The following is a 72,089-nucleotide window of genomic DNA, read 5'->3' as shown; positions in this document are numbered from 1 at the left end:
GCTACTAGTGGATTGGAATAGTAATTGGTACCTACTACTTAGGTATAGTATTCAAAGGTCACAGAGTAGGATACACCAGGTATAGGTTTGGGAGTAGTGAGGTAGCAGAGAAGCCACTGGCAGCTTAAAGGATAAGGCACTTCAAAAAGGTTGGAGAGGCTATAAGGAGTTGACAAGACTCCCCAAAGATGAGTGCCAGAAGAGTAATTCACGATCAAAAGAGTCCTCTGCTTTGCGATAGGTGTAGGCCAAAGGTCTGCCGCCAGAGTTAGTGAAATGGTCGGCTGCTAGATGGCTCCAAAGCTTGGATGTGGGATGTAATTAATGTGGCAGGCCCCATGTTGGGCCAATGTGTGTAAGCTGCAGATAGTCCTACTGAGATCAACATCAGGATGGACTGCAAAGTGTAGGGTGCAGTTGTCTTGCCAATATGTGTCTCAAAACTCCCTACAGGTTATCCCAAGCTAATGACAGTGCAGGCAGGGGAGGGCTGGCAAGTTTTGGCCCAGGGGTAAGACTCAACTCAGCAACCTATTAGAAACATTTTAAAGGAAACAAAATGCAGGTGATCCAGGGATACTCAAATGGCTGAAGTGGGGTGATTTCCCACAATGCAGCAAATAAAGTTTTCTTTAGATATGTCATACTTGTTCTATGAAAAGATAACAAACACCCCTATGCAACTTTGATTGATTTATAAAAGTTACAAGTGGGCAAATCAAAAATATTTTGGTCTTTCTGGCTTCACTCTTCACATTGGATACAACTGTATCTAGAAATCATATCCAACAACAAATGCACAACTAAACACAACTGTACATGATGTTCATACCAGGGAACTTTCAGGGGTCCGGTTGTTCTTTGGTGGGTTACCGTTTGGTTGGCAAATTCTATGGCACAAGAAAAACACTATCCCTGAGATTTTTAATGTAATTCCTATGCCGAATGCAGGGATGGAGAGCTACAGTTCACATTTGCTCAATATTATTACACTGGACTTTTTGAATTTTATATACTTCTCTACAATAACTTCTAAGGCCTAGAGAATATAAACACATGGTAGGAATTGCATCTAACATTCATTTTATTTTGCAGTTGGTCAATGCTAAAAAATAGGAACATTTCCAGGGACAAAACATTTAGAGATTGAACTTTACAATTTGGGACTATCCAGGTTGATTGACTCGGACTAAGTGGATTTTGTCCCTACAAGACAAGCATCAAACAAAACCAGAAAAATAATAAACCTAATCTATTACATCAATAAAATCAATCTCCCTTCATTTAGTTTAACGTTAGATGCAGATTAAACATTGGACCGTATATTTTAGTTGTTTTTGTTCTCATCATTGAAAGTGTAATGGCTCAGGGCATATTTTTACAAGCTATTCAAGTTTTGTATTTTAGCCCCTCATCTTGTTCAAATTGGACAATGGCACAAGACAAGGGTGCCATCTGTTACCAATAATTTTTGCCCTTTGTACTGAACCACTGACTGCTCAGCATATTGATTACATCTAGTTTTAGCAAATACATCTGTTCCCAACAATACAAAATCTCCCCTTTTGTAGATGATGTACTCTTCACACTTGTGAGCACCAAGATCTCGCTCCTCAATTATATGCAAAACTAGACCAATATGGATTCTTTATACATAAAATAAACTAAAGAGTAAGCCAAACTTTATCAAGCAAATCACACCTCCATATTAAATGCTATTTCACAAGATCAGACTAAAATGTGACAAACTATATAGCACTTGGTTTGGTATAATCAACACAATAAAAATTAATAAATTTACCCAGATTACTGTACATATTTCAAACACTCACAGTACATATCCCAAACCAAGCTAACTAAACAAATTAGCGACTTGGGACTAGTGCTCCATATGTTCCAAATTATTTCAAGCAGTATAATTAAATCACATAGCAAGATGGCACTCCAAACCTGGATTCAAAAAGTGGGCGGATATTAAACGCCTTGATTACATGAGGACCACTTAAGATTTCGTCCATAGATGCCGAAATTCCGCAGACCAGTCTCAACCGATAAGAGGCGACTGCTCAATTTACACCTTCTATTTGGTGCAGAGTGAAAGTCCAATTGAAGCTGGCTGTGTACACCTCTCCCCTTACCTCAATCTGGTGATATTTGTTATTCCCACTAGGTTATTTGCACATGGTCCAGCAAAGGAAGCATCATTTATTTGCATATTTTGGGGGAATTTGCTCCATCTTCCTTTGCTGAGATGCATGAACAATTTCTGATTCCCCTCTCACAACATTTTTTTTATATATCTCTTTATTTTTGCAGAAACATGAGATCCAAAACAGTAGATTATAAAAAAGTTGAGGTAGAGAACTGAAGACATATCGATAAAAATGTAGCAAGTTAGTACTAATCATGAGACAAATTATTACAGACATTTTTTTGTTGTGTTATAACAGTGAATTCCCCTTAAAAAAAATTTTTAAAAATGTAAGTTAAACTAAAAGGTTGATCCGATCCTCCTATGAACAATAAAGGACTCTACTGCTGTGGAACTCCATATCGTTGCTGTTTCTTTTTCTTAATTTTTTTCCTATATTTAAAAAAAAAAGAAAAGAAAATAGAAAAATAAAGGAAGGCAGGAAGGAAGGAAGGAAAGGGAAAGGGTAAAGGGGAAAAGGGGTAGATCTTATGAATATATCTGAGAAAGGTTTTCAGGTGGTGGGCTTTGTTGCTTGATGGTAGGAGTACCAAAAGTCCCATACCTTGTAAAAATTTAGAATTTTGTCGTGACTCTCACAATATTTTTAATACTTACAAATTCTCAGTTCATACAGTCTCAAAAGCAATCATTTAAACTCCGCAAGCGACACAATTTGAGAGCTAATGTTTATTTTTGTACCAGCAGAATAGAAATAATTTTACCACATCACACAGTCCTAGTGTCACAGTAACATTAAGAAAAGTAATTATGTTACTTTTATCTGTTGGATGGATTCCATTGATTAGAAGTGATTCAAGATGCTGCGGAGATGGTTTTTCCAGGAGAGTAATGTCCAAGGTGTTTAAGCTGTAGTGAGTCAAATTGTCCAGAGCCAGGTAGGTGCATGGTATAGCAATTCCATTAAGCAAGGTTCCAAGGGGTTAGGTGGTCCAAGAAGTCCAAATGCAAGGTCAAAACACAGAAGTATCAGATACAGAGGTAGGATTTTAACACAATTACGTAGCAATGTCTGCAGGACAGAAGGACCTTTTTATAGTACCTGTAGATACTTCTTGATGACCTCCCCACAGGAAACTTTCAGAATGAAAGAAAATTAATGGAAAGTTCTGCACATGCACAGAACCAATATACATTTTTGCCAGGCAATGTGGGAAGCCAGACACAACTTCCAACAATGGAGAGCCTGGGCAAGACAGAAGAAGGCTGAAGATTTGTAATGGTGCGCAAGCCACAGGAAGGTAAGGAACAGCATGACCGGACCGGGGTTGGACCTGCCTCTACTGTAATCCCTGTTGATGGTGACACCTAGCCCTAGATCCCAAATATAGAGAATCCCACAACAAAAATATAGAGGTATCAATCAACATAGCCATAATGGATTTACTCTAGATCATATAGGGTTCCGGATAAAATTCATAGTATTTTTTTTTGTTCACTCCTCAAACCTATGTTGGAGAAACTGTGAAGAAGTGGGATCACTTCTCTATATATGGTGGAATTGTCATAAATCTGATTGAACAAATCACTAAGATTCGGATCCCATGTGATCCCTTAGTGATTTTACTAAACAAACCATTTCAACCTCTAAACAAACCATTGGATAGGCCAGGGTTTCCCAAACCCAGTCCTCAGGGCTCCCTAACAGTGCAGGTTTTCTGGATCACATGTGACATAATAAGGACCACCTGTGGATCTGTTACAATGTGTCAGTCAGTAATGAATACACCTGTGCTCCAGCAAGGAGATATGGAAAACCTGCACTGTTAGGGAGCCCTGAGGACTGGGTTTGGGAAAACCTGGGATAGGCTTATGATGTAAATATATAAGGTAGCTACATACTAGATACTAAGAGAATGAACCCCCTGTCCCGTCCAGCAATGTACTAGTTAATCATATCTGGTATGTTTCATCCATGAAATATATCTCTGCTCTGATGAACAATAGGGATGTAGTCGAAATTTCTACATTTAAAATGTATAGTCAAAATGTCAACAGTTACAATGTCTACACAGTTAAAATGTAAATGTCGACATACACAGATGTAAAAAAATAATAGCGGCAATATATATATATATATATATGCTAAGTGCTCGTTTGTGCCGGGAGCTCTTAAAAGCTAATATTACGTCACATATGAGAGTTTTTTATTTAGCCAAGCCAAAGATACTTGGATTTATTACAGATGAAGAGCCTGGATCTAGGTGAGAAATAAATAAGGTGAATGAGGGATGTTTTTATTTCAATTTAAATAAGTTTTACATGTCTGTTTTATTTACATTGTTCCTTGGTGCACTACAGAATCAAGCGGGCCCAACACCCACTGCTAAGGGGTGTGAGAAGAGCCTTAATGCTTTTAGCACAGGTCTGGGCAACCCTGTCGAAGATTGTAGAACTATAAGCACCAGAATACACAAACAATTCATTGCAGCCTGGGCATGCTGGAGAATCAATTCAGCAACTCTTCTATACCTAGCACAATCTTAATTTTTATATACATTCACAAGCTGCCCCCTGTCAAATTCAACCTTTCCTAAGTCACCCTTCCCCTTATTTTCCCAATCTCCTCTCATCCCCTCCACCTATATTGATAAAAATAGTGGTTTAATGTATTTTGTAACATAACTTTAACTGAAACATGTTTACAGTGTCACTCTTGTAAAAGAATAATCTATTCCTGCAGTCTAAATGAAAGCTGGTCACCTGCAACAATTTAAGCAAATTGACTTGATATTGTCCAATATGTGGTCCTAAAATAAGTGTGATAACTAAGCAATCAGATCATTTCCAGACATGCCTGAAAATTCAGATGACCTGCTGATCTCCATACATGGTCATGTGACAAGTGAACTAACAGATCCCCACCTCTATGATCGTAGTTGCCAATTCTGCTTATAACAAGGGGAATCAAGCTTGTTTTTTTCTTTTAAATCGTGGTTTTTTTTTTGCTTGGCGCAGGTTGTGGGTTTTTGGGCTTTACAAGCTTGGGTTCATCGCGATAAAAAAAAAAAAAAAAAAGCTTTAATTCCTTGTTGTGTATAAGAACGCTTCAGTGTTGGACACTGCTGGTCTCTTCTTAAATGTGTGTGATCTCAGCTGTTGGCAGGTGTGTATTAGCAGGACCTCTCAGCTCAAATTTGTAGCTGGACTTGCAATAAGCGCAATGCACTACGTGACCCTGCCTCCAGGGCAACAGGACTGAAGGGAGCAGTGGAACTGGGAAGAGGTGAGTGAGGGCCGGGGACTTAAGAACGTGTGAAATCCGGATCTCCCGGAGTGGTTTAGTGGGGAACCTGTGCAGGAATGCATGGGGTGGGTATAGCTGAGGGCCCAGTAACCCAGGGCCCCATGTAAAATGGAGAAAGGAGTCTCTTGTGTCAGTACGTCTGTCTGTAGTATGTATCTTGAATCGTATATTCTCTCTACTGTATATTATATTTATATGTGTCTGTCTGGATGTAGAATATTAGTATCACTGAGCCTGGCAGATATAGGGCACAGCCAAGACCATTCCAGGATTTAAGATTTGACCTCGCTTATGGGTTAACATATTAACACATTAATTGCCTAAGGTGAAACTGCATGTCCTCTGACTGCAAGGGAGCAGAGTATTATTCTAATTACATTCACTTGTAATCTTGTATTTGTCCCTGACTGGTCACCATACATAGTAGATGAATAAAGTAGTGGAAATATTAACTCTCATTCAATGCATCTTAATAGCAGTGAGAACACAATTGGTCAATGTTTTACTGTGCCAGATGCTGAATGAAACAGGGTATAGTATTTTATCCAATGTTCTATTGAGGAAACATTGAGAACAAAAATTGTAGAAATATTTATATGTATTTATTTAATAATGAACAATAAGCGTTATGATTTTCAGTACACTAACACTCCTGTCCCCTGGGCTTTTTAGGATTGATTTGGGCTTGTTTTTCATTTTAGAGTTGGCAACCCTGTCTATGATCTATTAGTAGGCACACGTGATAAATGCCTGAGTCTGTCTAATTCAAACTATAGTGTGGTGTTATGCCCCAAATCAACACTTTTGATTTACAGGGGTAAATCATGTTGTGACATAAAGTAGGTCAAGGACATACACCTCCCCCTTACACCACACACTCCACTTCCAAACAAATGTCAAAACACTGCACACAAATCAAAATACACACAACAAACAGACGCTTACATCTATCAAGCGTATCAGCACATGTTGGAGGGAATGAGTTTTGCAGTGTAGTGCAAAGAAAACTATTCCCACTGAAGCAGAGCTAAAGGAGACGTTGTAGTGTCCGTAACTTATACTGGAAAAAAATATCGTTTATGTGGCGAGTACTAAAGAGGATATGTATTGTGGTGCGCAGCAGAAAGATTGAGTGATGTGTTAAAAAGTTACAGCAATGGATGTGTATTGGAGTTGTACTGTGCGCCGTAAAGTTGTTTTCAGTGTACTTGTACTGTGTGCAGTGAAATTGCAGTCAGTGTTGGTATAGCAAGTGAAGTCATAATTGGTAGTTGCACTGGGCTCAGAGAAGTTGTATTGTGCACTGTAGTATTATGGGAACATGAAAATTGTGTTGGATATGGTTTATTATGAGAAATGAAAACATCTGGTATGATCTATGGTAATATTTCTATTGAATAGATTGCTGCATTGTATTGCAATGGTCCAAAGTTTATACATGGGAGTGGTACACATGTACATGGTAATAGGAATGTTATGGGAAACATATTAAAAGATCAGCAATGGAAATTAATGTACCAACACACACAATGTTGTATCATCTATGTTGAACTGATATATGTCCAGTGGGTAATAAGTTCCTAGAATATGTTGTAACATTGTTGTATAAGTCATATATACTAATTTCATACATATATATTTGCATTGTGATCATGGGTATTATATTGCCTTCTTCTGTGAGGGATGTATGTTATTTAAAGCAGTCTAAAGGACAGGAGCAGGTGTGGTTCATATGGAAAATCATCTGGGTGATTAAGGAGACTCGGAACAGTGTATGGAAATATATGGAAATAGCAAGCGCCTCACACATTTATTACACCTTATTCTACTATTACACAGATTGTGCAACAAAGCTGATCGAATGTGCCTGCCAATATACAATACAACACAATATACAATACAACATACAACAAACAGCTACCATTTGCTACTTATCTGTTTGACAGTATCTGAAATAAGTTCTGTTCTACACAGCCGGCAAAGGAAACCAACTGAGGAAGTGAAGACTGCAAAGTATATATTAGCAAATTACCACAACATGGTTTTGAAAACAGCAGTTGATGTCATCTTCTAAACATGTTAATTATTATTTCTATCCTTTATTTAGTACAAACTTGTCTCACAGCATATATATTTTTTTTTTCATGCCAGTCCAATCCTCCACAGACACACAAACATGCACAGAGACTAGAGGTGTGATGGGGATACTGTTTTTGTTCACTCCCTATGCAGTGCTCTACCACCCATTTATTTTGGTGTAACACAAGCTAATACAAACAACCATACCTATATTTATCCAAATTTGCATATTTAAATAGACCGCTAACAAAATATATCACATATACACATAAAAAAAATGCATTTGTTTCACAGGTCATACTTCTATACATAAAAAAAACCTGCTATAAGACATGCAAATGAATGAACTGCAAATTTGAAGGCTTAAATGGCCTTTGGGCATACTTGAGTACTCCTGCACACGATACTCCCTGATCATGTGCAGAAGTGATGTGATGATTGGCTCACGCAAACTTGTACTGCGGGAAAGCAAAGAAGGAAGCAAGAAAATGGAGCAGGTTCTAGCGAGCTACTGGTGGATGCTCCCACAGGCCACTTGTAAATTGCTACCAACCTTTTGGCCACAAGCCAAAAATCTTTTGGTCAGAAGCCAGTTGACCAGTCTGTGTGTGAACTCCAAGTGGATAACACCATCATTGTAATAGAATGAATGATGCCAGTGCTGCAATACTAACCACTGTGCTACAACTTTTTTTCAATACATAACAATTTACATTGGTTAATTTAATTTGTATTTTAGAGGACATTAACTGTCACAGTGCCTTGGATGATGCTTTTCCACAAAAGACAAAGGGGCACATTTATCATTTAACGTTAAAATAGAGAAATGGTTATCAATCCTTATCGGACGGATAAGTATTGATTCATTTCTCAAATTTATCAAAACCGGAGTACAGAAACAGCAGTCCCGATAATCTGCTGTTTCTGTGAAAAAAAAAATCATACTTACCTGCCTCTTCGGAAGCGCTGTCTTCGGGTCTTCTCCTTACTCTTCAATTGCGCATGCGCACACAGATCCTCTCTCTGTCTCTGCAACGATAGTCTGCAACGATAGTTGCAGAGAGAGAGCTGTGAGTGACAGGGAGGGATCATGTGATCCCTCCACACATGCGCTGTCCAGCTCTGCTCTCCGGAGCAGAGCTGACAGCATTAGATTTCCTCATGTACGCCAGCTGCAGCTGGCGTACATTAACATGACAAGTTCCCGAAAAAAAAATTTTTTCGGGACTTGTTAGATTGCGCCCAGGAGCAGTCACCATTCTGTTGAATGGTGACTGCTCCCAAAAATGAAGAGTGCAAAGCAGCAGATATCCATGATATCTGCTGCGATTCCCCCTTAATAAATTTGCGGAGGACACTGTGGGACCTTAATTATCCGTTAAAAGCACTATTGTGCTTTATTAAATATGCCTTAAAGTACTTCTTCGTTGAATTTGTCATACAGGAACTTGAGTCAATACTCCTCTAATGACACTTGCCAATAAATAAAGCTCACAACTATAACAGGCATTTGGAAGGAGACTGGCCTCTTTTTTCAGGCTGTGAGTGTTTTGTTTGTGTTCAATTGCCTTCTCAGTCTAATGTAAGGATCTAGTTTCCACAATGGGCCCACAGCTATGCACCTCATTACATGGATCAGTTATCCTAAGTATCAATTTGCTTGTCAAAGATGCCTTTTGAACCATTCAGCCTATAAATAAAATGTTAAAGTTTTATTTTAAGAGATGAAAAGTTAAAAATAAAAATTCAAAATTGAACAAGTGCATATAACATTTTTTCCCCTGCATTTTAGATTAAATTCTTGAAATCTTTCCTTATTATCTGGCCACCTGAAGTAATATTATTAGTTAAATAAAGGAGTACTTAAGATGCAAAAAGGTATGTTAAAAATTAAATATGCTAAGCATGACATAATGGGGATTGAAGTGCTCCAAAGTCCACTGGTTCTGTATAATTTGCAATATGCCTGGAGCACTGACAAATTATCCTTGGTAAATATTTTACCATGTTATCAGTGGTGGAAGAGGAACTTATAAGCGGTGGTATACAAATTTAGAACTGGTGGTATGGAAAATGTAAATGAATTTACTTTAATAATTTTACAATGAAGGCAGTACGAGAAGTGGCAGTATGGCATACCACCCAACTTCGATCATTGTTATTAATACAAACAATAGACCATGCAGCATTAGACAAAAAACAAAAACCCACTAGCACAAAAAGGCAAAAAAAAACAAATGACAGTGGGTATGGTAATACTAGAAAAAAATCGTTTCCAGTTTAATAACCGTTTACATGCAATATACATGTTAATGAAAAGCCAGTGGCTATGAACCCTAAAAGTTTTTTTGTAGAAAAAGTCCCTTGGTGACAAACGCACCTGTACTTTTTTAGTGCTGGGTTTGGTAATTTGGCCCCCTCTACGTAAGGCAATCAGCCCAGCACTAAATGGCTACTGTAAATTTAGGGTGACTCAATGTTGAGTGTCTCAAAATCATTGTAGACAGCCAAGGTTCTCTAGTGTAGTGGACTTTGTTTATGGAAAAAATATGTAAAAGACCCCTGCCCATTATTCAAGGATCTTGAGAAGTGGAAAATGTTCCACCACTCTCTTTAACCACCACCATATCAGGGTGGCTTACACTTTCCTTTGTTGGTGTGGGCTGCAATTTGTAGAGGGGTCTACCCACAATTTTACCTTTCCCTGTTTATTAAAATTAATAAGACCAGAGGCAATACATGGAGGTTGTACAATTGCTAGCTAGGAGCACAATTAAGGAGAGGCATAACATGAAATCAAATTTTGGTATGGGCCCCTGATTTGATCTTATGAGCACGTGCAAGGAACAGCACATGCACAGTGAACCCAAAGCCCAAATGGGGCCTTATTGCAAATGCGGCTCATGCTCAAGAGAGCAGAGCCAATCTCCCATATCTCCCTGCCCTATAGCAGTAACACCTGCTGCAACATCTATAATTCCGCCCCTGACCCTAGTCAAGAGCAGCTATTAAAAGAAACTCAGATTGGTTACTAGGATTTATGGCAATTAAGAAATCAAGCTAACCAGCTCATATGGGCTACCTTTAGTTTAAGCTGCTCATTTTGTATGTGGTAAAATGAACAATTATCTTTTTTGTCTCCTTTTGACATCACAAAGAAATGTGAAAGAGGTTAGTAAGCATGGTTTAAATGTCAAAATGAGATTTTAAAATAATGTTATATTTCTTCTGTACTTTTAAGTTTGAGAAAACAAAAGCACACCTAACTGACCCTCCCACAGAGATTTTCTGATGACATTCAGAAAAAAAACCTTGAAAAAAAAACACATTAATGATGTCAGATTACATTACATAGAACATTTCAAATATTATTACATTGCTGACATCATGCACTATTTCCATTGACTTCACCAGTGTAAAGGATGACATTTTTCTAGCATAAAAGCCAGAACACTGCGCACTTGTGACTATTCCTAAGTTTTAAAAATATCTATGGCTGTTAATAAGCTTCCGCTTTTTATAAGAGGATTACAATAGCCCAAGTCTTAGATGTAAATACTGGGCTATTTGTTAAATCCTTTTTTTATCCAAAGAGGGCTCATATTATTATTATGCTATTAAAAAATGTTGTTGGGTTACTTTAATACCAGTATTGCACTCCTTTTATAAATGAGATTCTTGAAGTCCAAGAGGTGAAACTGCTTTTATAGATAACTGCTGCTTGTTAATACCTGAAAAACAAGTAACCCATGTTTTGGCAGAATTTTTTCAATATAATTACATTGTAGAATTTGGAACACAGATTTGCGGCTATGCAGCTAGGCTACGACAGCACTGGTTTGTCACACTATAAACAGGGAAAACAGTACAGAGAGTCTGTCTGTAATAATTAGAGATGAGCGCACTCAGATTTTGTGAATCCGAGCCCACCCGAACCTTTCCGATCCGAGTCGGATCAGAGACAGATCCGGGTATTGGCGCCAAATGAAAAATTGAAACCGAGGCTCTGAGTCATAATCCCGCTGTCGGATCTCGCGATACTCGGATCCTATAAATTCCCCGCTAGTCGCCGCCATCTTCACTCGGGCATTGATCAGGGTAGAGGGAGGGTGTGTTAGGTGGTCCTCTGTCCTGGTAGATCTCGTGCTGTGCTGTTTAGTTCTGTGCTGTGCTGTGCTGTGTTCTGCAGTATCAGTCCAGTGGTGCTGTGTCCTGTGCTCTGTGCTTCTAAGGGCATAGTTATTTCCCCATTATTCCCAAGTTTTTAAAAAATTAAAAAAAAGTTATAAAAACACACAAAAAAAAAAATAATAAAAATAAATAAATAATTATAACTAAATTTGCAAAGCCAATCCAGCAGTATAAGTCCATTGGTACTGTCTGCAATTTTACCAAGTTCACACATTCTGCAGTATCTTGTGCTACATATAATGGAGACCAAAAATTTGGAGGATAAAGTAGGGAAAGATCCAGACCCACTTCCTCCTAATGCTGAAGCTGCTGCCACTAGTCATGACATAGACGATGAAATGCCATCAACGTCGTCTTCCAAGCCTGATGCCCAATACAGTAGTAGTACAGGGCATGTAAAATCCAAAAAGCCCAAGTTAAGAAAAAGTAGCAAAAAGAGAAACTTAAAATCATCTGCGGAGAAACGTAAAGTTGCCAATATGCCATTTACGACATGGAGTGGCAAGGAACGGCTTAGGCCCTGACCCGTGTTCATGACTAGTGGTTCAGCTTCACCCACGGATCTTAGCCCTCCTCCTCCTCCCCCCTACAAAAAATTGAAGAGAGAGTTATGCTGTCAGCAACAAAACAGCAAACAACTCTGCCTTCTAAAGAGAAATTATCACAAATCCCCAAGGCGAGTCCAAGGGTGTTGGTAGTTGTCAAGCCTGACCTTCCCATCACTGTACGGAAAGAGGTGGCTCGGGAGGAGGCTATTGATGATGTAGCTGGCGCTGTGGAGGAAATTGATGATGAGGATGGTGATGTGGTTATTGTAAATGAGGCACCAGGGGGGGAAACAGCTGATGTCCATGGGATAAAAAAGCCCATCGTCATGCCTGGTCAGAAAACCAAAAAATGCACCTCTTCGGTCTGGAGTTATTTTTATCCAAATCCGGACAACCAATGTATGGCCATATGTAGCTTATGTAAAGCTCAAATAAGCAGGGGTAAGGATCTTGCCCACCTAGGGACATCCTCCCTTATACGTCACCTGAATAACCTTCATAGTTCAGTGGTTAGTTCAGGAACTGGGGCTAGGACCCTCATCGGTACAGGGACACCTAAATCCCGTGGTCCAGTTGGATACTGCCCAGCAACACCCTCCTCGTCAACTTCCTCCACGATCTCCATCAGATTCAGTCCTGCAGCATGACTGAGTCCTCTTCAATACGGGATTCATCCGAGGAATCCTGCAGCGGTACGCCTACTACTGCCACTGCTGCTGTTGCTCGGTCATCATCCCAGAGGGGAAGTCGTAAGACCGCTAAGTCTTTCACAAAACAATTGACCGTCCAACAGTCGTTTGCCATGACCACAAAATACGATAGTAGTCACCCTATTGCAAAGCGTATAACTGCGGCTGTAACTGCAATGTTGGTGTTAGACGTGCGCCCGGTGTCCGCCATCAGTGGAGTGGGATTTAGAGGGTTGATGGAGGTATTGTGTCCCCGGTACCAAATCCCGTCGAGATTCCACTTCACTAGGCAGGCAATACCAAAGATGTACAGAGAAGTACGATCAAGTGTCCTCAGTGCTCTAAAAAATGCGGTTGTACCCACTGTCCACTTAACCACGGACATGTGGACAAGTGGTTCTGGCCAAATGAAGGACTATATGACTGTGACAGCCCACTGGGTAGATGCATCCCCTTCCGCAGCAACAGCAACAGCTGCCTCAGTAGCAGCATCTACAAAATGGCTGCTCGTGCAAAGGCAGGCAACATTGTGTATTACAGGCTTTAATAAGAGGCACAACGCTGACAACATATTAGAGAAACTGAGGGAAATTATCTCCCAGTGGCTTACCCCACTTAGACTCTCATGGGGATTTGTGGTGTCAGACAATGCCAGTAACATTGTGCGGGCATTAAATATGGGCAATTTCCAGCACGTCCCATGTTTTGCCCACACCATTAATTTGGTGGTGCAGCATTACCTCAAGAGTGACAGGGGTGTGCAGGAGATGCTTGCGGTGGCGCGCAAAATTGCTGGACACTTTCGGCATTCAGCCAGTGCCTACCGCAGACTAGAGGCACATAAAAAAACCATGAACCTGTCCTGCCATCACCTCAAACAAGAGGTTGTGATGCGCTGGAACTCCACCCTCTATTTGCTGCAGAGGATGGAGGAGCAGCAAAAGGCCATTCAGGCCTACACAGCCACCTACGACATAGGAAAAGGAGTGGGGATGCGCCTGAGTCAAGTGCAGTGGAGACTGATTTCCGTGTTGTGCAAGGTTCTCCAGCGTTTGAACTTGCCACACGATAAGTCAGTTCCGACACTGCCAGCTTGAGTCAGGTGATTCCCCTGATCAGGCTGTTGCAGAAGCAGCTGGAGAAAGTGAGGGAGGAGCTGGTAAACCATTGAGATTACACCAAGCATTTAGCTCTTGTGGATGTAGCCCTTCGTACGCTTTGCCAGGATCCGAGGGTGATCACTCTTTTAAAGTCAGAGGAATACATTCTGGCCACCGTGCTCGATCCTCGGTTTAAAGCGTATGTTGTGTCTCTGTTTCCGGCGGACACAAGTCTACAGCGGTGCAAAGACCTTCTGGTCAGGAGATTGTCCTCTGAAGAAGACCGTGACATGCCAACAGCTCCACCCTCATTTTCTTCCACATCTATGGCTGCGAGGATAAAGCGCAGTTTTCCTAAAAGAGCCGCTGACGGGGATGCTGATAACATCTGGTCCGGACTGAAGGACCTGCCAACCATTGCAGACATGTCTACTGTCGCTGCATTGGATGCTGTCACAATTGAAAAAATGGTGGAGGATTATTTTGCTGACACCATCCAAATAGACATGTCAGACAGTCCATATTGTTACTGGCAGGAAAAAAAGGCAGTTTGGAAGCCCCTGTACAAACTGGCTCTATTGTACCTGAGTTGTCCCCCCTCCAGTGTGTACTCGGAAAGAGTTTTTAGTGCAGCGGGGAACCTGGTCAGTGAGCGGAGAAGGAGGTTGCTTCCTCACAACATTGAAAAAATGATGTTTATAAAAATGAATAATCAATTCCTCAATGAAGTACAGCACTGCCCTCCAGATAGTACAGAGGGACCTGTGGTTGTGGAGTCCAGCGGGGACAAATTGATAATGTGTGAGGAGGAGGAAGTACACACTGTAGGGGATGAGGAATCAGAGGTTGAAGATGAGGACGACATCTTTCCTCAGTAGAGCCTGTTTAGTTTGTACAGGGAGAGATGAATTGTGTTTTTGGTGTGGGGGCCCAAACAAACCAATCATTTCAGCCACAGTTGTTTGGTAGGCCCTGTCGCTGAAATGATTGGTTTGTTAAAGTGTGCATGTCCTATTTCAGCAACATAAGGGTGGGTGGGAGGGCCCAAGGACAATTCCATATTGCAACTCTTTTTTTGGCATTATGTGACCATTCAACAGTCGTTTGCCATGTTCAAAAAGTAAAAGAAAATGCCAACAAATTCAATAAATTAAATCAAAAAAGTTAAATGCCCTGTCATTATTTAAAACAAGAGGTTTTGACGTGCTAGAATTAGTGTAGTGTTAAGATGTTATAAACACTACACTTGGAACTTGGAGGAGGTATTGTGGCCCGGTATCAAATTGGGTACCGGAGCCACCCCACTACGCAGTCCAGATACTTGTTTGGTGGAATTCTGACCAGTTGAGGGTGTATTTATTTTATTGTGGCCCGGTATCAAATTGGGTACTGGGACCACCCCACTACGCAGTCCAGATACTTGTTTGGTGGAATTCTGACCAGTTGAGGGTGTATTTATTTTATTGTGGCCGTGGTATCAAATTGGGTACCAGGGCCACCCCACTACGCAGTCCAGATACTGGTTTGGTGGAAATCTGACCAGTTGAGGGTGTATTTATTTTATTGTGGCCCCGGTATCAAATTGGGTACCGGGGCCACCCCACTACGCAGTCCAGATACTTGTTTGGTGGAATTCAGACCAGTTGAGGGTTTTATTATTATATTGTGGGGACCACTCTATACCACACTACCACTCTATACCACTCTATTTAATACTTTAATTCTATTTAATACTTTAATTCTATTAGTAGTTACCATAAAGAGGAACAAATTAAACAAATTTTACCAAAAGTATAATAGGACTTACAAACACTACACTTGAAAGATGGAGCCTTTAAATGAAAAAGTCACTCTTCATTGCACGACTATGTGCAACAGGGACAGTTTTTTGGTTTACAAAGCCAACCAATAACACTTCTACCCTGTCTGTCTTTAACATACTTGATGGGATCTCAATGATGAATGCTCTGTACCATCGTTGGAGGAGGTATTGTGGCCCCGGTACCAAATTGGGTACCGGGGCCACTCCACTACGCAGTCCTGATAGAGGCTTATCAGATATTAAAAAACGTTGACTGTTGCTGCCAAAACCAAAATTTATCCAAATGACCTGTCATCGTTGAAAACAAGAGGTATTGACACGCTGGAACTACACCATGTATATGCTGCAGAGGATGTAGGAGCAGGCAGCTGTGCAGTGCAATTCAGACCATTTGAAGGCGGAGGTATTGTGGCCCCGGTGCCAAATTTAGTACCGGGGCCACTCCACTATGCAGTCCAGATAGAGGTGTATCAGATATTAAACAACGTTGACTGTTACTGCAAACTTTTTAAATAATATTGTGGGGAACACTACACTACGCAGTCCATAAACTTTTTGGGTGGAATTCAGACCCGTGGATGGTTTTTTAATAATATTGTGGCCCCGGTAAAGAATTGTGTACCGGGGCCACCCCACTACGCAGTCCAGAATTTTTTTTTTTGGAATTCAGACCCGTGGAGGGTTTTTTAATTATATTGTGGTGACCACTCCTCTAGCCAGTCCAGGTACATTATTCGGTGCGATTCAGACCAGTTGATGGTTTTCTTATTATATTGTGGGGACCACTCCACTACGCAGTCCAGAAAGATACCTCGTTGCAACGTTTTGGACTAATAACTATATTGTGAGGTGTTCAGAATACACTGTAAATTAGTGGAAATGCTTGTTATGGAATGTTATTTAGGGTAATAATAGCGTAGGAGTGAAAATAAGCCCAAAAACTTGATTTTTGAACTTTTTATGCTTTTTTCAAAAAAAATCCGAATCCAAAACCTTAAATCCGAACCAAAACCTTTCGGCAGGTGTTTTGCGAAACCCAAAACATCACGAAAATCTGAATCCAAAACACGAGACACCAAAAGTCGCCGGTGCACATCCCTAGTTATAATGCAACACAGCCCCAGACTATCAGCACAGGACTAACAAATGTGCCCATTCGTAGTGGAAAAAAAGCCCCTTGCTAAAAGCACGAATGCTCATCCCAACATCTGTGCAAACTTTTGATCCTCAATAAATGACGTTGCACCAATTGAGTTTACCAGAAATCCAGGAATATGACACAAAGGGAGATTTTGCACTTTGCCTTGAATGGTGTACACTTTTAAATAACATCAAGGCCCATTGTTGGAATGTTATTTTATTTTTTTAAATCCTTGGTGAAATTATACAGTTCGTGCCAGTGTAAGTAATCCATTCCCATCACTAATTCCAGGGCCTGATCAGCCAATAGGCTGACCAGGCTGCAGCCTGGGGCGCTGGGCCCTGGGGGGCGCAGTGCCGGGCACAATAATATTCGTTTTCATATTTTAATTTTTTTTTTTAAATTACCGATCGGCGCCTTCTTGCTTCAATCTCGGGGCCGCCCCTTAGTCTGAAGGGGGGGCGGTCCCACCTGTCAACGGATCCAATTAGGAGGCAGGCAGACAGCTAACAGTAAATCCGAGGATGTTAGCTGCCCTGCCGGAGCGGTCGCGCTGTCACTGCTTAGTGTGGTCACGTGAGATTATCACATCTCACGTGACCACACTAAGCAGTGACAGCGCGCCCGCACTGGCAGGGCAGCTAACATCCTCAGATTTACTGTTAGCTGCCTGTCAGAAGACAGAAGTGCCGGCGTCTGCAGAGAGGAGGAGCGGAAGACAGCCAGGTACGTTTTGTGTATAATATAATGGAGGAGGATGTGATACAGGTGGCGACTGAGGAGGGGGGGTAGGATTACTGGTGTGGGGAGGCGGTTAATGAATCGGCAGCAATGGTTTTGAAGAACTGCCTGGGGGGGAGGGGTTGGGTAATGAGTTGCCTGTAATGGGTTGATGGTTTTGTGGGGGCGGGGGGGGGTGGGGGTTAATTAACTTCCTGCAGTAGGTTGATGATTGGGGAGGGGGGGTGTAATGCATTGCTTGTAATGGGCTGATCAATTTGCCCTGGGGGGGTTAATGAATTGACTGCAGTGGGTTGAAGAATTGTGTGTGTGGGGGGGGGGGGGGAGCGATGTATTGGCTGCAACAGATTGATGAATTTACCTAGGGGGGGGGGGGTTCTGAGTTACCAGCAACTGTTGATTAATTAGCTAGCGTGGGTGGGTGTTAATGGATTGGCTATGGAGGGTTAATGGATTGGTTAAAGTGAGGTGATTAATTGGCTGGGGGGGGTGGGTGAAGATATGGATGGGGTGTCAAACTTTCTGGTGAGGGTTTACAAAAATGGCTGGGGTAGGTGATGAAATAGCTTGTGGGGGACATGTTCTCTGTATTGTGTGGCTGTGACGTGGATGCTCTCTGTAGTCTCAGCGGTCACTCACTAGAATGTTAAATACTTGACAGATGGGGCTGGTAGATGTTAGTATATGAATATAAATAATTTTTATATATTTTAATTGTCTATATGTGCCTGTACTAGGGGGTTGTTTTATTTGGTCATAATGGAGTGTTGTGTTTGTATCATTGAGGGTTTGTTAACATTTTTCACTATAATAAAAGTTTTGCACATTTTCAATACAGGACTCCAAGTTTCCAGAATCCAGCCAACTAGCAACAACGCTCCAAGAACAAGCAAGAAAAAACATCAAGTAGTCTACGCTGCAAGATCAGGTAAGGGAGAACGGAGCAATTTGTCAAAATTTCACTGCGGAATCTTACTGTAATGATATTTTAATATGCTTGCAGAATTAATTGTATTTTATGTAGTAATTTATATTTTACAATTTTGTGTGTGATGTGTATATATATATATATATATATATATATATATATATATATATATATATATATATATATATATATATATATATATATATATATATATATATATATATATATATACACACACATACACATATATACACATACACACGCACAGTGGCCATACCACCACTTCCACTGTCTTCATTGTACAACTTTACTGAATTTCCACTTTAACCACAGGTTATAAATGGGTGGCGGGCAGATGTTCTGGGGGTGGCGTCAACCGGTGTATTAGCCTAGGCCGTCTGTTGAATGTGCACGTTGAAATTGTGGACACAAATATATATGCACATTGAGAGACATGTATCGTTGGGTACATGCAGAAATATGTACTCACTGTCATAAGGGTCAGTCAGTGGTCTCAGCCTCTAATAGTCTCGTTGCCAATTTGGTTAAATATGATATATACATTCTGTTTCAAATGTAAAAATAATAGCTTTGAGCACTTTTTCCTAGTATGACATCCTAAAAATATATTTATTCCCATATGACTGAAAAACACACACAAAATAAAACTCATCCCTCCAATGCTATATAGATATTTTAATTGTTTGGAGGGGACGGAAGATTATTTTGTAAAGCTTTATATGATGATTATGAGTAGAAGACTACAACTACTCCTTTAATTACTGTTGCAGTAAGAATATACCTCTATCAGTGGCTCTGATCCGGTTAGTCGCACCCCCACTTTTATGTGCACAGGTTTCAGCCATTATTAGCTGTGCTGAGACTTGTATTGTTGTTGTGTGCTGTATTATCCTGTTTTACCATGTACTGTTTTGTTGTATGCGTTCTGTATGGAGCTGCGGAACATTTGTGGCGCCCTATAAATAAAGGAGGATAATAATAAGAATACTGCTACAATGACAATTCTTGATTGTGTACTCTAAGTACACAAGCAAGCTCTTCCTAGGAAAGTGATTACTAAAATACATTAAAGAAGTTGATGTGAACATTTTAAAAAACAGACATTATGAAAATGGAAACAAAATATCCCCTATTCTTTATTGGAAGGAAGTGTAGTACAATGGAAACGTTTGGCCAACAACTAAGAATTATCAGGATAAATTCAGAAAAAAAAAAAAAAATCATACCATTAACATATATCGGAAGATGTGATCCAAAAAGAAAAGAAATACATCAGCTTTTACTATTCAAAAATAATAATAATAATAAATAAAAATAAAAAAAATGAAACAAAAGAGTTTGCACATGATCATGCCAGATAAAGTTTTTAGAGCATTTCAACCATTCAGGCATATAAAACAAACATGTAATTAAGAGTCCTGAGGTTCCCCAACAGATAAATCATGCTAAGCTGACCAGTATTATAGGAAATAAAAAATGATGGAAGTGATGGTCCTAAAATGGAAGTAGGTTGAATATTTTTAGTGGTGTAGCACCAATTAACTTACAACATTGGTAAAAATAGACATTTGTGTGTGCTAAATTGCCGAGCTGCAGCCAAAAACCCTGCAAAGTGCAGAATATGTGCACCGATGCATCTAGTTTTTTGGAGAAGAGCAAAAAATGTAATTTCAATTTGCAGAGTGAAATTTTGCAAAAGCTATAAAGAAGGAGAAGGTGCATTTTCAACTTTCACTTGTGCAGGGTGGACCTATATGGGCACAAACACTAAAAAAAATGCACATTCCTTTGTGAATAAGGGCCATTGGTGGCGATGCAAATGGCTTTATTTCAAAAATTACTAGGGGTCCCATCATTTTGAAACAGAAAACAGATACACAGGTAAAATGAAGTTTGCTCACTCCATAGAAAACACCCCTTTCTTATTTTGGTCTGCTAAGCAGTGTCAAATTATATAACTAATAGAGATGTGTGCCGACACCCATGTTTTGGTTTTATTTATGGTTCTTAAACTTCATCGTGTTTTGCTTTTGCCCAAAAATTATGAAAAGTTTTGGTTTTAGATCTGAATTTATTTTAAAATTGTAAAAAATAGGTAAAATTATGTGATTTTGAGCTGTTTTGCTCCTATATTTCTATTTATAGCATTAACAGTGATTTAGTTTATTTTCCAATTATCACTTCACAACTGTCCAAAATGTCATCAATTTCATCCAAAGTCTGCAGCGAGCTGTCTTAATGAAGGATTTTGTAACTGCCATTGTTGCATTTTCTTTCTCCGATTAAAATAAAAATTAACCAATTTATACAGTTCTCTACATCACATCGTGTAAATCGTCAGTCATCATATCTCCATCTATACATGTATTCTTTGTCTGTCCCAAATTCTGTCCTCTTCATTTCTCAGAATGTGGACTTTCAATTGCATTGTCTTGTCAAAACACATGTTTTTGGCAATCAAATCTGCATAAATGTCAGTTATACATACTTCTGTGGGGAGGCCACCTATTGGCCTATCTGAACGGTGCAGTCCCCTTTAACACAGGGTTGGCCAAAACCTCCCCCGAGGGACTAATTTTTCAGAACTCCCCATAAGGAGGGAGCCTCCAAATACAAGGGGAGAGGTTAGCCCATAAAGAGTATATACCCAACCCCCATTTGATCAAACAAATATCAAAGAAACTGGAACTTTTCTACACTGGAGCTTTGCCAAAAGGATGAATTGAAATTGACATTTTGATCTCCAACTGGACATTAGCTAGTTACAAAATATGAGCAAGATTCGCACAAAAGAAAGCAAAAAAAAAAATCTGACATTAACAAATGACAACCCTTCAGCAGGAAATATAGGATCTAGATAATTATACATACATATACACACACACACACACACACACACACACACTACAGAAGCAGGCAGAGGCACCGATTCTATTTTTTTTTTAGACTAGTACTATGCATTCGATGGGCAGAGCATTCATCGGAGACCAAGAGGGGAGCTGTCAAATACCTTGTTTTAATTAGAAGTGGTTTTTTTTGTTACTAGTAAGGTAGATCTGGCTGAACAGTAACGTGCCATATGACCATGTGAATTAAGCAAGGGGACTTGTGTGTGTGTGTGTGTGTGTGTGCGCGTGTGTGTGTATCTAGCACTAGCAAATTACATAACACTTTACAATTGGGTATTTTTCGACTTGTCTGAATATCTACTGATGCCGCTGTCTATTTAATGAACTCTGCTTCCTACTGCCTCTTCACTCTACACAATGCATGCTGTCTAACGTTCCAAATTTAGTGTGTCTGTTAGTGTTTCAAAATTTTTATCTCTTGCATTTACACTCCCTACACTACAGGTTTTTTTTTTGTTTAATTTATCTAATGTGCATGCTTCAGTTGGTGGCATGACAGATTCATTTTTTTTTATTTTTTTTTAAGTCACTGCAATGTTCCACGTGCGCTCACTGAATGTCAAAAATGGAAATATTGATCTGCAAAATATTCTACTGCACTAATCTCTGGAGAACTAAACTGCAGAATAAATTATAATCACAGCTTTTCTATTCTTAACTCTGCCCCTTGCTGTAGTCTAGTTTAAATAGGATTTTTCAGAGCAGAGCACTGCAGATGAAACCTTCCCCAATGCTGTCTGTTGCAAAATGACAGACGAGAACATGAGGGAGGGCTATATATATATATATATATATATATGTGTGTAAAACAAATATTATAATATATATTAACAAAATGAGCAAAGTTACATTTTAATGTGGTATGAAGTGGGACTGACTGACACTCCCAGTTTGTCAGGGACGCCCGCAAGGAGGTTTGGGCTTTGCTGCAGGTAGGTTCTCAGGTTGCGGCCCTTTGACCTCCGCAAGGAGGTTTGGGCTTTGCTGCAGGTAGGTTCTCAGGTCGCGGCCCTTTGCATTGCCTTCGGGCGTGACGAGCTGATATTAAACTGTAACAAGAGACTGATCAACGTATTCTGAACTGGTACTTAAACAGACTGCAGTGTCCCATATCAGCAAACAGAAGGAGTGTCAGAACAAGCCGGTTCAGCAACAAACAGGAGCATAAATTGTACAAAACGGCAGGCACAAGGCATGTCATAATTCAAAGGGATTAGTCACTAGAAGTACTGGAACACTGGAGTAAAGGTTTGGAGCCTAACACTCTGGCACAGGCATGTACACTGAGCTAATAAATAAGGTCTCGTGTCAGAATACATAATCACAACTTCAGAGCACTTAAAGAGCCATGTGCCTTCTATTGGACAAAGTATTGTTATGGCACAAGGTTCTGTGCCTGGAGTGGACAGCAAGTTTGAAAAGTAATAGCCGGACTCCGATGTGTGACATTCTACAAATTATAAAAAATGTGCAAACAGCAAAATTATTATTGTAAATCATAGCAACCAATAGCTTTGAGGAGAGTGTAGGTATCACAATACTAAGGTTTACAAATAATGAGAAAATAACACTTTTTCATAGAATTCTATCCCATATTAAACTGCAACCACACATACATTCACAGCCTGATCTTTACACTAATATGTGTGAATTGTATTGTGTCCTCATATAAAGCATATTAAGTGGTTCTTTGTATAGGACGACAGGACTAATTAATAAGAGTAGATTATGGGTAATGCAAAAAAGTTCTGGTGGTTATTGTGTAAAGAAATCTAGTAACACTACATATAAGTTAGATATTTCATTGCTTTATTATTCAAATCATTACTACCAATGTCTATCACATACTACTATTTCAGTCATTTAATTCAGAAAAATAAAAGGAGTTTGATTTAATTATGTAGAAAAATAAAGACTATGCATCATACAACCATTGCATAGGTACTTTACACCAGATGCCCTGAGGATATCAATCTGCATGATCATCTGTCACATGAACCTTCGTCGAAAGAGAAAAAACAAATTGGCTTGTTAAATTATTGGAATGGTTAAAAAGGAATTTGGTATCAGGAAAAAATAAATATAAATGCTGAATGACATTTTAAATACAATTTAAGCTAGGAAAAAAAATAATAGATCTTAATTTTAAGTTTTAATAGCTTTCTCACTTCTACCAATGCCTATAAATAAATTATTAAATTACAGACTATATAAAACATGTTTATCCAACAACCAAACACAATATATTACGTAGCTTGGAAAACACAAATGTGAAAAGGGTGAATGTTTGTCACAAAGTACTTGTTTTACTAACAACCTCTTGAAGAGATCAATTTAAATTCATATTTTCTAAATGTTTTTAATAAAATCGGGTGAAGGCTACAGACACAGTTGACCTGACAGATTGAATATGGTCTCATTGAACACAAGGCAATATTGCTGCTAGTGTGGCCCAAGGCCTGTATACACGGATTCTAAAAAAAATTATATAAAAAAAACCCCAATAATAATAATTTAAAAAACAAAACAAAACATTTTTTCTTCTTTTGATAATGGAAAAAGATACATTGTTTGCAGAAATTTGAGAGGCAATTTACATTTGTTCAAATCCTAATCACCTAATCTGCAAGAGATGCTGAATTTTAATCTCAACTGATCTAACCAAAGTATCTAAACTAAAACAAGTCACAACTATAAATAAACAAAATATGACATTTAAATGCGATAATACAGCTGGGATTTTATTGCACTGCACCTCCTACAGAGTTGAATTGAAAATCATACATAGTTTCCACAACTATAGTTAAACAAGCAGCCCTAACTTGTACCATATTTGTCTGTGATAGATTCTCTCATGATACTTGTGTCTCACAGCAATTAAATACTGTACACTGCTGAATATTTGCAGGTGATGGTTTCAGTAACCACACAGTACAGAGTTCACCCTCACCCATGCCTTTCTGTATACAAGGCCTTGTGTCTCAAATGTTCTTCCAGGCACTGAATGGCAATGGGATCAACATCCATGTCAAATTTGTTTGCAAACAAGTGGTGCTTCCCCAACATAAACTGCAAGTCACCAGCACCAAAAACACAAACTGAGCGGACATGGGCTCCGCTGCACGGTGGATATGGTGCACCGTTTGACACATCTCCTTCCAAATACTGCCACTTCACAAACCTGGCTATCGAGTTCATATCAGAAACATCATATTTACTATTGGCTGGGACTGAGCCCGGCACTTTTGGTATTCTATGTAATGTGGCCCATAAAAATTCATCTGGACTAAAAGTGTCTTTGGACCATTCCAGAAATGTTCTAATTTTGTCATTTGTCAAGACGTAGTTGACAAGTGCTCTGCTGAGAACAAAATAAGCACTGCCAGAAAACACTGGGATCTGAAAGGGTGGTGGCATTTTGTCTATATCCGTTTTCTGAATACCGCTACCCGATATTTCATAGTGTTTCCGCCACCTGGTTTCTTTGTGTGCCGGCATCTTTTCTGTCTCTAGGCTGTTCTCACCCTTCAATGCTTTTAACATTTGTACCATTTCTCTGTTGGTTTTTATTGGAAAGTCCATGCCACAAAGGTTTATTAAGTATTTCCAGCGGGCATTGGCATGGTTGAGATCTTTCATGCAATTGAGGTCAGCCTGCACGCGTGTCCACGATGCATACACTACATTTTCCAATTGGGAGGCTATAAAAACATTTTCAAAACAAGATGCAATTGCCTTCACTGCAGACAGAAACGATTCCGATGACTTTTTGTCAACATGGATGCAATAGTAATTTTGAGGCATATATATAGAGCGCAAAAGTCTTTCCAGCATGTCAATTTTATGATGAATCACTATTGAATAAGCTATAGGGAAGTCACTCTCCTCTTTGCTGAGTGGATATAAAATATATTTGCGGTCTTTGGTGAAAGAGTAACAGTCTTTTGTCATGTTCATGTAGTCCTTTTCAGTCAGCCGACTTAGTTGGCTCTTGTAATTGACGGTGATCAAATTTAATTTGGCATTCTGGATTTCCTCAACGTCTCCTCTAATGATCTTAGTGCAGTTCACATGAACATTGGGATTCTCTCCTATAAGCTCCAAGTTTCTGCTGCTATAAAATAGCGTTTTGTTGTGATTCTTAACCAATGTAAGCGTCACCGCAGTGAGAGCCATAAAGAGCAGCAAGTTTACTCGATTCACTCTACAATGACGGAGTTTTCTGCTCAGCATTTCAGAAAAGAATCGAGTACTGCAAACACAAAAAAAAATAAAAAATCACCAACAAGTAGAAAATGTCCTTTTTATTGCCAAAGAGTCATCAGATGTAGTCATGTAATTCGTGGCAATGTACACCATAAAAGACCTAAAACAGAAAATGAGAACAGTAGAAAATATTAATTTTTGACAAACAAAAAAACAAACAACCAGACCCACCTAAAGAATAAAATTTACTGTAAACTCAAAACCCATTTTATTTTTTTTAATGGGAGGGGTGTTAAGTAATAATTACAAATGAAATACATAATGTTTATAAGTTCAACAGACAGAACTACTACAATAAAGACAGAACCACCTCACGTTCATGATTAAGTCATAAATGAGATTAAACTTGTATAAAAAGGAAAAGTATTGTTTAATGAAAGCAGTACTAAAGTGGTAGGAGGTGGTACTGCGACATGGTTCTTCTGCCCAGTGCAAATCTTGAGCTTTTATCCTTCCAATTCTACGCACACTTAAAAAATAGATATACAAGGACCCTATTTACAGGCAGCCATCCCCTATTCACACCCCACAATTTTACCCAGGGAACATTAGTAGTTTTTCAGTCTCTCCAAGAAGTCAAGTTGCCCATACCATGTAAGTTATGATTCAGTCAATTTGATCAATCATTGTACGATCTGGGGTTTTAACGCACAATGTCAAAAGACAATTGAACAGGATATGGAGGAAAATTGGGTTGAATGATGACTTAATTCTTTACATGGGTTCTTGGACAAATAGATCACAGCAATTTGCCTATCCATGACCAAATTGCCCCCTAATCTCTTTGAAAGGTGAGCATATGTTAAGGGCAAGAGTTACATGGTGTAGCACATATACAAATGCAAGATATAAAGACCTAAGAATAGAAATAAAACCTTTAGTCTAAATAAAGTCACACATTAATTTGTATTATACAGCCTGTACATACAGGTTCATCAATGTATGTATAGTACCAAGACAGCAACACCGCCATAGCTCTTATCATCATCATCATCATCATCACCATTTATTTATATAGCGCCACTAATTCCGCATCGCTGTACAGAGAATTCATTCACATCAGTCCCTGCCCCATTGGGGCGTACAGTCTAAAATCCCCTAACATACACACACAGAGACACACACAGACTAGGGTCAATTTGTTAGCTGCCAAATAACCTACCAGTATGTTTTTGGAGTGTGTGAGGAAACCGGAGCACCCGGAGGAAACCCACGCAAACACGGGGAGAACATACAAAACTCCTCACAGATAAGGCCATGGTCGGGAATTGAACTCATGACCCCAGTGCTGCAAGGCAGAAGTGCTAACCACTATGCCACCATGCTGCCCCGTATCTTGTTTCAATTTATTTTACACTTGTCACTGCAGTCTCCATAGACCCCTATGAGAACTGCAATTTGACACCATTTAACAAGCGTTGGAAAAAAAAAACAAGGAAATACAAAACCTTTACTTTTCACCAGCCTTTAAAAAGCTAAGCTAATGCCATCTTTAGACGGTGTTCGTGTTTTATGTGGTTCATGGGTGTCCATTGCTGCTGGAGAAGCCATGGTGAATTCATTGCCAGGTCCCATCATGACCGTAGCAGCATTTGCACAATACCCACACAGGGGTCAGTTCCTCCTTTCGCCAGCAGCAGTAAGCTGCTGGTGGAGGTTTCTTGCTTTCTTAGGAGAGGGGTTTCACTGATTGGCATGGTGAAAATACAAGTGGGCAATACATTTTGTATCTCTGTTGTATGCAGCGATACAAAATGATACTTACTGATTCCTACTAACCACCAGCATTAAATAGACCTCTGTGTGGTATAGTGCAGTAGAGTTTGTGTGAAAATTAAAAATTGTTTTGTGTGGAGTTTCGTAAGTTCTGAATTATAACAGAATCAGGGCAGGCACAGACGCCTTGAGTGCTTTTAGGCGCCTCTGTCTACTTCGAGCACTCTAAGGCACTTCTGTCCATCCTGCTTCTCATCTTGTGTGGAGCGAAGGCAAGCGGCATATACTTCTCCGATTCTCCAGTGATGCTGGACTGTGACATCATAGCCCAGGACCATACTCCCAGCACACATCACTGATGTGGATGAGCAGCAGCCAACAGCTTCACAGGTAAGAAGCTGCCAACTGCTGCACCTCCATATCAGCATCCAGTGCTTAGTGTGGGGGTGCTGCAGGGAAAATAAAACACTTAATATCTGACATTATGTCACTACTTCAGTGTTTTGGATTCCCCCCTAAGTAGAGGTGGAACTAGCGAGCTGTGTGCAGGGAGGCGGAAAGGAGGGAACCGGGGCCCCTGACCTTCTGCATCTGCCATGCAGTGGGCCCCATTACCTTAATGGACCCCGGTGCACTGCAGCTGCCACACCAATGTTAGTTCCGCCACCTCCCCTAAGCCTTGACACCTTAGGTTCGCCTAGTGGTGGCACATACCTGCACAGAATATAACTTATAGTTTGGTGCCTAATTTACTATTTCATTCTTGATTTACCAGACACAATGCTAAGGTCAAAAAGCTAGTTAGTAAATGGTTCAATAAAATAATTACATGGAGATTGCAAGGGTAAATTTGTAGGATTATTGATTTAATATCTATCATGTCCGTCCGAAGCTTTAGAAAATAATATATTATAGCCTTAAAAGAAATTAGCAGATATTTTACTCAGAATGAGAAGAGAAAAAGATTGAAGCCTTCGGAAATGTTACAACAAGGTGTTCTCAGAGAACATGAACAACCCAAGGATGCGCAGCTGAACGTTCTATGTAAAGTAACAACAAGACTGGTGGCAGAATGCCTGAGAAGATAAAAGCATAAATAAGAAAAAATTGTTTCACGTTGCATAATGCATAATTAGCTTGTTGTTTTCATGCTGTTTCATAATCTACTGTCTTATAATTGGTTGTTAAGATTCTATACCTCTAATATTCTACTGTATAAATAAAGATCCTGAAGTAAGCTCTGGTTGGAACAGAATCAAGGATACTCAGCATTATATCATACAGGTGTTGGGTGTTTTTCTGTTCACCAGTCAACTGAAAATCAAGGAAGATCTGACTGACATTGAAGGCGATTGATAGAAGTATCAGTGAACCCCGATACCCCAACAAGATAAAAACTGGACAAAAAAAAAGAGCAGTAAATATATTTTACTCACAAAATAAGTCTTCTATGTACAATATTTGTACTATATAAATATTTCTATATATTATAGTTATATACAGGCATAAATATGGTATATATACTATATATTATGTTTGCCTGTTTATTTGCATGCAAGTATTATTAGTTAGATACACAACCTGCACTGAGAGTCACACATACACAGAATAAACAAAGTTGCCTGAATACATAGGAACAACACTATTTTATAAATTTTCAGAAGATATAGAAATTTACATTTTATGACCCCGATATAAATATAAAAATACAGATTTCTTTGCGCATTAGCAAAGTAGATTACATGGTAAACCTCTAGCGGACAGTTTACCTTGTTTCTTTGGAAAATTTCTGCATAGTTATAATCATACTTGCCAACTCTCCCGGAATGTCTGGGAGACTCCTGGTATTAGAGCCGCAATGATGAGATTCTCAGGGATTCACTGCATTTTGTCCCCGCTGTAAAATGAAGTGTTTGTCTCATTACGCTCTCTCTCCCTCCTTCCTCTGCGTGGGCTTCAGCGTCTGACAAGTAAGGGGCATGTGAGATGTGGCTGATGGCATTTGGGAATATCTGTTGGAAAGTGTGGAGGTTTGATTGGCATGTATGGGGCATGTAGGGAGGCTGAATGGCATGCATGGGGAATGTGGGTAGATCTCATGGCATGTGGAGCATATGGTGTATGTAAAGGGCACGTGGTGAGGTCTGGTGGAAATGTGAAGAGGTCTGAGGGGCATGTTGGCTATTTATAACTTTTTTTATTCCCACTTCAACAGTTCCTTCCACAGCGATTGTGGATACAGAAGCACTGTAAGCTACTGTGGAGAGACTGCAAGTACCCTACGAACCCTACTCTGCTGGACACAGGAGCAAGATAAGAGCTGAGTTGATTATTATTCTGAACATTTTGGCAATGTTGGATATCTTCTTTTTTACTTAGCAAGATATTAGTAAATTATGTTTTATTTTCAATGTATGTGCATGTTTAGACTGTGTATATGTACACATATATAAAAGGTAAAGTTGGCTTTTTGCCATATCTATGGATATTTTTTGGCTCTTAGGCTCCGACTGGTTGGCCACCCCTGTCCTAGATTAACTTTAAATTTCAGTGTAAAAATAAAGCTATCAAGGATTTGTGTGCAACATAAAAAAACAGCAAGTATTTAACTTATGGGCAAAATAATAAGCTAATTTGCATCCCTTGTATTGTAACATGGTTTTGTCCATGGTTTTTTGCCATTACTTAATGAATCATGCCCATGGTGTGTAACATAAGGATAACACTAACTAGGAGAGTCTTCATGAAGGCACATTAAACTGGCTTCACGCTGAGATATCAAGCAATTGGCTCAATATCCTAATGTCTATATCCCCAAAACAGGTCAGATCACACTAGACTGAATTATAAAGAATATTTGAAAATGCAGTTGGATGTGTACATCCACCAAAGGGCTGGATCTCATCCAATTTTTGACTCCATTTGTAACCAAATTGGACAGATCATGCCAGTTGGCTCACAAGTCAAGCAGCAGCATATATCCATGTGTCGTCAGCATTACACACATGCACTCATGGACAGACACAGTTTATATTTAGACTGGGCTGGGGGGCAGGGAAGCATCTGCCCCCGGGTCGATGCTATAGTGAACCTTGGGCTAGCTGCATTTTTTTTCTGTTAAAATTAGAGATGTTCACTGACCCCCGTGTTTTGGTTTTGCATCTGGATCTGGATTAAGTTTGTGTTTTGGTTTTGGCAAATCCGCCCTCACGTGTTTTGGTTTTGGTTACATTTATTAACTTTAATAACACTAATTTCCAGTCAATTTTGACCACCTCACAGGTCACAATATTATTTTCATCCACGTTCAGACAAAGACTGCAGAGAGCTGACTGGATGCTAAGTCACAGAGCAACGACACAAACACACGGCAGTTCATAGAACATCTAGGAAACATTGCCATACAGCAGTGGCAGAAAAAAAAAAGAAAAGTGGTGCAGGATGGAATGGTCCTTGGGGTTCCTTCTACCCCCTCATGCAAGATATTGAAAAGGACATGTACAGTTTAACAAAGCAAGCACTCCAGCAACAAGCAGTGCCACATGGAGGTTGAAGTGCTTGGTAGCTTGTTTTGTGGGGGCCCAAACAAACCAATAGCTAAGCTGCCTTAAAGCCCAACAGTGCTGTCAATGAACTCTCCATTATTAAACCATGTCTGCTCGTGCTGCATCTTTTATCTCTTTCTCCTCTCTGGATACCTCCCTCTCATCCCTGAAGAACTGCCAAACTTATGTAGACGCAGGAATGGATATTACAACTGGAGTGTCATTAGATTTGCTTCAGACAAACTGTGACACGGAAAATGTGGGCAGCATGGAATCTGTCTTGTTGGAATACGCTGCATTGAACAGAGATTTATACCATTATATAGATGCAGTTGAGGAGTCCTTACTTACATTAAAACGTGACCCACCGGATGAGATCCCGGATTTAGGAGAGCTTGTATATGAGAGATACACTGCACTTCAGAAGAATAATACAGAGGAGGACCTGAGGCAGGATGATAAATATGTCCAGTTTAAAGAACAGCTAAGAGACCTGAGAAAACAAATGGGTGTGTCACCAGCACCTGCAGACAATGATTTGGAAGATGAAGACGAGGAGATCGCTGTCTCCCAGAGCACTCCTATAACAGTTGGGGATGTTGAACACAGTGAAAAACAAAGTATGTGGTCACACGTACAAGAGAGAAGCAATTGAAAGGATGATTGAAAACAAACTTCAGCACTTATAGCACAGGTAGGTAACATTGGCACACAACGATAGCTGAAAGGAAAAGTGGTGCAAGATGGAATTTTCCTTGGGATAAAAAGGGTATAAGCTTTTTTTTTTACATTTTTGTTTCAGTGACTTAAAACCACTATGCAATTGAATATAGGCTTTAGCACATGACGTTGATTTATTATCACTATGACAGACTAGAGAGTGACAAGAACACTGGTACCCCTGTTTCTGTGTGACCATCGTCCCTGACACTGGAGAGTGGCAAGGACAGTGCCACCCCTCCTGTTTCTATATGAACTATGGCACAGGAGAATGTCACTGGAGACTTAAGAACACTGCCACTACTCCTCTTTCTGTTCTAGCTTGATGCTGCCCAACTCCACTGGAGACTGCCAACAACCCTGCTACCCCTTCTGTGTCTCTCTGTATAATTGCGCCAGATCTCCATGGAGGGCGTTATTTATAAAATCCAAAACGCACGAGATCTGAGGATACGACAATGACGTTTGCCTCGTTTTCAGTTCCGAGGGTGCGCGAAAGTACCGAGCTGGCTCGGCTTGGTACTTGGAACAACTATGTTCGGGTGGGCTCGGTTTTCCAAAACCGAGCCTGACCATTTCTAGTTAAAATGTTCCCAATAGGCTGCTGAGTCTCACTCCCCCCTGCAGAGTCTCACTCTCCCTGAAATCAGGCAACAATCGTTCTTTTTTTGCATACACACAAGCCAATAATATGGTGATAAGTTTCTGTAAAAAAACAAAACCCTATATGACCATTAAAGACTAGTAAAAAGGTGGTAGTAAAAAAGTGGGGCTCATGGGGGTTTGGGGAGGTCTGCTCAATTCTCTTTACAATGATAGCTATGGCTCGGTTTATGTGACAGCTGGCTTGGAGTAAAGACAGAGGCTGAGTGCTGTGGGTCATGGGATCTGTACGAAAGCTACCATTATAAAAGAGGATCTTCTGGAACAGGTAAGAAGCACAAACTGCATGTTCAGGCATTAGACGTTGCTGATCATATAAATATTACTTATCAAATATGTCCATAGATATGTATTAGAGAGTTCTTCTGCACATTAAACCCTTCCTGACTTCAATCAGAAAAGGGGTTTGAGTGGGCTCTCTCCTAATTTCAGACTCATTTTCTCTTCTGTATCGTGACCACTGTTTACCTGTGTTCTGCTTCCTTCTCTGTAGTGTCGGAGGTTTCTTTTTATATGAAAGTTTATGGTCACTTTGTGATGTTACTGCTGTGGTAAAAATGTTATGTGTGTTTTATAGTACTAGAACACACATCCTGAAGGTGCATTTGACAGGAGCCTCACATTATCAACATGGGCTACATTGCCCCTGCCACTCGCAGTTATCTGGCCACAAGGTCAGCACACATCTCCTGAAATACTATGTGCTGCTCTACACACTGACCAATTTGTTAGCAGCCGACTAAACTACCAGTATATTTTTGGCGTGTGGGAGGAAACCCAAGCAAACACGGGGAGAACATACAAACTCCACATAAATAAGGCCATGCTTGGGAATTGAGCTCATGACCCCAGTGCTGGGAGGCAGAAGTGTTAACCACTAAGCCACCGTGCTGCCCCTGTCATAGTTCCTTAGTTAGAAAATAAGAATTTTGTATTATAGTTGTTGCTTTCTTAGAATGTTTCTCCCAAAATATGCAGAAGGGCTGTTTTGTACAAATAACTTCTGTTGTCCATAAAGAACTTTTGTCTGCCGCAAGTAAAACCTCCATACATAACAAAGTGGACAAAAGAAAATATGCAAGTTTTTTTAAACTACAAATATCTCAATGGAAATAGAAAATGCCTATTCGAACATGACTAAGCACAGCATACTAATCACAAGCACACATTGATATAATGATTAGACGTAAAATAAAACATGAAAATGTCTAGAAAGGTTAAATGTTTATGTGGGACGTGTTCCCAATTGAGAACAGCTGTATGAAAGTCCACCATTGTTCATGTGGACTAACACAAGGCTTGCCAGTAGATTTGGGTATGAAAGCAGTACTTTATGTCTGCAAGGAAAGTTTTTCTACTCTGCTTAAATATGTGCTTTTTACAAAGTGCAACGGTACCAAGCTATTAATATTTATCCAGATGTAAAAAAGTTTCTTAGAAAGGGTTTGTATTTGAAAGATTTTTTTCTTCTTACTAATAAATTTAAGGATTACTCAAAAGAAAATGCAAACATTTTATCAAGGAAAACTATGTGTAAAATACAACTTGTTTGTATGAGAAAGAGCCATTTGTGAAATACACATGAACTGTTGTCAGTTCAATAGATGGTATGAATTATTAATACTACTGGAGTGTGTGCATTTAAAAACAAATAAAAAAGTTTTCTTTTGCACTTCTCACTTTGTTGTCACATTTGTGGGGATGCTGCTCACTTTCTCTAAGTTCAGCCTTTGAAGCGTAAATGGCACATTTAAAAAGGTAACACCATGCACATTGTCATTTTAAACAAAGTCCCTGATACACTTGAATAGAGCCTTGCACATAATCTGAATTTGTTCATCTACCAGCAAAGACAGCAGTACAATGTAAGTTCAGTTCCATCCTACATCATAAAATGGCATTCTCAACTCCTGGAATTTAGGGCATGCAAAACCTTCTCAAGCATGTACAGATAAGAGACGGCTGTTTTTATAATATTAAAAGAGGTTTTTGACTGGTTAAGCACTACAAGTGGTTTTGGTCACATTCAAGTTCTGCACACTTGTAAAATAGAAAGCTGTACTTGTTAAAAAGGGCAGCACAGTGGCTAAGTAGTTAGTTAGCACTTCTGCCTCACAGCACTGGGGTCATGAGTTCAATTCCCAACCATGGCCTTATCTGTGTGGAGTTTGTATGTTCTCCCCGTGTTTGCGTGGGTTTCCTCTGGGTGCTCCGGTTTCCCCCCACACTCCAAAAACATACTAGTAGGTTAACTGGCTGCTATTAAAAAATGACCTTAGTCTCTCTTGGTCTCTGTGTGTGTATGTTAGGGAATTTAGACTGTAAACTCCAATGAGGCAGGGACTGGTGTGAGCGAGTTCTCTGTACAGCGCTGCAATCAGCATTTCCTGGTAAGGTTCATATTGCACAAGACAATTCCACAAGACAGACAGTTTTTATAGAATAGGTGTGTGATGGCTACAGAGAAATAGATTTTACCGGTGGAAAAAGACATCGTAATGTGTTTATGCACTACAAACTTAACACATTAATTAAGGCCAAGGAATGAGTTATAAAACCATGCTTTAGATGCAAGCATAATGAGCTATTCCTACAGTGATTCTACTTAGATAAATCATAGCAAGTTGTTAAATGAAGGCAAGATCTTCCAAAGCAGCAAGAGACAATGTATACCTTAATATTTAATATGGGGCTTTCACCATAAAATATATTTACCGTTTGTTGCAGTACTAATGTAATAATTATGCAAATTGTGATGGTGTCTAGTGTGTAATAATACTGGCCACATCCCATGCAAACTACTTAACCTGACACCAGCTTAAAAGCCACCTAGTATAGAGTCAGTCAGTTAGGGGACTCTATCACTCTACCAGCAGCTTCCAGGATCAGTTGGTTACCATATAAAGATGGTGACCATCAGCTGACCAGAAATTCCATTTTGTCATAACTTAGATGACCTTTCATCTGCCCGCATATGCTCAATTAAGTCAAAATGTAACGTAGCGTTCACATCTTAAAAAGGATATTGATAAAATGGGTAAGATGAAGATGAGAAAAGGTAAGATGATGAATCAGGATATTATGCACAAAGCTCATCATGAAAGGCTAAAGGAGAATATGGATATGCATGAAAACACTAGGCTTTTAAAAACCAGAACGGTAGGCATAGAATACTATCAGCTGTATGAACAGCTTACCAACTTCCCTATTAGTAATGCAAAAAAAAAAAAACACAAAACAATTTTGCAAGCAGTGCTTCTCAGCAACGCCCTGTAAGTAGCAGGAGAAGGATTATTTTGATACAGAAGGATGAAATATTTCTTATTGTTCAGCGGCTGTTGAATATGTTAAAGATACAAGCAGAAAAGTTGATTTGTGTACATCTTTCCAACGATTCTGATGTCACAGAGAAAGCGCGGTACATTCATGCAGACGATTAGTATACTAAATCATAGATAAAAATATATATTTACACCAGCTTCACCAGCCCTGAATTAATCAGCTGTTTGGCTGTAATAATTAAGGAATTGCTCTCCAGATATCAAGATATAAAGATATCATTAAAGCAGTTAATTACCTTAACAGGTCGATAATAACAACAAAAGCAGTAACTATCACAAGCCATTGTGATGTTTTCAGACACTAAGTATAGACTTAGCCTTAGCTGTTAGATGCCATAGAGGAATATATAATACTACAAACTGCAATCAATTGGATGATGATTTTGGATGTTATTCCTCTGACCGTTTGTTCTCTAAATGCTTTAGGACATCTTAATAAAAAGATATCACTTGCTAAAACAGGGAATCCTGATGTGACGGGCTGTTTACAAAATGTATATCTTCAGAATGAACTGCTACAGGAAATTAAGGGAAATAATTACCTTGCTCCTTGATCAGTCTCCTGTAAAAAAACAACCTAACCTTTGTGCACCAGAACAATGTGTGTTATTTCAGGTATTTGATAAGGACAATCTGTTAAATCTCTCCTCTGCTCCACACTGCCAGACATAGGTTCCTCTTTTAGGGCATAAACGTGCAATTCTAGGCAACTTGCAAAACTGCATGGAAATTATACTTGCTTACGCTCCTGGAAAGTCCAGGAGACTCTTAAATTTCCAGGAGTCCTCCTGGATGAGTAAGCAACCCTTAAGCACATAACCAAAGAATGGTATAAGTATATGAACAAAAAGGCACTCCGGTTCACTGATAGTCAGAGGAATGTTGGATAGAGATTCATGTGTACATATACCTAAAAACTGACTATATAAATTCCTATTATTGGCAATTCCCCATTTTTTAAGACCTTTAGGAGTACTGACCAATAGGAATTTAATATATAGATAAAGTAAAGTATTCAATTATAAAGTTATATTGTTCATCATATCAAATATATTAGGAATATAATCTGAATATATGTGACTCACAAAGTTCACATATCCCGATTAATTTTTAGATATGTGATAGATATTTATAAATATATATCACTCAGGGCATTACACCAAAAATATATAGGATTGATGTCAGGAGGCAAAATGGTATTTACCCCACTTGGGACCATTATATGTACCATTTGGTTCCAGTACCAATACTTGTAATATGGGATTTTTTATGATCACAATCTTATAACCAGAATAATCTGAGATCTATATACATCTATATCTCTCTGTTCTGGCAGTTCATGGATTTTATATAATCACAACCTTTTAACCAGGATAGTCTAAATTGCGCATATATATATATATATATATATATATATATATATATATATATATATATATATATATATCTCTTTCTCGCTCTTTTCTGGCAGCTCATGGTAAGTAATCATAACCATATAGCTGAAATAGTATGCATAGCGCTGATCCATATAAATTTATTCCGACATTACATAGTCAATGATCAAAGCACATGCATATCCCCTATACAATTACTATCAAATCGCCCTGTTTGTTGTTAGAAATAAGCTTAATTATTCTCACATATCGGTACCTAAATCAGCGGCATTGCAGCCACTATCGGTCTAAGCAACCCTCCCAGATCCATAATGGCCATGTCTCCGCTGTACGATGACACAATCACTTCATTGTGCAGTGGTTGCTGGGGCAGTATTTATGCAATGTACATCAACAGGCTACTACAGGGTGCTTTAGACAACTATGCAACTGAAGGGTCATTAAATAATGGCTTTCCATATGAGGTTTTCAATGTATGACATGACATGTTAGTAAGTCAGTGATCAGGGTTAGCAATTAGGGCATTGTAGCAAAACCCCAACAATATACTTAATATCCCTAAGTTACCCTATTACCAGCCTCTACATAGCTAACACAAGACAACAACCCTCTGACCAACATAGTGTTGATATGTGTCACTGAACATACAGCCCACTAAATACTTTCTAGCTGGACAAAAACAAAATATGATGCAACACGTGCCCTTGGGTATCAAACCACTTTCCCATAGATTGTAAGCTTGCATGCAAGGCCCTCTTACCTCTCTGTATGTATTACCCAGTATTGTTTTATTACTGGGTATACCCAATTTTAAAACTCTACGGAATCTGCTGGCGCTATATAAATAAATGTTGATGAATAGACTTTGTTTAAACTCTTTTTGCTTCACCGGTCAGAGCTCTCTGGCTAATGATTCTTGAACAGAAGTTAGGATATTAAGGGTATTGGTGGAACTACCATTGGTGCGGCAGGTGCTGTGCACTGGGGCCCATGGAGATAAATAGGGCCCGCTACATGGCAGATGCAGAGGGCTGGGGCCACCAGTTCCTTCTTCCCCACAGGGGCCCACAGCTCGCAATTTTCCATCACTGGGGCCAACAATATAATTAGCCAACTGAAAACCATAAGCTAAATTACACCTTTATCTACATATACAAACACACTAGAAGCTATAAACTATAATCCTTTTACCAAGCAAATCAGCATGAAAAGTTACTTTTTAACTCTGCATTAAGTGGGACTGGTCAGACTCCATTGTGAAAATTACTCAAGCAGCAAGGCAGATGGAAAAACAGATACCATATGATCAATGATTACATTATAGTACAGCCAAGGGCAGACACATTACTGTTTTAAGATTAGAAAAATAACCTTGTATCTTACAATACGCACTTTTTGTTTACTTTCTATAACACAGAGACAGCAATAAAGCACTGGAATGTCTAGCAAAAGTCATTTGTGTGGCTCAAAACCGCAAACTTGCTTAAACCCGAGTGTTTTGTAGGCATTTACGAGAGAGACAGACTTTTTAAACAGCTTTATTCACTGCTGCTCTTCCAGAAAGCTCATCACAGTGGCTCAGATAAACGAACATTCTTATTAAATTTACTTACAGCTATTCATTATAATATTCACATGCCACCAACTTAGGGCTGGATAAAAACAGGCAAAAATGATGTCCCTTTTTTTAAAAAAAAACAAACCACCATGCAAAGACAAGCCCTGCTGTGATGCGACTATAGCTCACATGAACAGTAGGCTATTACAGAGGTCACAGCAGCAGTTTTGTATTTGTCTGAAACCCTGATATCATGATGTGGTTTTATTTTGTGGGAGAATAAACCCTGACAGTAGCACAGTGTTAAGGTTGCAAACATACTTGTCTACTCTTACTAGGTTATATTTTAGTAAACATTCAGCAGTGGTTCTAATATTCTTTTGCTGCAGTTGCACTTTTGTACACCTTTACATTTTCTTATTTCCCTTCACCGACGGGTGGATTGCAATCAGGGAGCTTAAAAAAAAACAACCTGCAGGAATCTTGTGGACACTTGCATGCTCATGGCTAGCCCTGTCAGAAGTCACTGCCCAAATGACCAAACTGGAAAAACACGTTGGGTAGTGAGGACATTTCGCAGCTAAATCGAATCCCCCCCCCCCCCCCCACCCTTTGTAGCAAATGTTGTCAGCTTCAAACTGATATGCCTCACTCATATCTAGCTAGAAGTAATAGTTCTACTCTATTACCAGAAGGAATTTTACCATAGGTCACAACCAGGTCTATGGCAAAGCCTAAAATTTTAGCAGTCCACTTTGCTATGTCTAACCACAGAGATATTCCAGGCACGACAACAAGTCACGGGTCATTTCCTTTATAAAAGTTGAATACAGAACTTCTTGTAATACCAGACTGAACTGTAAAACTAAGGAAATGAAAGTACAGATATAGGCAACATAGTCAGGTTTGAATAACCTTGCTGATAAACATGGAACAATAGAAAAGAAAAATTTGCCGAACTAACAAAAAACAAAAAATGAAGAGTGAGGAACAAAACTTTTTTTTACTGAGCTTTGCAGAGAAACATTAACAGAAAATAAGGCTTTTCATTCTACGATCTCACCTGGAAAAATCCTCCTCCAAAAAATATGATCAATAAAACTTGGTGAAACTTCTAGAGATATAAATATTTATAAAGACAAATCTGCGTACTTCCTCCTCCTAGTCACCGCCTCTGCCAACGCGTTTCAATTTGAAAAAATCTTTATCAAGGCAGTATCAGTAAAGATTTTTTCAAATTGAAACGCGTTGGCAGAGGCGGTGACTAGGAGGAGGAAGTACGCAGATCACCTGAAAGGAGAGGAATCATAACCCGATTATTGTGGAGTATGCAGCGGTAACCAGCCGGCAACTCGATCTTTTGGAGAGGGACAAAAGGTTTACCTACATGCTTAAGACCATCCCACATGGGGTAAGAGTCCAACTGTTTTCAGGATTTTCAGCGACTTCACCATGACCTCACTTTTTATATGTGTTTTTATGTTGTGCTCATATTAAATCTGTTTGATTAAGATAATGCACCATTTGGAGCACTTTTATTTTTTCTTTTGAGCAATTACTCAGAGAATGATGTGGATCTGATTGAGGAGCAGCAAGTATAATCTACTCCCACTATTGAAATCACAGAAACACTTATATGTAAGTGTATTATTCAATCGGGAGTCAGTGGTCACATGTGGTGGTAATTAAATATCTTCAATACCACACGAGGGTTAAGAGGTTATTGATCGTGGCAGAGTATATAGTATATATGAAATTACTCAACCCATTTTTTTCTGTTTGTTTACATATATGAACATCGGTGGAGAATCAATATCTGGATACACATCCCATTTATACTGAGATATGTATGAACATTGAAGACATTATTATTATTTTTTTATCTTTTTTGAAAAGCTCCTTTTTTTTTTTTTTGGAACTTTACCAATAGTTCTGGACTATTTATGATGTCTCTGGAGAATATATAGAGTATAAGCGCCATATCTGTTTGCTTATAATATATGGTTTTGTAGTACATACTGTATGTGCTGATCAGAGGGAGCCGATTACCACGGATGTAGGGCGGAGAAGGATTTATGGAGGGTGGGTATGATGGATGGGCAGCATGGTGGCACAGTGGTCAGCACCTCACATCGCTGGAGTCACGAGTTTGATTCCTACCCTAGTCCTATCCGTGTGGAGCTTGTATGTTCTCCCCATGCTTGCATGGCTTTCCTCCAAGTACTCTGGTTTCCTCCCACTCAGTCCAAAAACATACTATTAAGTTAACTGGCTTCTGACAATGAACTTACCAGTATTAATTAGACCCTAGTGGGTGTCTGGGTGGTAGAGAATTTAGAATGTAAGTTCCAATGGGGCTTAATAGCAACCTTGCCTTACCCTCTGCAGTAATGTGGAGAAAAGAGCTACATAGAGTAATTATTATGAATGACTATGATCATGGAAGGGGGGTGATAAACTGGTGATAAGTGAAGAGTAATGATGAGAGTGGAGAGAAGAGCATGAAGGGGAGAGAAAATGGATAATTATGGGGAGGAAGAAGATGGTGATGGGGAAAGAGGGTAATGAGATCAGATGCATAACAGGACAGAAAGCACAGATTAATGCTTTAATGGTCATTACTTAAATAACAATACTTTATAGGAAGTGTCTAAAACATTATACATATTACATACATAAATCTGAAATAAATCTTCATACACAACACTTTGGTGACCCCCTGGTGACATTACCTGTAGTTTGTGACTTCACCGATAGGGATTTCAAGGGATCATGTCCTGGATTGGACCGTGTATCCCGAATTGGGACAGAAGAATTGGAAGGCGAGGCCTCTATCAGATAAAGGTCATGTTTTTAATTATATGTACATGTATTCCTTCTTTCATTAAATAATATATTTTGAATGTACCACACTAAAGTTGGCGTTTTATATTTGAGAAGAACTGAAAATTCAGAAGAACCGAGAACTGAAAACTCTGGACCAATAAGATGTTGTGGAGGAGTCATACAACTATTGATCAGTTAAGCTTTCATTATTCTTACATTGGTATGTGGCCAATTGCACATATTTTATTATATTTACTCACTGAGTGGGAGAATTCTTTTTGTTTTTCCTCTCAACATTTTTGGGTTGGCCCCGTTTCACAGCTTATGGAATTAGACTGTCACCTACAATTATAAAGAGAGAGTGCTATATCTCTCCTCTCTCTCTCATATATATATATATATATATATATATATATATATATATATATATATATATATATATATATATATATATATATATATATTATATATATATATTACATACATTAACTGAGAATTTAGGTTTCTTATGTCAGCAGACCCCCTCCTTCATTCAGCTGTCAAAACACAAGGCTGAAACAAAACTCTTGAAGCACTGCAAATGCCATACTGTTCTAATCAGAAGCAGGTTGGTCTTCTACATGTATTGTGTTTCACAATACAGATCGGTAATGAGCTGCCACCCTCCAATACATGGACAAAAAAACAAAAACAAAAACCCAAAAACCTCCATACTGATCGCCTATGAAACTATTTTAAAATGTGGTCTTTCTTCAAACAATGTACACATTTACACTCCTTATGACAAACCAGTCAGATTTCCTATACTACATAAGCAAACAAAAAAACAAACAGTATTCTGTTTTGCTAATTTGATACAACTGTCATTTTATATGTTAAACTATAAAGTATATCTTTCCTCACATTAATCTTGAACCGAAAGCGTAGTTTAGCAGCCGTTGTGTACATGTTAGACAGTGACATACCAAAATTGATGAAATAACTAACAACAGGTTTTACCTTGTTACAGTGTTATGAGCTCTGTGTCCGTGTTAGTTAGTCTTATGAGCTCTGTGTCAGTGTTGTACATGTGGTTAGCACACAGTGGATATAATTACATGTCAGTGTAGAGAGGCCTGGTGAACCTACTGTGTATTTCCTGCTGCATATAAAGATCAACAATCAAAAAATGAATTATCCACCTTTGGACAACCCTACTATTTAGGGATATTCACCCCAATATACCCCTTACGTGCTGGGTCAAACCACTCAGACACAATTTATAAAAGATTGCAACCATGCAAAACCAGAGCTGACTGTTGGCATTGGCAGATCCAACCTGGTTGGTCCAACCAACACCAGCCTGGGATACAGTCTAAAAAAAGGTGGGGGTTTTTTTTTGTTTTTTTTTTAAAACTTAAAAAAAAAAAAAAAAAAAAAAGGATTAAAGCTACCTGGGCACAGGCTTAGCGTTGTATCACGTCGATGACACAGTTCTGGTGCTCTTCGTCTAGAGAGGTTCAGTCAATATGAGAACATTTTCTGCACATGAACAGCAATTTAAAAGAAAAAAACAAAATCAGTGCCAAAAGTAATGGCACTGAAGGTGTTGCTTTGATTTATCCATGATGGGGTGACTTTCATAATGGATAAATCAAAGTAACCCCTTGAGTGTCAGTACCACTAGGCACAACAAGTGTTTGGGGAATGGAGTCTGACCACTGGAAGAACAGCTCTTTGCGCTCAGTTCTGTAAGTTCTCCATAGAATTGGTTTTATTTATGGTTTATTCTGCTATGTCCAAGAAAAAAGGCGTTTGCAGGGAGCACTGCTATGGTCAGACCGTAATCACCATTTTTAACATTTGGTAAAAATACTTATGCACTGATACAGGTCAAGCATGTCCTGCACCAGCATCACATTTTCGACATGCGTTGTAGGCAATGGGTCAGGGGTCAATTGAATGCATTGAAGTAACCCCTCAGTTAAAGATTACAAGATTTGGATCATTTACAGATAAAGAACACAGACGTTGGTAAGTATTGCTGGGGTTGTTTATTTGTAAATTAAATTTGGTGGTTGCAGAGAGGTGTATGGTTTAAATTTTGTGTTGGGGCACAACAAGTCACAGCTGGACCCAGGGCATGGGTTCCCCAAGTGTCAGCAGGCCCTGGCTGCCATGTAGTACCACCACAAGCACCAACATTCCCAGATTGTTAATGGCAACCTGGGCTTGCTGGGATCTGTAGTGCACAACTCAAAATAGTGTCTTTTCTATTAAATACACTTTTATTACCACACACCGACTGCCCAGGGGTGTGGTAAGAGCCCTAATGCTTTCAGCAGCAGGCTGGGTGTGTGTGTTGGGGAAGGGGGGGGGGGGGTGCACACTTTTTGTCCCCCTGATTTTGCTGGGAGCACTAGGATTAATCCTATTGGGAAGGGGGGCACGTGTCTTTAAAAAAAAAAAAAAAAATGAAAGAAAACTTTTAATTCTTTGTATGCCGTTGGCTTTAAAAGTGGAAGAATTGTAGAATTGTGTGTGAATTTTCATCTTAAAACCAGAGGTAAACTTAACCAAAAAGAAGTTTCTTAAGCTTCTGCATTACATTTCCATTCCTCAGCACCCCGCTGCTATCTATGTTATTTCCATTACATTTCTTATGACCACCACTATGTCTCACAAGTTTTATAAAAGTAATAGATGCACTGGCATCACGTTGTCATACATAAAGAATTTATAATGACAGCCTTTTAAGTTCCATTGCTATAAACTCAAGCTATGTTAAACATAAACCTTTGTGAAGCAGCTGGCAGTAAAGGACAAGAACACACTGGCGTCTTAAAACACTATGGGCCTGAGTCATTAAGAAGAGCAAAGCATAAAAAAAATAGTAACTTTGTACCTGGGCAAAACCATGTTGCATTGGAGGGGGAGATACATTTAAAATGTGGGGATAGATTTATAGTTGGGGAAGGGCATGTCCTAGATCAATTTTAAATTTCGGTGTAAAAATAAAGCTATCAAGTATTTGTGTGCTACATGAAAAAAATAGCCAGTATTTAACTTTTGTGTAAAATAAACTAATTTGCATCCTTTGCATTGTAACATGGTTTGTCCCGGAGAATATTTACTCTTTTTTTTGCCTTACTTACTACTTAATGACTCAGGACCTATGAGTTTTTGTGCAGGCAACTGCACAATTCTGAAGAAAGAATATTTGTATGCAACGCTTGACATCAACATGTAAATATTACGACCGGTGATCAGCATTCTAGAACCACAAAGTTTAATCTGACTGTCAAAACATAAACTCGCTAGAGAATGTTGCAAATTTCGGGACAGAAAATCATGGAGCTCTAAATTGTCCCTGTGATCTAGCATCCATACGCAGATAAAACACACAGTCCCCAAGATCAAACCCTTATTATTCTAAAGATCTTATGAAACATTAGCAAAACCTACATAGATAAAAAAAAAAAAAAATGTTATTAGCTTCTTTTTTATCATCCAAAACCACGTTTAAGCTTAGTGGTCATTTCATCAGCTCAAATTTTTATAGCAACCATATTCTGTCATCTCCTAGAACGTGCAACATTAGAAAGAAATGTTTTTTTTATATGGCGCACCGAGTCTCAGAGAAACAAATATCTGTATACTGAATGCGAAACCCAGTAGGTGTATTAAAATGTAACTTATTAAAAACTTCCTTCAAAATTAAAACTAAAAGCAGTGAACTAATGAATTGATAATGTGAATAAAATGATATTTAAAAGCTTGTGAGTGTACTCAGCGATATCTTTATTGATGTTCCCAATAAATCACATGTGAAACAGTCTAGGCTTGTTGTCTCACTTTATTATTTATGTTCAATACCTTCACTTTTATTTACCATAGATTTCAATATTCTGATACTTCTAATAAGATTCTCACTGCAGTCACACTATGGCATAAATACGTTTATCAAACTTTCTAAAAAAACAAAAATCCTCCCATTCCCGGTTCTTTGACAGAATCTAGAGCACAAATAGGGAAGAAGTATAAAGTTTGATGGAATTTTTTTTCCATGTATTAACTTAATAACTAAAGCGATCAGATGCTATGAGTTATCACTATAGCTCAACACCCTTTCACTTGCATAAAAAACACATTGAAATGTGAAATATACACACTTTTTTTAAACTGATAAAATATGCCTTTTGAGGAAACATAATGACCTCAATCATAACTAATACTATTGCATTTATGGGGTTGTTGCCTGGATTTTTGGTGGCCACACAGCATTTATTTTTGAGTATACAAAAAGAGAGTGAGGGGTCTGAAGGATGGGCTAGCGATAGTCACGCCGCTTCTGTATCCTAGTCATTCATCCTCTGGCGGTTGCGCACACTGGGCCCCTTAGTTGTAGTATCCTACCAGGTTACTAGACTGTAGAGGAGTTAAGCAACAATAATTTTTAATGCAATTCTGACTCATAGCATCTCACTAAAAGTGTGTGTGTATAATATATATCGACTTATTTTCTAATGGAATAAATACTTTAACAATCTGTAAAAGTCCTGTGAGTGCCATTTATATATATATGAAATTTGGTATACTGACATTATTGACGAGTTGAGGGGTCAAACTCATTTTCGTGAGGTAATTTTACCTCATGAACACACATGTGTACGTACAGTGGCGGATCAAGGGGGGTGCGATCGGGGCAATCGCCCCTCCTAGCAGGGGTTTGCTGCCGACGGCTGCACAGTATGTGCAGGTCCGTTTGGCAGTGACAGTGTGCTGCCCGGCTGCTCTGATTGTGTTTTAAACACAATCAGAGCAGCCGGGCAGCACACTGTTCCTGCCTGTCACTGCCGAGCGGACCTGCACATACTGTGGAGACCCCGGCAGCCTCAGAAGTCGTAAAGGGGACGGGGCCTAAATCGCCCACCCTAACGTCCCCCGGGGAACAAACATTTTCTAGATCCGCCCCTGCATGTGTAGCGGCGTGTGTTAGTGTGTGTGTGTGTGGAAAAAACTATTTTCTCAGAAAGGGTTCATCCGAATGACCTGAAATTTGGTATACTGACATTATTTGACAAAAAAACTGCATGAGTATCATGCACGGGTTAACTTGTGTATATATATATATATATATATATATATATATATATATATATATATATATACACACACACACACACACACATACACACACACACAGAAATATATGTTCGAAGTGGAGGTATGAAAAACGTAGTGGAAATGTAAGTGAATGGGATTTGAGTTTTACAACGATAGTAGATGAAGTGTCGGTATACCACCAAATACACCCTAATAAGTCTGAAATAACTGAATGTCCAGAAAAGAAGTCTACCTCAAAATAAAAGATAAACAGCAAGCAAAACATCCGCCTTACAAAACGAGAGTATACATCTCTGTTTGGCTTCAGTCAAAAAGCTTTCGACTTCTTTCATCACACTTGATATTTATGGGATACAAGATACACAACTAATTACATATTCATGATATTCTAACACGTACATTCCCATTTCTAAGAAAACAGAAAACATATCTTAGAGGAACAGGCCTCCAGTCGCATCGTTCAGATGCATCAGTTACACCCTGATGCTCCATTTCAAATTCAAAGAAAAAAACATCTTGCTTCATTTTATTATTGGTCTAATATTTTCATTGTGTCAGCCCATTCTCCATATCGAAACGTCCATACAGATCACATACTTAAGGCAGTTCCTCTGGTTGCTATAGGATTGCAACTCAGCACAATATTTAGAGCATGTAATCTTCTTGATAACAAGTTGCTGGCTGAGCTGTGAATGTCAGCTAATAGTATATGCAGTGTTATCCCTAATTCTAATACATATACATTTATATTAATTTCTAATACAAATGCCTTATTATACATTGTATCTTATTTAATAGCTATGCAATAACACACTTATTATATCATTAGTTATTAGCTTCAGATATCTTCTAATCTCATAATTGTGTTAATAACCACCATGTCGACATGTGTGTGTGCATAACTCCAGATGAGGTGGCACAAAAGGAAGTTGAACACACAACATTCTCCAGAAAAAAGGTATTTATTCCAAACAACTCCAAAATTTATAACAGCAATATATACATGTACTAGAAAATATAATTTACATATACACATATATATATATATATATATATATATATAGCTGTTATGAATATATAATCTATGTATAATACGTACTTACCTACTTTCTGGACCTCTCCTCCTGGAGATTGTGCCATAAGGACCCTTTCCAGCGTGGCCTAATGACTTACAACGTGTTATTAGGGCCCCGCCCCTTTTACAAAAGGAGAGGTATGATTTGGCAGGGGGGTGGGGGAATCTACTATCCTGGGATGTTGCAGAACAATAGGCAAGTATGGTGTGTAATATATATCTAATATATAAATGCTTAGTGGCGTCTGTGTGTGTGTGTGTGTGGAAAAAAAAACCAAGTTGCAGCGCCACCTGCTGGGCAGAGTTATACACTGACCTACTAAATTCTTAGTGTGTGTGGGAAAAAAAATTCAAAAAGGGCTGAAATTTGGTAGGGCTCAAACTCATTTTCGTGAGGTAATTTTACCTCATGAACACACATGTGTAGAGGCGTGCGTTAGTGTGTGTGTGTGTGTGTGTAAAAAACTTTTCTCAGAAAGGGCTCATCCAATTGACCTGAAATTTGGTATACTGACATTATTTGACAAAAAAATTAGAATAGTCAAGTCAGTTAACTTCCATCATCCCCCCTTCACCCCGTGGGAGGGGTAGTAAAGGCTAAATTTACGAGTTGAGGTGTCAAACTCATTTTCGTGAGGTAATTTTACCTCATGAACACACATTAAAAAGGGCGCTTGCGTCGGGAAGTAACGATCTTCCCCTGAGGAGGCCTGGGCTAGGCCCAAATGCATGACAAGAACCTTTTTAAGACCTTAAGTAGCTTGATTTGACTAGAATGCATGAGTATCATGCACGGGTTAATATATATATATATATATATATATATATATACACACACACACACACATATATATCTGCACTTACCGCAGGCTGAATTTTAATGCACAATCCTACTAGGCTTATTTTCCTAGTAGGATTATTTGTGGGGACGTGACACAAACACAAAAGGATTTATTCTGTTATTTTTGGATGGGAGTTGTGGTGCGGCACGCCAAAGGCTCCACTTGGTCTAGAAACGGCCCTGGTTCCAAAGCACAAATAACAACTCCCCACATTTGTGTAGAAGACAATTGCCTCCTAGACTTATCTCCTGCCTGTCATCCTAAATCTCCCTGCCTCACAGGTATAAGTGTTCAGTGTGTCATGGAGCTTATCCTCTCTAGCAGAGGAATTCATGGAGGACGAAAAGATGATCTCTCTGACCATTTTCCACTATATTATCACATTGATCAGTTTCCTGACCTGCACTGAACACCGATCGGCTACACTACCTCTGATTACACACACTGCATTACTATTAGTAATGAGGTATTTCTGCTTCATTACCAACCTCGATTGTTGGCATGTCTGTCAGTGTTCAAGCAAAGACAGGGTTACACTCATTACATATCTTCTGAGCTGGAATATCAGTCTCTCTCACCCAGTGACAGTTATCTCCTGGCTGTGATCCTGAAACAATAAAGTTCCAATGTGTAATCCTGAATGTGCAAAGGATTATAAAGATAAATAGCTTCACACGTTAAAATTGTAATTTCTTCGGTTGCTATAAAATTTTTATTTTCAGTATCTCATACCAAAGGAAATTGTATGATCATTTGAATTACATCAAATATAGTAATAAAATGCAATAACAATAGAAATCAAATGCTACAGGGATAAAAGTCATAAAATAAAACAGCAGTTTGTGATTACAGAGTAAGCTGCAATTAATGTGAAGCAATTTAAAAGGTTGGTAAAAGCAACATGTGCAACCTTTCAGGCAGTGATCAAGCATTGGAAATACAACTTTTTCACTTTGGATATTTCTGTTACATATCTGCAAATATCCAACAATCACTTCATGTGCAATATTAACAGCAAAGACTCCCTCCCTCTTCCAATAATTGGCTTATTATTGCTTAGACTTGCATTTGCTATAATGTATAAAAAGTGAGATGCATTCAACATGAGACTGAGAAGAGCTAGAAATTGTGTTTAGGGATAAGATTAGAGTCAGTTTACTAAAGAGAATTTGCTGCTTGCTTACAATAAAGGCAGCTAGTTTATGGGCTATCCCTCTAATAAGCAACAGGTGTATTTTGTTTTTAAAGCGGTGCTGCCATGGGCTGCCAAATCTAAAACAAAAACAAACCAAACAAAAAGAAACAGGTTCATCAAAAAGTAAAATAAATAAATCATCCTTTTCCATTCATAAGTTCTTGTCAATTTACAAAACACTTAATAAATTTCATATGCATCTCTTCTTGCTGTATAGCAAAGTGTAATCTATTGTCCTCCCACCGTCATTTATGTTGTCAACTGAAGGGTAACTGCAGACAGGAAATCTATTGTACGTACACAAATCAAACTGCTTACAATATGGGAACAACCTTATTTCTAACCTAATTATTTTCCGTTCACTTTGTTTAAGCTAAAATGCTCTTAACCCAAATCAGAGAATAAATCAGAAGTGTCCAATCCCAAACTTTGTGAAATTTAAAACAAGACTCAAAATGACAATGTGATCTGCACCGTCAAGTGCAGATTCTACCACTCAGTGCCAATTAAACAGTTTGAATCTAATGTGGCCCTACAAAGGAGCCTAACATGACAGATTTGGCACTTGGATACTTAGGGCGCGAGTCATTAAGGAAACAAAGGCAAAAAAAGGAGTAAATGTTCTCCGGGACAAACCATGTTACAATGCAAGAGATCCAAATTAGTTTATTATTTTGCACATAAGTTAAATACTGGATGTTTTTTCATCTAGAACACAAATACTTGATAGCTTTAATTTTACACTGAAATTTAAAGTAAAACTTAGGACATGCCCTATCCAAACTATAAATCTATCCCCACATTTTAAATTTACCTCCCCCTTCAAGGCAACATGGTTTTGCCCAGGTGCAAGGTTACTCCTTTTTTTATGCTTTGCTCTCCTTAATGACTCAAGCCTTAGTGTGGTCAGAGATCAGGGGAGGGCTGGCAAATTTTAGCCCAGGGGGGCAAGGCTCAACTCAGTTGCCTGTTAGGAACATTTTTAATGGAATAAAATGCAGGTGACCCTGCCCCGGTCAGGCATTCACTTACACATATAGGACCCTATCTCACAAGTTAAACAAGAGATTCAGGTTCAAGCACAGCTGAAATCTCCTGAAACAGCCTCACTGGATAAGGAAACACCACGTTTCACTTTAAGCTGTGTCATTACCGAATTTTTCAACACCACATTTTACTGTTCCCCCGTCACACAAAAAAATAAATATGTATATAGTATACCTGACACCTGCCTTACTTGTAGCAGATCTGTAGCGGAAAATCAGAGCAAGACCGAAAAGTGGATGTTAACTTTATACCTGAAAAGAAGTGTTGTTTGACGGTAACCCGAGAATATTTTATCTGTGATTTATTTATTTCAATACGTTTTCACATCTGTAATCACACCTATATTCATTCCAATCCTATGAATATTTTTTTTGAAGGTACACTATTCACAAAGTACATTTAACATAAAACCTATATATTGTGCTCATCCGGTTTTCTTTGTCATTCCCAATGCATGAGCTTATTTTTGGCACAGAGATGTAAACCCAAAAACATCCTCAATCTATAGGGTAAGTATTAGAATTACAGCCGCAGTAAATCAGTTCTAAGCACATCACAAGCCAACTAGACACGACACACCATCCCTGCACGTTCCTAGACCGCACTACACTCGCCAAATATCCTGCATGAAGCGTTACTTTATACAGAGTGGAAAGAGCAGCCGTGGAAAGGACAGTGCCACTTGGCGTGGTTTCCTTGTTGCGGTTTACCTTGTAGCAACTCCATGTATGTGATTTTCATCCTCGGGGTTCTTGATGGGGGCGAGCCTCACATCGGAAAGCCTGTTGTATTAAAGAACTGTTATCCATATACACTGAGGCTTTCACCAAATCTCTCGCACTTCCTCATCCTTTCCATCATTGCGCGGCACCTCCCTTCTGGCACCACCTCCTGGCAATCCCCACCTTGATTCCCACTTGCACTGAAAAGACGTCTACCTAGGGGGTGATGTTATGTTGCCAGGGTTGGATTACAGTGGCGTCATCCTAGAATGTCTGCATGAAAGCGTTAACATTTTATAATTCTCCCTGGTCTAGATTTCATCTTTGTAGTACCAATGAATGCAGAAGACCTGCGCCACCACGTGGATGTCACTGGTAACGCATCCACAGTCTTGTGCTACTATGCAGATCGAGCAATCTATCCTACAATGTCTCCAAATGCAAGGTAGTTTTATGGGGCCTGAGTCATTAAGGAGAGTAAGACAAAAAAATAGAAGTAAATGTATTCCGGGACAAACCATGTTACAATGCTTATTATTTTGCACATAAGTTGAATTCTGGCTGCTTTTTCATCTAGCACACAAATACTTGATAGCTTTAATTTTACACTGAAATTTAAAGTTGATCTAGGATCTGCTCTACTTCAACTATAAATCTGTCTCCACATTTTAAATTTACCTCCCCCTCCAGTGCAACCTGGATTTATCCAGGTGCAAAGTTACTCCTTTTTATGCTTTGCTCTCCTTAAAGACTCAGGACCATAGTGATTATAAAATAGCGTGTAATAGCTCTAAGTATTATATATTCATTATATATATGTGCCCAAGGGGCCATATTTAGAGATTGCCAATGACAATACTAAAGGTTAGACAATAAGGAAGCAATAAACTCCAAATAAATAACTAGTGTATCTAGAATACTAACATAAATTTACATAAAGAATGACATTATCTGCCTCTTAAATTGCCTTTTGAGGGCTGTATATTAAACAGTTCTCTGGCATAGGGACAGTTCTAGGTTTTCAAGTTTCAACCCTGATAATTATAGAGATGCTCAGGCTTGGTTTTCTGAAAACCGAGCCCACCTGAACATCAGAGATCCGAGTACCGAGCAGGCCGGCTTAGTACTTTTGCGTGTCCTCCGAACTGAAAATGAAACAAAACGTCATTGTTGTGTCATCGTATTTTGCAAATTTTGGATTCTAGAGGTATCGCCCTTCAAGGAGATCCGGCGCCATTTCACAGAGAGACACAGAAGGGGTAGCAGGGTTCTTGGCAGTCTCCAGTGCAGTTGGGCAGTGGCATTAATGAAAGAGAAAAATGAGGGATGGCAGTATTCTTAAAAGTCTCTAGTGACATTGTATTGTGCCCATAGCTCACACAGAAACAGGAGAGGTGGCAGTGTTCAGTGCTGAAACAGAAATAATAAGGGTGGCACTGTTCTTAAAAGTCTCCAGTCACATTGCTCTGTGCCATAGCCCACACAGAAACAGGAGAGGTGGCAGTGTTCAGTGTTGTAACAGACATAATAGGGTGGTAGTGTTATTAAAAGTGTCCAGTCAGATTGCTCTGTGCCATAGCTCACACAGAAACAGAAGAGGTGGCAGTGTTCTTGCCAGTCTACAGTGTACATGCCATTGCTCATTGTCAGTGCTGAATCAAGAATAATAGGGGTGGCAGTGTTTTTAAAAGTCTCCAGTCACATTGCTCTGTGCCATTGATATGGATTCACATCAGTCCACAGAAGACCAGGAGCACCAAGCAGCTGCTGACACCAGTCATGATGATAGTAATCCCTCTATGTCATCTGCTAAAGCCTATGTTAAAGTGCATAGTGGTTTTAAGTAAGGGAAGCTTAAAAAATGTAAAAAGCATCTTTTACCTTGGTGAAGAAAAAAATACCTGTAACCAAGGGAAAGTTAACTGCAGAAAAAAATAAAATTGCCAACATGCCATTCTACACACACAGTGGCAAGGAAATAATCAGGCCTTCACTTTTCTGCATAAGTGCTAGTTCTGCAACTATCTTTGGGGTATCTTCTATTAAGGTCAATCATGATGATTCAAGACCTTGTCATTCTGACTCAAAAAGTCGTGCCCAAATACTTTTAAGTGTAAAAGCCGTTATGGAAAAAAACAGTAAGCCATTAGAAGAAACTGTTCAGATACAGAAATAACACAAATCCCTGAGAAGAGTTTATCCATGAGTGCTATATGTAAGCATGACCTTTCTGATATGGTATTCATCAAGAAGCCTCCTATCAGCATTTCTGTAGATGTGTGGATGAGCAGCCCAAGTGTAGCCGGTGATACACAAATTGAGGATGCCACTATGGAATTGCAACAGGATGAGGGGGATATTTGTGTAGCTGACAACGGAGCTAATGAAGATGATGATGATGGTGATGTTGTTTGTGTAACTCCTGCAACAGTGTTAGCAGTTCTTGCCAGTGATAACAAGAAGGCCATTTTCATGCCTGAGCATATGTCCAAAAAATCCACCACTGGAATTATTTTTTCACAAATCCTGACAACAGTTTTCTAGCCATTTGTAGTGTTTGTAAAGCCACAGACAGTAGAGGTAGGGACTTTAACCATATAGGAACGTCATTCATGTTACGCCATTTGAAGCGAGTTGATGGCAAGCTGTTGGGAAAATCTGAAACATATGCTAAAAAATTAACAACAAGCAGTCCAGCATCTGCTAGGTCCCTTCTCTCAGTGAGATCCTGGCCCTTGCACTCTACAACCACAACACCTTCCTCATCAATATCCTCAGCAGCGATCAGAGTTAGTCCTGCATCCAAGTTGCTAAGACTAGATGACTCCTCCACTATCCTGGATTTCTCAGAAGAATTCTTTAGCGTTAGTCCCACTGCTGCTGCTGCTGGGGTTGGATCTTCATACCAGAAGCAGACCAGAAAGAAGACTAGTAGTAGTTTACAACAATTGACTGTTAAACAATCCTTTGCAAGAGGAAGCAAGTATAAAAGCTGTCACCCAGACGCAAAGAGGATCACAGACGCCATGGCGACTATGCTATTATTAGATCTTCCTCCAATATCCACTATTATTGCAGCTGGTTTTAGACAGTTAATCGAGGTCCTGTGTCCCCGTTACCAAATTCCATCAACTCCATTTTGCTAGAAAAGCTATTCCTCATCTCTGCCAGAAGGTTCGTAAAAATTTAATTATTGGGCTACAAAATGCCATTCTACCCACGGTACACTTAACCACAGATATGTGGACAAGCGGAACTGGGCAAACTAAAAATTATATGACTGTGACAGCCCACTAGGTTGGTGATTCGCCTTCACAAGCAGGAGCAGCAGCAGCATGTACCCAACTACGTCAGATATTTCCAAGGCAAGCTTCTCTGTGTATCCAGGGCCGGATTAAGACATTGTAGGACCCTGGGCTAGGGATACTGTGTGGCCCCCATTTGTCAAGCAATTTATGCCCAGTCCGATATTGGGGCCCCCCCAGTAATATCGTATTGGGCATGTCTACCTTCTCACAATCTAACCCTAATATTTCCACTACATCTTAAACCTAACCTTCGCCTACCTCATCACAACCTAACTCTAACCTATTCCTACCTCCTTTTAGCCTAACCCTATGTTCTTACCTACTCAAAGCTCCCCCATGGAACCACTTAACTGCAAATGAATGAACCCCAACTTCAAATGAATCTGCCTAACCCTAACCAAGTACAATCCCATTGTGTTTCATGGCTCTAAGGCCTGCGGAAGAGAATATATTCACAAAGCTCACTTGTATTTCTGGATAACAGGTCAAGTGCAATATATATTTTCTCCGTCTGTCCACCCCTCCCCTTAGATTGTACGCTCCTCTGAGCAGGGCCATCTCTCCTCCTGTTCCCACCACTTCTAACTCTGCTCTCCAGCTACTTTGCCCTCCTCCTCTAGGGCCCTCCTCCCCCCTCTGGGGGTCTCCCTGTCTTCCGCGCCCTCCTTTTGGGACCCGTCATTTGCGGATACTCCCCCCACCCTCACTAGCTGTGCATTGAGCTTACTGAGTTACTGTGCTTTATGCTTACTGTACTGTGCTGTCTCACCTTGTATTGTAATTCGTTTTTGTCCCTGTACGGCGCCACGGACACCTTGTGGCGCCCTATAAATAAAAATTAATAATAATAAATAAAATACTGTGTATATATGTGTATATATATATATATATATATATATATATATATATATATATATATATATATAAATATTTTGTACCAAAAAGAGGCATTTAGCTGGCAATATGCAGAGAAAGCAGGGAAGTAGAGCAAAACATTGGCACAGTTATGTACCTAGGTGGAGATTAAACCAGGTAAAAACATATGTGTAGTTTAAAATTGGTTTACTTACATGATTTAAAAGCTGCTTCCTCTCAGCAAACAGACAGGGTGGGTCTGATAGTCTAAACTTGCCACAATATATATATATATATATATATATATCCTTGTGCTTTTCCTTTGACTTTTCTCTCCTTGTTTTGGTTGTCACTTCTCCAAATGGCTGTCACACCAGTCTATTTACTCTTTACCATCAGTGTTCCAAAAATGTCTGAGCTGTTTAACCAAAAGAGTTCATGGGTAACAATAAAATCATAAAATCAGTATACCCTGCAATCTATCTAATCCGACCAAGCTTCTATGCTTGTGTTATTTTATGCATGGATTTCCTATTTCACTATATAGAAAGTGACCATTAAATATCATAACATAACATTTTAAAAAGCCAGGGAACATCAACATACACTCTCACTGTCACTATCACGCACTTTTTTTTATTAGTTTGCTAACTACTTACCTGTGCTGGCACTGTTCAGCTTCATGATACAGGAGGCATCCATCTGGGCTGAAGCTAAGGAAGTCACGCGAGAGCCTCTGCAGTCCCCTCTCTGTGACAGGCAGCCTCCTTATTCACTGCCAGGACAGCGTCACTGCCGGATCCGCCCCTTCAGGTCAAACCAAATACGAGAGATTCACCAATCACCCACCACCATCCCCCGCACCGCCGGAAAACAAATAATTAAAAAAATGTACTGAAAACACATGAGGCAGTGTATGGATGGCTAATCCGCCCCTGGCCCCCAACCCGATGAAGAAAAAGACGACGTTTTTTTAAAAGAAAAAACAAAAAAAAACATTTTAAAATCTCTAGGGCCCCCCAGCTGCCCAAGGCCCCTGGGCTGTAGCCCATAAAGCCCTTTGGTTAATCCGGCCCTGTGTGTATCACTGGCTTCACTAAGAGTCATACAGCTGACAATCTGATACACAAACTAAGGGATGTTATTGAAACATGGCTTATCCCATTTGGACTCTCCTCAGGATATGTTATTTCTGATAATGCCACCAATATTGTGAGAGCATTGCAGCTGGGTAAATTCCATCACATTCCCTGTTTGGCTCGCACAATCAACTGGGGATACAGAGCTTTTTGAAAAATGACAGAGACGTTCAGGAGATGCTGTCTGTTGCCCATAAAATTTTGGTACATTTCTTTGGGTTATAGAGACAGAGGGGTAGGAGGGACCTGCCTGCAAGCTTACAATTTATGGGGCAAAGCGAGTTTGTTACATGAGGTTAAGTGCTACAAATTGCATATTGGTCCAGCCAGATTGCAAAAGTAAAAAGTGCCTAGTGGGCTATATGATCCACCCAGCAAAGGTCAAAGGGTTGTTGTCTAGTGTGAACTGTGTACAAAGATGGGGAAACCCAGGGATGTTAAGAGGGTGGTTCAAGAATTTTATACGCTTGCCTGAAGAGGTGGGTTTTCAGAGATCACTTGAAGGTTTGAAGACTAGAGGAAAGTTTTAATGTACAAGAGAGGGAATTCTCCAAAGTGGGTGCAGCCCAAAAAAGTCCTGTAACCGGGAATGGGAGCAGGTAATGAGTGCAGATGAGAGACGTAAATCTTGTGCAGAATGGAGGTATCGAGTTGGGAGATATTTTGACACAAGTGAGGAGATGCAAGTTATTGCAGTTTTGTTGATGGCCTTGCATTTTAGTAGAATTTTTTTTTTATTGTATTTGGTGAAAAACATTCAACCAATGTAGAGGCAGAGAGTGGATCAGCAGTGGAAGGACGATTTGCATCAAAGGAAAATCAATCTAGCTACTGCGTGCAAAATAGATTGAAGGGATGAGAGTCTGCTACGTGGACAACCAGTAAAGAAGGATTTGCAATAATCAATGCAGGAGATGATGAGTGCATAAATTAAAGCTTTTGCAGTATCTTGTGTGAGAAATGTGCATATTCTAGAAAGAAAAAAACGAAAACCTGACTGAAGAGGATCCAATAGGTTGTGTGAGGAAAGAAAGTGTATCGAGAAGTTTGGAGGTGTATGGGAGCTGAGATATGTGACAGTAATTTGAGAGACAGTTTGGGCCAGAATTTAATTTGTTTCAGAATAAGAATAATCACTTTTTTCTTGAATAAGGTTACATGAAACCTGATATACACTGTGTTACCCCAACATTCTCAGGACACAAGGTGCTCAATCCCTATAGTAAGTAGCTGTCATTTTCAAATAAAGTAAAAAAAGGAATAAAAGTCATTAGAGTAAGAGTCAGGGGGGTAAATGTATCAAGCTGAGAGTTTTCCGGGGGGTTTATAAAACCAATCAGATTCTACCTATCATTTATTTAGTACTTTCTACAAAATGACAGCTAGAATCTGATTGGTTGCTTTAGGCAACATCTACACTTTTCAAACCCGCCGGAAAACTCTCAGCTTGATATATTTACCCCCGGGTGTCACTTTCGGGTTTAAAATTAATTATGTTGGGGATTAAGTTAGTTTAGTCTTTCTTAAGCCTAATAGAAGCCATGACTCTAAGGGCTAGATTTACTAAGCTGCGGGTTTGAAAAAGTGGGGATGCTGCCTATAGCAACCAATCAGATTCTAGCTGTCATTTTGTAGAAGGTACTAAATAAATGAAAGCTAGAATCTGATTGGTTGCCATAGGCAACATCCCCACTTTTTCAAACCCGCAGCTTAGGAAATCTAGCCCTAAGACTTTATAAAAAAGATATATTACTTTATTTGAATATGATAGCTAGCAGTGCACTGTCTGTCTCCAGAGTATTCTAATGGGTGATACCAATTTTCATGTAACAGCCTAATTTTTCATATAATATACTGTATATATTTCATATATTGCCTAAAACAGTCCATGCTTTCTGCCCAAGTATTGTGTAACATGCATTTCATAGATTACCTGATTCTTACACATTCCCTGTAACATCCAAATGTATATTATACGGTTATTAAAAATTAATCTTTTGTAGAGATTCTTAGATATACAGTATGTGCCATTAATAAATAGACAATTAACCTTTAGCATTGCATGGCTCATTCAGTAAAGTTAGTGTTTTGAATGTTGAATTCACAATCCTTGAAAACATATTTTGAGTGCTAAATTGATAATACCTTCTTTTCTTACTGTTATTCTCAAAACAGATGATCATAGCATTAAAGCATAAGAGCAGCGTTATTTCTTTCTAAATTTAACATTCTTAAAAAACATTATTTCTAGTGATTGGTGTAGTTATTTGGAGAATTCAGCAATACTTTGTGAATGTTTAGTCCAGTTATTAATTTAGATCTTCACAGTCATCCAATGAGGTGCCTACATTACACTTTTTTACGTTCATAGCAAATTTCTTACCAGGGTGTTTTTAAACTAGCAATGTTTTGCGAGGTACAGATTAAACTGCCCAACAGTATTTATTCTTTGAGAGAGGCCATTATGGCAGGACCAGGATAGCTACAGATGGGTCTGAGAATTGATGTTTGTTAGTATTGTGACAAAAGGAATGGTTTTCCACAGGCTGCTAAGAGAGGAATCTGCTATTCAGCTAACAGTCTGCTGCTAAAGTCTGTAGAAAAGGTTAGACACAGTTATAGCAGTGCATCTAGGTTATGGTATAAGACATGTGTAAGACATGTGACAAACCAACCCCAGGCTGTTTAGCACGGGACTGAATTGTGCGGGTCCTCCCTCAAGGGAGACCCAACCCCATACTGAAAGCACTATGGCTCTTCCTACACCCCTGGGGCGGTGGGTGTAGGGTAATAAAGTGAAAGAAATGAAAGAAAAAGTGTAAATGTAACTGTTTTAAGGGATTTTCCCATGCTGTCATGGGAAACCTCCTAATGTATAAATAGACTTCACGTCTGTCGAAATTTCATTCTGCAGCGGGTGGTCTTCCATAGATGAACTTGGTGCGTTCGTTCTTAAGGGTTTTTTTATGTTGCTAAGCCAGATCCTTCGGTTTATTATGGGGTCTATGAGAGTGAGGAAATGAAGATTATTTTCAAGAACATTTAGGGGTTTTGCGGTTTATTTTTTTTTACTAATCTAGGACCTTGGATATAATTTTTTTAACAGATAAAGGACCTGGGGAATATTATGTTTTTTTATGATTGGTTTCAAACCTAATGGATTAAAGCTTACAAAATTGGATCATTTACAGATAAAGAAATCAGATGGTAAGTATATGGGATTTTATTATTTTTAATAAATATATGTGGTTTAAATAAGGTGTGTGGTCTATTTTAGGGGTTTTATTATTTTTATTAAAGTAATTTGGTTGTAACGAGGGTTGTGTGTTTCATTTTAATTTTACTTTGTGGGACTACATGGCTGAGCGAGCCCTGAGTGACGGGGCATGCTGGCACTTATGGTTCTCCAAGTGCCAGCATGCTCTGGCTGCCATGGGTATGCTGGTGTTTGTAGTTTTCTAAGCACCAGCATACCCAAACTGTTAATGGTAGCCTGGGCTGGCTGGGACCTGTTCCACAAAGTAAAATGGTGTTTTACATTTTTTTTAAAAATTTCTTTCACTTTATTACCCTACATCCACTGCCTCAGGGATCTAGGAAGAGCTTTAGTGCTTTTAGGGAGGGCGCACAATTTCTTTGCGGACCCCACTCGCCAGGGAATTCAGCCCTATGCTAAACAGCCTGAGGTTAGTTTGTCAATATGGCAGGGGGACCCCCTGCTGTGGGTTCCCCTGCTATAGTGTCAACAACCCCGGCTGGTTGGCCTTGTGCTGGTTTTTGTGAAATTGGGGGTACCTCATGCACCCCCTGATTATGTGGAAACTAGCACTGCAATGCTAGGGTTAATATAATGAGAAGGGATGAAGAACCAGTCCCCTGGGGGCAGGTTCGGCCAACTCCGGGGTAAAGGGGACTGCCTGAGACTTGCGGCAGAGATAGTTCCAAAAACCCATGTATATACATAGCTGTCTGAGACCGCTATTCTTAATTTTCATAGATTCAATTTCATCAGGATCAGTACCAAGGGGTTAGTAAATAGCAGATGTGGTGCCGTTGTTTAAAAAGGGAAAGAGATCACAACCAGGGAAATATAGACTTGTAAGCCTGACATCAATATTGTGAAAAATACTGGAATGTATATTTAGGAATAGTATTCATGAGTACTTGGGGCGCCAATATGATAATTAGTGGAAATCAGCAAGGATTTGTGAGGTATAGGTCATGTCAAACTAATCTAATTAGTTTCTACAAGTAAGTTAGTAGTAGTGCAGTAGATGTGGTCTACTTAGTGCAAAGGCATTTTATACAGTGTCAAAAAGAGGCTGGGGAATCTATAATGGAAAAGGATTTTGAATTGCTCGCAGACAGTGGACTTAGCAATAGTGCTCAATGTCAAGCAGCAGCTGCAAGGACCAATAAACTATTGGCATGCAGAAAAGGGGCATAGATGTAAGGGAAGACAGTGTAAGTTTGCCACTATATAAATCGTTGGTAAGACCTGGGGGTAAATGTATCAATCTGTGGGTTCTTCAACACCCGCGTGTTCAGCTTCTTCCGCGATTAAATTTCAAGCGGCGCTGCATTGTAAAGGGAAGTTAACCCTTTACAATGCAGCGCCGCTTGAAATTTAATCGCGGAAGAGGCTGAACACGCGGGTGTTGAAGAACCCGCAGATTGATACATTTACCCCCTGATCTTGAATACGGAGTACAGTTCTGGGCACCACTCTAGAAAAAAGACATTTTTTAACTAGAAAGCGTTCAGAGAATGGTGACAAATTGATAAAAGGTATGGAGTCATTAAGTTATGAGAAAAGGTTAGCCAGTTTAGGCATGTATATGTTAGAAAAGAGGCATCTAAGAGAGGATATGACTACTATGTACAGATACATTAACGGTCAATCATCATCATCATCATCAATTATTTATATAGCGCCAGCAAATTCCGTAGCACTTTACAATTGGGAACAAACACACATAGACCAAAAAGAAAAAGCAGCACTGAATAGTGATATATAGGTGTGGCCTTTATTTGAAAAATCAAAGGAGACCATGGCAGGATACATAAAACCAGAGATGATAATTTAGTATATAGAAAAATATATTTTTAAAGTCTCAATAAATATAATACATACGACTCATAAATTAGTAAATTGATAATTGAAACCAAACATTTAAAAAACACTAGGACTAAAAGCTGTATAAATGAAATCAGGAATTATGTCTATACACAGACTAAATTGATGAATATGTCCATGTAACTAGTAAATATATAGTAGTTCATATATAGATATAATTACAATAAAATACCTCCAACATATTCAGCAAATCAGCCGATAAGTTGAAAGATATATAGCAATCAAAGTAATGCTGGTATGTTAATGGTATTCCACGTTCAGAACCTGATGGAATGTCACTGGCAAAGGACTTACATAGGAAATAAATTATATAACTCACTTAATTGTTTCAGTGGTTCCAGTGCTGCAGCTCCTGCTTATTACTCCATCCGGGTGCTCTGTGTACAACATTACCCAGAAGCAAAGCAGTATGTTTCCTCGCCGTCAGTGACGTTAGTATTAGCAAAGATGAGTAGGTCTTCACATGCAAAAAACTGTAGAGATTGATTTTTTCATTGATAGCAAGTTCCAATTAGATTAATTAGGGCACATAAATCCTGGAGGGCAAGAAACTGGTACCAGTGTGAATATAAAATGAGTCCAATATCAGATAACTGAAACAGCGATTCCAGTGTAGAATATTGACGCGTTTCTTCTGTTGAACCCAGACTTTATCAAAGAAAACAGATACAGTAATAAAACAATACTGTGTGGTACAGACATAGAGGTGAGAGGGCCCTGCTCGCAAGCTTACAATCTTTGGGACAATGGAAGTTGGATGCATGAGGTTAAATCTACATATTGCATTTTGGTCCAGGCAGATTGCAAAGGTAAAAAGTGATTAGTATGCTATATAAACCAGTCAAACAACAATGTTGGTGAGGGTGTCAGAGGGTTGTTGTCTTGTGTGAATTGTGTAAAGGGTGGTAATAGGGTAACCTAGTGAGGTTAAGAGGATGGTTGAGGAATACTATATGCTTGGCTGAAGTGGGTTTTCAGAGAACATTTGAAGGTTTGTAGACAAGAAGAAAGTCTTATTGTGCACGTGAGGGAATTCCATAGAGTGGGTGCAGCTCGAAAAGAGTCCTGTAAGCAAGAATGGGAAGATGTAATTAGAGTGAATGAGAGACGCAGACCTTGTGCAGAACAGAGGTGTTGAGTTGGGAGATAATTTGAGAAGTGAGGAAATGTATGTTGGTGCGCTTTTGTTGATGGCCTTGTACGTTAGAAGAATTTTCTATTGAATTCCATAAAAAAAAGGCAACCAATGTAGAGACTGACAGTGTGGCTTAGCAGAGGAATAACGATTTCCAAGGAAAATCAACCTGGCTGCTGCGTGCAATATAGATTGTAGGGGTTTGAGTCTCTTTAGGGGAAGACCAGTAAGTAGGAAATTGCAATAGTTAATGCGGGAGATGATGAGTGCATGAATTAACGTTTTTGTGGTGTCTTGTGTGAGATATGTGCATATTCTGGAAATTATTTTTAGATGTGTATAACATGATTTAGATATAGAGTCGTTGTGGGGAACAAAGGATAGTTGCGAGTCAAGGATCACACCTAGGCAGTTAGCTTGCAGGGTGGGATTCATGGTTATGTTGTCAACAGAAATAGAAATGTCAGGTAGGTAACTTCTGTTGGTGGATGGGAATATTATTAACTTTGTTTTTGAAAGATTAAGTGTGAGTTGGCGAGAGGACATCCAGGATGAAATGGCAGAAAGACAGTCAGTAACGCAGGCCAACACAGATGGCGAGAGATCAGGATAGGACAGATAAATTTGGGTATCATCTGCATAGAGATGATACTGTAATTCAAAGGAGCTTATGAGTTTTCCAAGATAAGTGATATAGATAGAGAACAGCATAGGACCTAGTACTGAGCTTTGTGGGACTCCTACTGATAAAGGAAGCGGATCAGAGGTAGAGCCAGAGAAATTGACACTGAAAGAGCGATTAGATAGGTAGAATGAGAACCAAGATAGAACAGTGTCTTGAAGACCTAGGGATTGTAGTGTTTGTATGAGAAGAGAGTGGTCAACAGTGTCAAATGCAGCAGAGAGATTTAGGAGAATTAGAAGAGAGTAATGGCCTTTAGTTTTAGCAGTGATCAAATCATTATCAACCTTAGTCAATGCAGTCTCTGTGGAGTATTGAGAGAGAAAGCCTTACTGAAAATAATCCAATAGGTTGTTTGCAGAAAGGAAGCGTGTAAGGCGAGTATAGGCAAGTCTCTCTAGAAGCTTGGAGGGGCATAGGAGGTGAGAGATGGGATGGTAATTTGAGAGAAAGTTTGGGTCAGAATTTTGTTTTTATTAGAATAGGAGTAATCACTGCATGCTTGTATAATGATGGGAAGATACCAGTAGAGAGAGAGATTACAAATTTTAGTTAGAGATGGGATAGGAATGAACACAGGAGACAGGGATCTACCTATTTGTGAGGGCATAGGATCAAGAGGACAGGAGGTAGAGTAGAAAAATAAGAAGAGATTAGATACTTCATCTTTATTTGTGAGATCAAATGAAGAGAGGGTGTCAGAAGGGGAAGGGAAGGAATAGAGCTGATTGCTTGTCAAAAAAGAGGATACCATTTCTAGCCGGATCTTGCAAATCTTGTCCTTGAAGTAAGACGCAAGATCCTGTACACTGATAGTAGTCAGAGGGTTTGGGGTGAGAAGGTTGAGAGGAGATTTAAATGTGGTAAACAGGCATTTGGGGTTTGAAGCCTTAGCATAGATGATAAATCTGTAGCATATTTGTTTTGCAGTGTCCAGAGCATTTCAATCAGGGTGGTAGATAAAAATATATGTGAGCAAATCATTAGGCCATGATGGAACCTTTAGTGTTCCAAAGAAACATACAACACAACACAGGCACTAGTGTTATCCTCAAGTTTTAATGTTAAACATTAAGAATTACACACACATTATTGGTCACCTACATGATAATGTAATCCAAATAGAACCAAAACCCAGGTAAACAGAAGCTTATTCATTCTCATCTCACTGTTTTACATACTCAACTTCTGTTTCTGGGCATGCGCAGTGTGGTTTGTGTATGATACGCACAAAATCGGCAGATACGTTTATAAAAGATATGCAATGTATAATATGTAATGTATAAATAATATATATGTTATATTAGTGAAGCATAAGGTATACGTAAAATATATCGTTCAGATTGGCCAATAGTTGGCCTTATCACACAAGTAAGCACATATAACTGACTTTGGCACAGGCAAAAAATATATGTATAAATGAACATATGATAGCTGACGATTTAAGCTATGTGATGGAGTTACAATATCCTTCATTAAGATGAGAGTGGACAAAAGACCTCAGCTACAGACAACGGCATTATTGGACATTTAAAAGATGATAAGAGACCAAGGGCATAATGTTAAATGGTGCAAGTCTAAATGGCAGTTACCTTGGGCTCACCCTCCAACTCATATGTTGAAAAGGATATGCACACAGTATAACAAACCAAATACTTCAGTGACAGGGACTGCCACTTTTATGGCTGAAGTGCTTGATTTTTTTAGGGCCTTACAAGAGCCAACATTTTGGTTGTTGAACTGGAAAAGCGATAGGGATGTTAACAAATTACTAATGGGCATTAAGATAACAGTGGTCACTGATCATCTTCCTCAATGGGGACAAATAACAATGTTATCATCACCCTTCTCTTCAAAGATGTCTACATCAATTACATTTTCATTTAAAAAAAAGAAGATACACTAAGAAGGTAACTGTTAGACGGCATGTGTGACACATTGGAGAGGGACAGTAGCAATACATTGGAGAGGGTCATCAGCGGCAGTATCAGAGCTCATTAGATGGACAGGGGCATCATCTGTAGACATCTAAGAGATAATGAGAGACCAAGAGCACAATGTTAAATAGTGCAAGCTGGCATTATCCTTGGGCCCATTCAGCCAGGAGGGTGTGATACATACATGTGTTCAACAGTTACATGATTGACATAATATGGTGGACACCCTTATAGACAGGGTTAGAAAGTTGACAATAGCATCACCAACAGTATTATATGGACAATAATTGAAATATAGACAGTATTAGGTGGGCAATTCAAATGTAGATAGTATTATCCCTGACCCTAGCATTGTCCCTAGCCCTGTCCCTATCACTAACCCTATCCTGTCCCTATCCTTATCTCTAATCCTGTTCCTATCACTAACCCTAACCTTGTACCTATTCCTGACACTATGCCTATCCCTAACCCTGTCCCTGTCCCTAATGCTAATGCTAACCCTGTTCCTAAGCCTAACCCTGTCCCTGTCCCTACACCTATCCCTGTCCCTACCCCTATCCCTGTCCCTACCCTTATCCCTGTCCCTACCCTTATCCCTGTCCCTATCCTTAACCCTGTCTCTATCCCTAACCCTATAATAATACTGTGGACATATGAATTTTCCCCCTGCTCATACTGTCCCCATATGAATTGTCAACCTAATGTTGTTGACTTTCTGAATGTTGACCAAATGACTGTTACACAAGATGATAGACCATGTCCAAAATGTAAAATAATGCACGATGGAATTGTCCTTGGACCCACCCGCCACCTATATGTTGAAAACATGCAAATAGTTTAACAAACCAAGCACTTCACCGAGAGGGTGCTTGAAGTGGCTGATTTGTTTGGGCCGCAACAAAAGAGAACATTTTGGTTGTTGATTGATGAACTAGACAGAAAATATAGGAATTTTAACAAATTACTAATGGGCATTTGACTAACAGTGGTCATCTTTCTCTATGTTGACAATGTCATCATCCTCCTCATCATCCTCATAACTAATGGCATGATCATCATTATCATCACACAATATTAATTTATTACCACCGGAATCTCCAGATTTTGTTTGTAATTGTTGTCAAGAACAGTATTCCTCATACAAATTGTAGTTCATCTCAATGAACACCAGTTTTTCTATATTGTTGGGAAGTAGCCTCCTCCTCCAATCACTCACAATGTTCCCGGCAGCCAGAGCTGGATTAAGGTTCTGGGGGGCCCAGGGCACTTAAGACAGGGGGGCCCCATATTGTCGAATATGATATTCATTTTAAACAAATAAACAGGCAATGCTATGTGCACTACTGTTAGATGCACACAACTCTGCCTTCACAAGCATAACAGTGTGAAGTAGGACATACCTCCCAACTGTCCTTGTAGTCAGACCAAATCCTGACTAAGTGAGACAGTCACCCAAATTCTGGACAGTCCCACCATATTGAGAACAGTTGGAAGATGGTCCTGGTCTCTCCTACCTGCTGTTTTGTCACTTTAACCACCTGTGGCTGCTGGTGTCTTAAGCTCAGTTGCTGCTTGTGTAGATTCTGGGATGTCGGGGCCCTATTTTGAAACAAAAACAGGTACATAAAGTTTAGGAGTCCCGAAAGAGTCCTGTTAATAAATCAATAGCACCCCCATTAATAATTAGGCCTCCCTCCCTGCAACCAGCCCCAAATTTGGAATTAAATTAAATTAATACTATTCACTTTTATTAATAGAACTATTTTCCCCAAGCAGCCCCGACATTAAATTAAAAGCTAACACATTTAATAAACTTATTTCCCTCCCCACCAAACAGCCTGGTATAAATGAATAGCATTTACATGTAATAAATAAACCTATTTTTCAAAACCATTGCCAACATTTTATAATTCATATTCACATTTAATAAATAGCACTCATTCTCCCCAAACTCAAGCACACATTAAATACCTCACAATCACTCCACAAATAATTAACAAAATAACCTTACTATATGTAAGTATATATTGGTTATCCCTAACAGCCTAGTCCAGCTAAGCACTAGCAGGCCTGATTTGTTGCAAGGCAACAGAGCTAGCATGGAGGCATATTACATTTTGTACATTATACGTTTCCATATAAAGTAAGTGTATGTCCACTTTAGGAGAGCTAACAGAATGAGTGGGCATAATTTTGTCATTTTTCCCATAATGCCCACTTTTAGAAATGCTACTTCCCTGGGGCATGGAGAGAGGGTCCACAATAAATAGACAATCTAGGTCTGAGCACATCGTACTTCTCTGTTCTCCATTTATATCCCCAACTTCCCACTCCTCAATCCTCTTCTTCATCTTAACCCTCTATCTTCCCTCTCACTCCTCATTCCCCACCTACTTAGCATCTTCAACCCCCTTCTCATCAGCGTTGGTTTCCCTTCCTGGGTTGTCACTCTGCAACCCCCTATATTTGTATAATCACATCCTCCTTGTCCATAAATCACCCCCTCTCCTTGTCCATAAATCACCCCCTCTCCTTGTCCATAAATCATCCCCTCTCCTTGTCCATAAATCACTCCATCCTTGTCCATAAAACACCCTCTCCTTGTCCATAAATCACCCCATCCTTGTCCATAACACCCCCTCTCCTTGTCCATAAATCACCCCCTCTCCTTGTCCATAAATCACCCCCTCTCCTTGTCCATAAATCACCCCCTCTCCTTGTCCATAAATCACCCCCTCTCCTTGTCCATAAATCACCCCCTCTCCTTGTCCATAAATCACCCCCTCTCCTTGTCCATAAATCACCCCCTCTTCTTGTCCATAAATCACCCCCTCCTTGTCCATAAATCACCCCCTCTCCTTGTCCATAAATCACCCCCTCCTTGTCCACAATTATCCCCTTCATTTTCATAATCACCTCTTCCTCTGGCTGAAACACACACAGTCACACACACACACACACACACACACACACACACACACACAAAGTCTCACACACAGTCACACACACAGAAAGTCTCACACAAACACACACACACACACAGAAAGTCTCACACACACAGTCACACACACAGAAAGTCTCACACACACACAGCCACACAAACAGAAAGTCTCACACACACAGTCACACACACAGAAAGTCTCACACAAACACACACACACACACACAGAAAGTCTCACACACACAGTCACACACACAGAAAGTCTCACACACACACAAAGTCTCACACACACACAGTCACACAAACACACACACACAGAAAGTCACACACACAGAAAGTCACACACACACAAAGTCTCTCACACACACAAAGTCACACACACAGCAGATCTTAACTTACCTTATCCCCCACAGACAGGCAGGGCAGCTCTTCTCTGCTCCTCCTCACACTGTCATCTACACGCAGCTAAGGAAGCCCAGAACACTCAAAAAAAAAAAAAGCAAAAGCTTACCTGTGCTTATAGTGCCGACAGAGCACTTAAAAACGGAACCCTGTGCTGCCCCCTGTAGACTGACATTTGGGGGCAGCAAAAAGAGCCACAGCTGGTCGGGGGGCCCCCTGAGAGAGGGGGGCCCGGGGCACATGCCCCCTGTGCCCCCCCCTTAATCCGGCCCTGCCGGCAGCGCTAAACACTCTTTCCGAGTAGACACTGGAGGATGGGCAGCTTAACTTCACCATAGATTGTTGTACAAGTGGCTTCAAATTGCCTTTTTTCCCTCCCAGAATTCAAAGGGACCGTTTGTGCTGTTTAAGATGCTAATTTTTACTTTATCAATAAAGTAATCCTCCACCATTCTACTGATTGAGACATTGTAGAAGTGTCAATATATTTGGGAATTTATTTTAAGCCTGACCAGATGTCATAACCTTTCACATTCATGTTTTGTTGTGCTGTTGACTCATCATCAGTGTGGTGCTTAGAGCATAGAAATTTATTTCTGAAAGTAGCATTTGTAGGAGAAGCTTAAGCAGGGAACATGTCATGTGTGACTTGAGCCGACAGCTTGGTCACAAGGAGCTGTTGGCATCTCTGAAGATTTGTGTCAATTGTTAAAAAAGACATTACATTTGACTTAAACCTAGGATCAAGCGTGGTTGCCAAAATGTAGTGATCAATTTCAAAATGCTTGGGTCCTGGTAAAGTGAATAAATAACTTGATCTACAAGTCCGACATACTTTGCAGAATCTCTAAGTTTCATCTCCTCCTCCAGCTTCTCCAGCTGCTTTTCCAGTAGTTTGATTAGCGGTATGACTTGACTCATCCTGACAGTGTCTGAACTCACTTCATTTGTTACAATTTCAAATTGTTTCAGTAGCTTGCATAAAACATTAAGGATTCTCTAATGTGCTGGCATAATGTAACACAGGGGCGGATCTAGATAATTGGTGTACGGGGGGTGATTTAGGGGGGGGGGCGATTAAGGCCCCGCCCCCTTTCTGCCTTCTGATGCTGCCGGCGGCTGCACACTATGTGCAGGTCCGTTCTGCAGTGACAGTGTGCTGTCCCGAATGCTCTGATTGTGTTTAAAACACAATCAGAGCAGCCGGGCAGCACACTGTCACTGCAGAACGGACCTGCACATAATGTGCAGCCGTCGGCAGCAAGCCCCCGCCACTGATGTAACATAACCACTCTCTCCCTATCTCATGGTTTGATGTATAGGATTTGATGTCTTGTTGCTATTCCTCTAGTCGCTGAAGCATATAAAGTGTGGAATTCCACCTTGTTACTACCTCTTGCTTCAGTTGGTGGCATGGCAGATTACATTTTTCTGGCAGCTGCTGCAATGTTCTACCTGCGGTCGCTGAATGTCTAAAATGCCCAGAAATGTTTTGGCCAACGAACAGCATCTCTTGCACTGACCTCTCATTTTTAAAAAAATTCTGCACCACCAAGTCTATTGTGTGTGCAAATCATGTTATGTGCTGAAATTCAGTGTTCGCTCCATTATCGGCAATGAGGAATGCTGACCAGTACCGCTTGTCCACATATCCATAGATAAGTGGACAGTTGGTACAATGGCATTTTCTAGGGACTGAATAACTTTTTGCTTAACCTCACATTACAGCTGAGGAATTAGTCTTCAGGAGAAATGGAATTGAGATGGAATTTGGTAGTGTGGACATCAACTAATCGATTAAAACGTGATGCATTGATGGTGAAAATTGGACGCACATCTAATGCTAACATAGCTGTCATGGCTTTAGTGATCTGCTGTGCAATAGGATGCTGGCTGTCATACTTGATTCCTCTTGCAAACACTTGCTTCACAGACAATTGTGTCAAAATATGCTTAGTCTTCTTGTTCCCCATCTGTATAGATGTATCGCCCCCAAAAGCATCAGCTGTAGTGTGCAAGGATGTCTTTTGGGAATCATGGATTCCATCAGGAGAGTCATTTGAAATTTGAAAAAATGCATGCTGGGCTACGTACTAATAATGAGGTTGATGATAAAGGCATTGTCACCAATGAGAATTGCAACTGTCTATCCATTCGGCTGGTAGCTGATGCTAGGCTGCTTGCTACTATACACAATTTGCCATATTTTGAAGCATGACTTGAATGAACTCACTGCAAATGTCTTAACAGGGAGGAGGTGCCTAGATGATGAGCAGATGCTTGACAAATGTTGTATGGGTTTGGATACAAATATTTTCAAACAGAAGAGGTGCATTTTTGCATCTTCTGCCCTGGCATGATAATGCGCTTATCATGGGCATGAGGTGGTACCACTGGTGGCTGCCTTACTCCTGCACAATCATCATCACCCTCATTATTTCTTTTAAGTATAATACTTATTTTCAAATCCACAATTATTCCCCTCATCCTCTTGCACATTTGCAACTTCCAAAGTAGCCTCCTCAATTTCTATATGCAAATCATCATGAATAGTAGTACTACTCAGTGTTAGTCACATTCCCGGAGATTACAAATCCAGCACTATAAGTTCCGACACGTAAATACCGAAAAGCAGAAAATAGACACAAACATTATACTGACAACTATAATTCTGTCAACATGTAATCATCTGGAAAAGAAGAAGAGACAAGAATTGAATCTTGAAGCATTCCGTTCTCAAAAGGTTACCACAGATAATTAAAATTAAAATTTTATTGGGTAATATTAAAATATCATAAACAACCAGAAAAAGATAGGTGAATATATATAAAAAAAAATTGTGTTAAAGTAGGAAAGAAAGTGGTTAAAATAAATAGATTATCCCTGTTGTGGGACTGACCACAAGTATT

At 39.4% G+C, this 72,089-nt stretch overlaps 1 protein-coding gene across 3 annotated transcripts; it reads right to left on the bottom strand.

Annotated features, from left to right (window-relative positions):
* Positions 1–23,414: 23,414 nt before the first annotated feature.
* Positions 23,415–51,895, bottom strand: GCNT1 (glucosaminyl (N-acetyl) transferase 1). Of its 3 annotated transcripts, XM_075211004.1 has the most exons (3): positions 51,633–51,895; positions 49,169–49,287; positions 23,415–25,994 (listed from the first exon to the last, which is right to left on the bottom strand). In XM_075211004.1, exon 3 carries the CDS (start codon positions 25,859–25,861, stop codon positions 24,575–24,577), a length of 1,287 nt encoding a protein of 428 aa, XP_075067105.1. In that variant the 5' UTR covers positions 25,862–25,994; positions 49,169–49,287; positions 51,633–51,895; the 3' UTR covers positions 23,415–24,574. The 3 variants fall into 3 exon arrangements, with proteins under 3 accessions (XP_075067105.1, XP_075067104.1, XP_075067106.1); XM_075211003.1 differs by lacking the exon at positions 49,169–49,287; XM_075211005.1 differs by lacking the exons at positions 49,169–49,287; positions 51,633–51,895 and adding an exon at positions 47,867–47,898.
* Positions 51,896–72,089: the final 20,194 nt, after the last annotated feature.

Source organism: Mixophyes fleayi, chromosome 1, assembly GCF_038048845.1.
Source record: "Mixophyes fleayi isolate aMixFle1 chromosome 1, aMixFle1.hap1, whole genome shotgun sequence".
In the NCBI taxonomy this organism is placed as follows: domain Eukaryota; kingdom Metazoa; phylum Chordata; class Amphibia; order Anura; family Limnodynastidae; genus Mixophyes; species Mixophyes fleayi.
The sequence above is the reverse complement of the archived record's forward strand: the minus strand, read 5'-3'. Positions and strand labels throughout refer to the sequence as shown.

What these genes read in the sequence shown, in the direction of transcription:
- GCNT1 (XM_075211004.1), bottom strand. Translation starts at nt 25,861, where the DNA reads ATGCTGAGCAGAAAACTCCGTCATTGTAGAGTGAATCGAGTAAACTTG.